The sequence below is a fragment of the Trichechus manatus genome, unplaced genomic scaffold, assembly GCF_000243295.1.
Source record: "Trichechus manatus latirostris isolate Lorelei unplaced genomic scaffold, TriManLat1.0 scaffold00054, whole genome shotgun sequence".
NCBI lineage: Eukaryota > Metazoa > Chordata > Mammalia > Sirenia > Trichechidae > Trichechus > Trichechus manatus.
In genome coordinates, this window is record NW_004443990.1 from 13081937 (window position 1) to 13152568 (window position 70632).

Here is a 70632-nt window from a genome sequence, read left to right on the forward strand (position 1 = left end):
CATGATTCCTGGTACTGTGTGATTCTCCTGTATGTTGTAAACCTGCCTCTATGATGTTAATGAGGGAGGATGGGTGGCAGTTGTGTTAGTAAGGCTGGACCTGATCTACAAGACTGGATTGTGTTCTGAGGCAATCTCTTGAGATATAAAAGACAGAAGTGAGACAGGGGGACCTCATATCATCAAGAAAGCAGTGCCAGGAGCAGAGCGCATCCTTTGGACAGGGGTCCCTGCGCCGAGAAGCTCCTAGTCCGGGGGAACACTGATGAGAAGGCTGACAGAGAGAGAAAGCCTTCCCCTGGAGCTGACACCCTGAATTTGGACTTTTAGCCTACTTTACTGTAAGGAAATAAACTTCTCTTTGTTAAAACCATCCACTTATGGTATTTGTGTTATAGCAGCACTAGATGACTAAGATAGTGGGGATAAAACAAAGAGGCCTGTGGTTTACACACAGTCTACTGGGAATGCACTTAACCAATGTCTTCTCTTCAGGGACTTTCATCTCTGGCAGGCCTGGGAAAGTCGGGTGAGGGGGATACAAACTGTTCCCACCAAGGCATTGCTCTGGAAACAAGCTGGTTCCCCAAGGTACCCACAATCACATAATGTATGATGAGGGATATAGGCAGTAGAGATAGAGTGCAATTGAATTCATTGTCTGTAAAAGCACCATCTGCATACCAGTCACAGTGCTAGGTGTTACAGAAAGTAGAAAGATGACCAATACACACCTGTTCCCCTTGTTGCTGTTAGCTGCCATCAAGTCTGCCTCTGACTCATGGCGAAACCTCGGTGATCCACAGGGTTTTCATTGGCTGATTTTGCAGAAGTAGATCATCAGGCATTTCTTCCTAGACTGTCTTAGTCTAGGAGGTCTGCTGAAACCTGTTCAGCATCATAGGAACACACAAGCCTCCACTGACAGATGGGTAGTGGCTGCACTTGAGGTGCATTGGCCGGGAATCAAACCCAGGTCTCCTGCATGCAAGGCAAGAAATCTACCACTGAACCACCACTGCCCCCCCCCAACCTTAAAAAGCTTATATTTTCATGTGATAGGACATTTTTAAAAATGAGAAATGCCGTCTTGGGTATTCCATAGTCAAAACCACCAAATCTTGTTTCTCTCACAGTGATCTTTTAAGGATATCATGGGCATAGGTATATTTGCTTCCTGGAATATTCCCTTAAAAGATTAGCACAGTCTCCTACACATCATGGATCTCTCATCCATAAATTTATCTAAATCTTTTTTTTAATAGCTTGATTAAGTTATAATTTATATACCACAAAAATCCACCCATTATAAATATATAATTCTATGATTTATTAGTAAATTTATAGAATTGTGCAACCATCACCACAATCCATCACTCCAAGAAGTTCCCTTATGCCTGTTTTCAGGTTATCCTCAGTCCTATTCCCAGCCCTAGGCAACCACTAATCTACTTTCTGTCTCTATAAATTTGCCTTTTCAGGACATTTCATGTAAATGGAATCATATAATATGTGGTCCTTTGCGTCTGGCTTTTTTCACTTAGCATAATGTTTCTAAGGTTCATCCATGTTGTAGCATGTGTCAATAGTTTTATTGCTGAATAGTATTCCATCTAAATTCTCTTAGAAACTATTTATGTTTTGAGGCAACACTGGACCAGATGCAGGAGCCTGGTCCTCTGCCCTGCTGAGTGGTCTCTGGCAAGACCTTCCCTTCTCTGGGCATCCATTTCTCCCTCTGTAAAATGAGGGGGCCGAATCAGATATAGTCACTAAGGTCTCTTTCAGTTCTCAAAATAAATCTACTTTGTATTTTTCATGGAGTGCCACTAGGTCCAATATTGCAAGAATTTTGATAAGTTTCTGATCCCACACTTAAAATTTCCACCATATCCTTTATTGTTAAGGATGAGGAGTCTTAATTTTAAACAGGCTTCAGGTTAGCAAGAAAATTTGAATCCTACTGAGAGCGGAAGAAGAGTTAAGCAGTGAATGTCATCCGGCTTGAATGAAAGAGAACGAACAAGCGAGAGAACTAAGAAAAAAGACAAAGTGGTGGGCCACAGCAAGGGACAACATGTGTCAGACAAAGAACCGAAGGTCAAAATCCAGGTCATTTGGTTACCCTGGGAATAGAGGGAAGGGGTACAGGGAGAGAGAGGCAACCAGAGCAGGAAAAGGTGCTGAGGGATAGGACCCCCTCCCTACTCTGTTCCCATAACCTCATTCGTTCCTTCAAAGCTCCTTCCCAATCCCTCTCAGGCTGTTCTACTCCTTCAGTTCTGACCCCATTTCCTCAAGATCTCGTTCCCTGAGGAGCCAGGCCTGACATTTCAGACAGAGGCTGAGTAGAGGAGGTAGGTCGGAAAGAGACACTGTGTGTCTGCGTCGTCTTACTATCTCTTGTATTATTTTGGACCTGGGAGGCCAAAGACGCAAGCACTTAGACATTTACCAGGAAGTTGAGAGCTAGTCCCCCAGGTACCAAGAAATATCAAGGCTTGTCTCTTCTCTGCTGAGCATTTGCTACTGGATATGATATTGTTGTTAGGTGCTGTCAAGTTGGCTCCAACTCATAGCGACCCTGTGAGTTGGAACCCTACAACAGAACAAAACGCTGCCTGGTCTTGTGCCATCGTGACAATCACTGCTACGTCTGAGCCCATTGTTGCAGCCTCTGTGTCAATCCATCTTATCGAGGACCTTCCTCTTTCACTGACCCTGTACCTTAAACCAAGCATGATGTCCTTCTCCAAGGACTGGTCTCTCCTGATAACATGTCCAAACTATATGAGACGAAGTCTTGCCATCTTCACTTCCAAGAAGCATTCTGGGATATGATATTAAAAAACAAAATCAAAAACCTGTTGCCACTGAGTTGATTCTGACTGAAAGCAACCCTGTAGGACAGAGTATAACTGCCCCGTAGGGTTTCCAGGGAGTAGCTGGTGGATTCGAACTGTCGACCTCTTGGTTAGCAGCTGAGCTCTTAACCACTACGAGTATGATATTACAGAGGTAAAAAATGGTGATTTGGAATTCCCATTGTTGGTGGTTATTGTGGCATAAATAGGTGCATGGGGTAGGGTCAAGTTGTCCTGGGAAGCTTCTCTTGGCTCTGACAACCTCAGCCTTCTCTCTTTTCTCTTTTTTATAATTTATTTTATTTTTGTTGTTGAGAATATACACAGCAGAACATACACCAATTCAACAATTTCTGCATGTGTAATTCAGTAACACTGATTACATTTTTCAAGTTGTGCAACCATTCTCACCCTGCTTTTCCAAGTTGTTCCTCCCCCATTAACATAAACTCACTGCCCCCTAAGTGTCCATCTAGTCTTTTGAGTTGCTGTTGTCTATTTGATCCCGTATAGATAGTTCTTAATAGAGCACAACACTCAAGGGAGACATTCTTTACTAGTTAAGCTAACTATTGTTTGTTTTTAAGAAGACTTCAGGGGATATTTTTGTTTTAAGGTTTGAAGCTTAAAGATTTTCTCAGGACAACAGTTTCTGGGGCTCATCCAGCCTCAATGGTTCCAGAAAATCTGGATTCCATGAGAATTTGAAATTCTCTTCAGCATTTTCTCCACTTTTGATCAGGATTCTTCTATCCCAGCCATCTCTTGATTCAGTAGCCAGCAGGATAAGACCTCCCTGCTGAGCCTCTGATCTGCCAAAATTCCCTACAGCCTTTTGTCCTTGGTAGTCTCTCAGACTTCTGCAGCTTTTAAGACCCCAAGAATTATAGGGAGTGTTTGGGGAGTGGCCATACCTTTGACTCCACCTGTAGAAAAAATAACTCCCATTTCTTGAGTCCTCATTTATTTGTGACAGCTGGGAATATCCCAAAGAGCAGGCTGGGATCAGAGGATTGAGGATTTGCTGTTGGGTCTCCATAACACAAACAATTTTTCTATAGGTGAAAACAATTTATTGATATACATTGTGTATATAACCTTCCACTTTGGATGTTTTCTAGTCCCTGCCTCACATCTGAAGTCCTTGAAAGTAGAAACCAGGCCATGTCTCTGAATCAGAATAGCATCCAGCCCAGTGCCACTTCTGTGTATGGGCTCCAAGGCCTGCTAGGCTGTGAACTCCAGAACAGAGACCATGTCTCTGAACATTGTCATTCCCTAGTATCTAGCTCAGTGTCTGACATACAGTGATCATTTCAATAAACTTGTGATCAGTGAATTAATTAATGACAATGATGTTGATAAGGATGACAGTGGGGACAGTGACAAAGGTTTTCTTGCAACACAGGAAGGTGCTTTGCAACACAAGGCATCTCCCCTTAGCAGCACACAACCTGCCCCAAAGCCATGACTTCTTTCATTGAAGGAAACAGACGGGTTGATCTTCAGATGAGGTCCTTATCCTCCCATCATGCCTATGCCAGAGAAGCTATCAGTGATAGAGAAGGGAATAAGAGACAGCTGGTTGGGCATGATACCTGGTAAGGAGAGGACTGGGTTCTCCCCTGCATGCCTGCCTTCTCACTCCTTCAGCTGGAGCCAACTTTAGTGTCTTTTGCCAGCAACTTATTTATCAGGAAAGACCATGTCTCTCTGGACTCAGAAGATCCAGTTCTTCAGCTGGGCCACCTCCACTGGCTCTTCCTTCCCTCTCCAGGCCCTCAATTCCTGGTACCTTGGCTTTAGAGCAGAAGGTTTAAGTCCCATGTCCTTGGGACCACCCACATTACTCCTCTCTTCAAGGGAAGAATGCATCTGAACAATATTTCATTTTATCTTTAGAATGACTGTGTGAGGTTGATAGAGCAGGAGTGATTCTGGCACAGAGAGTTGAAACCACTTGCCCAAAGTATTTAAAGATCCCTCATCTCAGGGCTTTTGCCCCTAACACATACTGTGTGGCTCAACCAATAAAAGCCATTCATCATCTCATAAGACTGCCTGAGAATTTATAGAAAAAAAAAAACAACTCATTGCCGTTGAGTCAATTCCGACTCATAGTGACCCTACAGGACAGAGTAGCACTGCCCCATAGGGTTTCCAAGGCACAACTGGTGGATTAGAACTGCTGACCTTTTGGTTAGCAGTCGTAGCTCTTAACCACTGTGCCACCAAGGCTCCAAGAATTTATAGATGGGTCCTAAAATGGTGTATGTTGTCAGGCAAGAACAGACTTCAGGAGACCAACTAGCTCACCTTTTTGCCCTCAGCTAAGGCCAGTGGCCTGTAAGTTGAGTGCTGGTTGGGAAAGTGCTTGAATCTGAAGTCAGAATACCTAGGATGTAAGTCCTGGGTTTCCATTTAATAACTGGATGATCTTGGGCAAGTCATCTAGCCTCTGTGTCTTAACCTTCTGTAAAATGGGGGGCAATAGTGTCTGCATTTTCTACCTTACATTCATATTGTGAGAATTAGATGAGATGGTGTATGTGAAAGTTATAAAGCACTAGTCAGTTAAATAATTTTAACATCTCAGCCAGATTTACATCTTTAGAGACTCTTTATGTGAAATATAAATGGTAATTCTTCTTGTTCATAAGAAAGTGTCACAAACTTAGAAATTAGGAGCTTGGGCTCTGGAGACAGGCTGCCTGGGTAACCTTGGGCACTTTACTTCTCTCTGAAGCCTCTGTGAAGAGGAGATCATATCCATCTCACAATATAGTCATGAGCATTAAATGAGATAATGTATGCACAGTGCTTAACATGTACCTGGCGTGGAGAAAGAAACTCAGTAAATGTGAGTGCTGCTATCATTCATTACTGATTTTATTAATGAAGGTGTGAGGCAGGGTAGTCCAAAAATGGACAGAGATCTGAGCTAGAAATCAAAAGGATTCACTTCTTTGAGCCTCAGTTTCCCTACCTGCACTAGGGTGAAAATCCATGCTTTTCTTCCAGATTGTCATGAAGTTTAAAAAAGCATATGAAGACTTTGAACTATTTGGAATTGAGGAACAATATAAATGCAAGTTAAAGTGCTTGGCTGCTAACTGAAAGGTTGGCATTTGGAATCCACCAGCTGCTCTGAGGGAGAAAGATGTGGCAGTCTGCTTCCGTGAAGATTTACAGCCTTGGAAACCCTATGGGGCAGTTCTACTCTGTCCTATAGGGTCTCTATGAGTCAGAATCGACTCGACTGCAGTGAGGTATCTACCTTTGGTAATGTTGTCCCTTTCATGGAAAAGGAGTCCAGAATTTTCTCAGTCAATTAAAAGAGATTTCAAATGTCAGATCTTGAATCAAATCCTTCAAACATGCAATAGTGCACTCTTTGCAAAGAACGCCTTTCTTCAGGAAGTTCCATTGCCTCAATTCATTCTGTATTGATTGTAATATTCAGCCAACTCTTCAATTTCCACTTTGTGTATTATCTGTTTTCAATATTTAATCCCAGAATGACCTCTCCTTGCCTCACCGCATGATCCCAGATTATCTCCTTTTCTCTGATTAGTTAGTATGTCTTCAGGGAATACCTTCATTTTAACATAAAACTGGGCAAAAACAGAAATAGAAAGATAAATCTGTAGCAAGATCAAAAATAGAATTCATCGCTAAATATAAATCTGGAGGGAATTATCCAATTATTTCAATGATCCCTTGATGCAGACAATACAGGGTTGGTTGCCTTTGCTTTTTCCGTATATAGAACAAAATGGTTGATAAATACCAAGCGTAATAATTTCTAATAGCACCTTAACTGCAGTTTTCTTTACTCAAATGCTTTCATATATATTATAGCAAGTGATTGTCACAACTGCATGCATTCTCTTTGGGGACTTTTCGGTGTCATTTTGACTTAGAGGTCAGAGAGCATTGAATTGGGAAGATCAGGATTTGCTAATGGAGTCACTGTACAAACTTGGGCAAGTTCTTCAGTCACTTTGTTCCTTCCACTCTGCTGAGGTAGAGACTTGGAATGGACGACTCTGAAGGGAAATTCCCTGCTCCTTTTCCGAGTTCCAATTGAATTTGCAGGCTAGCAGCTGTTTTTTCAGGTTGGATTAACACCAAGTAGGGACTTGGAAGCGTGGAGAAAGACAAATCTAAGTGTCACATGAGCACGCGAGCCATTAAGTGCAAGAACGTTATGCAAATCTCATGCAAATGATATGCAAACTTTGCATTAATTTGTAGAATCTTAGTTTGGCGGGTGCAAGCAACACTGAGATCCTATAAACATTCAAAAATAATGTTTTCAGGTTAAAACAGTATCATGCTTTCTGAAGTTAGCGCTTTCTCGTTGCTATCAGCACTCAACTGCTGAAAGTTTGACACCCTCTATCAGCCCCCATGATGATTTCACCAGTGCCTGTTTCCAGCCTACACCCGGTTCCGCCCCCGACCCATCAGCCTAACGTCACGTGACAATATTTGCATACTACCTGGGGCTGGGTGTGACGCTCCCCTTTTCTGCGTCTTCTCATTGGTGGCTCTGGAGAACCAGCCCTCTTCCAGACTGACCAATCAGTGACCTCTCGGACGTCGGGAAGCAGGCAGGGGGTGGGGTGGGGGTGGAGTTTTGGATTGGATCGCTAGGCCCATAGACCAATCATCCTTGGAAAAGGGAAATATAAGCGGCGGATTGGTCGGGAGGGAGTTCTTGGGGCTTCGTAAGCCAATGAGAGCTCTGAGCTGAGGGGGCCGGTCTCCGCTCCGTAGGGCAGATAAGCAGCGGCAACCGGGGCCCGGGGGCTGTGTGTGGCTTGCAGTGGGGCTGAGGCAGGAGGGCTGTCGGGCGGGCGATGGCGGGGGCCGCAGCGGGCGGCAGAGGCGGCGGTGCCTGGGGGCCGGGGCGCGGAGGGGCCGGGGGGCTCCGGCGGGGCTGCTCTCCCCCAGTCCCCGCCGGCTCCCCCCGGGCTGGGCTGCAGCCGCTCAGGGCCACGGCCCCCTTCCAGCTGCAGCAGCCGCACCAGCGCCGGGACGGGGGTGGCCGCGCAGGTGAGCCGGGCCTGGTGCCGGGGAGGTGGGGAAGCCGTTGGGGGAGGGGGGGCGCGTGATGAAGGGGGAGGGGGAAGTGTGAGGGGGAAGTGGATGGCGGCGAAGTAGGGAAAAGGGGCGCAAAGTCTGCGAGGTTGGAGGAATCGAGGGGAGTCATGAACGTGGGGTGCACCGTCAGGAGTCACTTAGGGCCGGGAGGTTGTGGTGGGGGACCTGGTAAATGGAGTCTGGCTTTGGGGGCGTAACCGAAAAGTAGGCAGAGGTGTTGTGTGGGGACTAGTGGAAGATGCAGGGGGTGGGAGCGAGGTGTGAGGGGGGAGTGGCGCGTGCTGGGGGGCGCCCTGCTGGGAGAGCTGGTCCTGGGAGCAAGGTGCGGGTGGGCGCTGGACGCCTGCATGGGGAAGGGGAGGGGCATGGAGGAGCGCCCAGTGGAACCATGTGTTACTTCTCCAACTTGAGTTTGGCCCCAGCATCCCTCTGTGCAGCAGAGGAGTTTCTTTCCCCACCACTTCACGTGCGCTTCCCTTTATGCCACCTCCTAGAGCTGATTTTATCTGAGCCGTTGGAATAAGTTAGATTAACGGCTTTTACTGCCTACAAACTCTCCGCTCCCGATTCCCCACATTCCTCTCTGTGTGGCCCAGAAGCTGTATGTGCCCAGATCGTTGACCTGCTTAATATGGCTGTCTCATTCCAAGCATCGCGTCTGTGTGTGTGTGTGTAGGACCTGGGCAGCTTGCTTCCCCTGCCCCCCCATACTTGCCACCCACCCATCCCCTCCCCTTTGCCCACTTCCCCTCACCAAGGTTGTTTTGGGCATTGCCAGTCAACGCAGCAGTGGGGTGAGGACGACAATCAGTACACTGTGGCAAATACCCCACTTTCTGAACAGCACTGAAAAGGTGTCTTAATAGCAGCTTGATGTGGTGGGTGTGGGGAAACTAGGGAGGAGCAAGCTTAACCTTGCTTTCACACTCAAAGCTGTGACCAGTCCCACAAACGGAGGCAGTTAGGAAAGGGAAAAGAAACCTACTTGCATGAGGAGGTTGGCAATAAGTTGAAAGTGAGGCTTACATTTGATTCACACCAGATGTGAACAGATCACTACACACTTGCAAAGCCTCAGAGTCTGTACCAAATGTACAAAAGTCGTGGTCCCTGCCATCTAACGGCTAATGGCATTCTCTGAACCAGAGTCTCTTGAGATTTTTGTGATTACTAAACTTAACTGCACATCTTCCTGAAAGTAGAGCTGCTATTGTGCCTGGCTAGGTAGGAATGGGATTTAGAGGGTCTCTGAGGTAGAAAGTCCCCAAGTCTCTCTGGACTTCACTGCAAATGTTAGCATCACATCTTGGAACTCAGAAACTTGGTCAAATCTAATAGCAAGATGGTGACCAAGTAATAAAAGTATGTGTAGAATCCGGTGGTGTAGAGCAAGGCAATGCCCAGACAAACACATCCCTATCCTGAGTTGTAAAGCAAACCACAAGACTACAAACCTGTAGGTTTTGTTTGGGCTTCCTTGGAGCCCAGGGAAGTTAGTAGAACAGCAAGCACCAGAACCTTAGTCACTTTTAGTAGAAATCCACAGAAAACCTGCTGCTGTAGTAGTTGGAAATCTATTAGCAATCCTATTTTAAGAGCTGTTATTTTGTGTCTATAGAACTAACATTAAAAGGGTAAATAAACACTAGAGAGTGCGGTAGAAGGGGGAAGAGTGTAGGTTTGCCTGCCTGAGTTCTTCAAATGGCCTGCTCCTTTTACAGGGCTCCTGAGATACTGGTAAAAACATAGGAAGCTAGGTCGCTGCTTAACTTGACAGGTGATTCAGGGCAAGTTGGGTGGACTCTTGCTCATGGATTGGACTCATCCATTATTCTCCACCTATTGGTATCCCAGAGGCATTAATATGGCGCTTGCCTGGTGGATAGCAGGATTAGCTGTAGATTTTCAGTGAAGCAGGAGAGAGGAATGGTAAAAGAAGGAGAGTAGCCTGAGCCTATGCAGTTCTTTGTGGCTAGGCATTAGGGGAGTGTACCTGGCCTTTGGTTTGGGAGCACATCAGATTTTCTATATGTTGACTTGAACCCGTATGTGTGTTCAGACTGTTTCCATTCCTTGGCCTGGAGAAGTGGCAGGAATGGCTTGTAGGCCAACAGGGTATACGTGATAAAGGGAAACCCCTTGCAATCATAAAACCTTAAATAGCGTGGCATTGGGAGCCAGAATGCCTGGGTTTCAAATCCAGGGTTCTGCCGTTCACTAGCTACTGGCTTTGAGGAAGTTACCTCTGTGCCTCAGTTTCCTCATCGGTAAACTGTGGATAATAATACCTACACCATAAGAATCAAACAAGTTAATAGATTTAAAGTGCTTAGAACACTGCCTGGCACATGGAAGGTGCTGTAAAAGTATTTGCTGCTGTTATTGTTATTCCCTCTCCCTAGCCAAGGTGAGAGGACTGTTGGCCAAAGCCCTTTGCCTTTTCAGGCTTCAAAGAGCAAACCCAGATTGGTCTGAAACCAGTACTGCAGGTTTCAGAATTTCAGGGCCTCCCCTTGCACTTTTATTCTCTCATCTTTTAAAATGAGCTTTCTAAACAGGGCTCTGAAACTCAACTGTTTAAAAAGGCATGTGAGCTGGGACTGGGTTTCAGGAACAATTCAGTGTCGTCACTGTTTCTGTTTCCCATCTCACAGTGATGTAACACTCAGAGCTGGGTGGTTATCTCCTCACCACACACCCTGTTGTGTTCTTGACAAGATACATCAGACCTTGTAAAAAGGGTCATGGTATAAAGAGTGGAATTTGCCTTTTGCGGCCATTCATCCATAAGGGATGTCTTCATAAAGTGAGGAATGGCTTCATTTTTATGAACCTGTACTAGGGATGAGGAAAATGTGGAGAGAAAAATGAAGGTCAGCTCTAAGAAAGCAAAGAGCCACTAGTGGGTAATAGAAAACCAGAATAAATTTACTGCATTTCCCCCTTAAATTCTCTCCTGTGTCGTATGTCAGTTGGAGGCTGCTAACTTTTATGTTCTGCCAGGACTACCTATGATAGACAAAATGCGGGACTAGGAGGTGACTTATTCTGGGTTCCACTCTTGCCTATCTTGTTTAATATCTCTGTCTCCATATCCCGAGAATGTGTTCTTCTTGTTGTGTGCCATTGAGTCAATTCAGACTCATAGCAACCCCATGTGACAGAGTAGAACTGCCTGATAGGGTTTTCTAGGCTGTAATCTTTTTGTTGTTGGTGTTGAGAGTATACACAGCAAAACATACACCAATTCAGAGGTTTCGACATGTAGCATTTAGTGACACTGATTACATTCTTCAAGTTGTGCAACCATTCTCACCCTCCTTTTCTGAGTTGTTCCTTCTCTATTAACATAAATTCACTGCCCCCTAAGGTTCCTATTTAATCTTTCGAGTTGCTGTTGTCAATTTGATCCCATATAGATAGTTCTTAACAGAGCATAATGCTCAAAGCAGACATGTTTTACTAGTTAAGCTAAGCTATTGTTTGTTTTTAAGAAGGTTTCAGGCGATATTTTTTGTTTAAGGTTTAAAGATTACATCAGGGCAATAGTTTTAGGGGTTCATCCAACCTTCATGGCTCCAAGAAGTCTGGAGTCCATGAGAATTTGAAATTTTGTTCTACATTTTCTCCCTTTTGATCAGGATTCTTCTATAGAATATTTGATCAACATGTTCAGTGATGGTAGCCAGGCACCATCCAATTCTGGTCTCATGGCAAAGGAGGCAGTTTTCATGGAGACAGTTAGCCACACACATTCCGTATCCTTCTTCTATTTCTGACTCTGCTTCTTCCTCTGTTGCTCCAATTGAATCGAGACCAATTGTTGTGGCTTTGATGGCCACTTGCAAGCTTTTAAGACCCCAGGCACTACACGATGAACTAGGATGCAGAACAGAAGCACTAAACATGTTATTAGGCCAATTAACTGGGATGTCCCGTGAAACCACGACCCTAAACCTCCAAACTAAGAAACCAAATCCCATGTGGTTTTTGGTTGTACATAAGCCTAGGCTGTAATCTTTATGGGAACACATTGCCAGGTCTTTCTCCCGCAGAGCCACTGAGTGGGTTCCAACTGTCAACCTTTTCGGTTAGCAGCCGAGTGCTTAACTGTTGTATGACCAGGGCTCCTTTCCCTAGAATGTAGGTAGCATTTAATCCTGTTTTGCAAATTACTTCTCCAGCGGACCAGCCCCTCGGGACAGTCATATGCTGCCTTCATACCTCCTTTGTCCACCAGCGCCTTGTTAAGCCAGGGGTTGGCAATTAAGCCCTGCAGGCCAAATCTGGTCCTCTGCCTGTTTTTGTAAATAAAGTTTTATTGAAACATAGCCATATGCCTTCATTTAGTTACCATCTGCGGCTGCTTTCATGCTACAATGGCAGAGTGAGTAGCTGTGATAGAAACTGGATGGCCCACAAAGCCTAAAATATTGACTCTTTGGCACTTTACTGAAAAAGTTTGCCTACCCTTATCTTAAATGTACCTGAACATTATTCCCATATAAAGATCAGTTTGAAATGTGTGTAATATATGCCCATCCTCATAAAATCCTACAGAGATCAAGAAAACTTAGTAGCCTGTATCCCCACTCAAATTTTAGGGGAGAAGGGGGTTCATCCGTTTCAGTCAATTCTCAGTCTTTATGGAAGATCAGCACATGTGAATCCAGGCTCTCCTCCCCCACCCCACCTCCACCACTGTCAGTTGACACGTGTTCAGTAGACTTAAACAAATTTTAATTTACATAAAAGTGTAACTGTTAGGTAAATTTGCTCTTCCTCCCCTTTTATGCCCTTTTATCTCCTGTTTGGACTTTCCTTGTTTTCTTTCCTTATTACCTTTTATTTTTCTGAACAGATCATTGAGAGCTGACAGTAGTTACCGTTGCCCTAAAATACTTACCACCCCACTGGGACATAGGAAGGGTAGTTTAAGTCAAATGTTGATTAGGGTCCCCAGGATGTCATTTGAATGCATATAAGGCAGCATTGTTATTACCAATGCTCTTGGTAATTATTAAACTCCTTTCCTTGCAATGCTTTGAAAACTCAGTCCTTGGGAGATGGATGTTTAAATACATATGAAACCACACAGAGGTGGTTGCTTATTAGAGACCCTGAGAGAAGGCCCCCACCAAGCCATTGTCCTTCTGGCCCATGGTGCCAGAAACAGCCTGAGATTAGAAAAGAGTTTGAGTTTTCTATGCCAAGGAGCTGTCTTGCTATAATGTGGCTTGGGGGTGCAGTTAAAATCCTTTAAGAGCTACAATCGTCCTTCAAAACCTGTGATTGAGGCACCTTCTGGGAAGCATTAAAAACAAGGCACTTCTCAGCCTGACACTGTGAGCTGTTGGTTTTGACAACTTTTCTAGCATCAGGCACATGGTTCGCAAAATGCACTGTGGAAGTATCTGACTCTTAAATGTCGTCACCAGTGATGACACCCTTGAAATTAGAGGCTTCATTGCCTAGCTATTTTATTTCTTTGCTACCGAAAGGAGTGTAGGTCCGTGTGTTCTTCAGTATTTTGGGTGGCAAAGTATTACGTAGTATGGGAAGTTCTTCACTTACATAACAAAGAGCTAGGAGACTTTAAACCATTTGAGATCACTAGAGGAGGAGGTCAGAGAACAACTGAGGGGTGTTCTCTCTGGTTCCAGTTGTAGCTCTCTAGAAGATCTGAGGCAGGATTACAAAACTTTCATAGTTATCATGGCAGTTTGAATGTTGCCAAGGGTGGTTGGTGGGCTTCCATAGCCAGAGAACACTTCACCTGCATTTTCTGCTAGTTTTATACTGAATGGTGTGATGGGCACGAGGGCCACAGTATTCCTTCATCTTAGTGGAACTGTTGGAAATAGAGTGACCTCCTCTAGATTCTTACAACTCTCAGGTAGAGTCTTACTGCCAAAGGATTCAGACTATAGGGTGGGACACATTCTGGGGCAAGTCTGGTTTTGAGTTCTTATTGACACTATCGCATATATCAAATAATGTCAAGTGTTTGACTACACTTACCTGTGCTAACTCTTATTCCGCAGGCAGTTTGGAGCCCTTTTAAGGGGCTGGAGGGGAAAACTTTGAGTTTCCTTCCCAGTTCATAGTGAAGGTGGGTGCCCACTAGCAAGTTAGTTTAATGACAGTGGGCAATCTCTTTGTGGGACAATAAGTTCTATCCCCCTCTGAGATGGTTGTTATCCTCCCTGTCATAGGGGGAGCAGGGAAGAGTGGAAGCAGAGATGGGATGAGTTGGAAATCTGGTCAGTTTTCCACCTCTGCTTGAGTTGAATCTTCACAGAGGGCTCCATTATTTGGTTTGCAAGGTTATGAATTAACCTAACGTTAGCCAAATCTGTTCACATTGTTGGAGTCCCTGGGTGGTACAAACAATCAGTGAACTCGGCTGCTAACAAAAGGTTGAAGGTTGGAGTCTACCCAGAGGCGTCCGGCCGTCTACTTCCAAAACATCAGCCACTGAAAACCTTCTGGAGTATAGTTCTATTCTGACGCACGTGGGGTCACCATGAGTCGGAATCACCTCGATGGCAACTGGTATTCACAGTGTTAGGTCAAAAACAAATCCTAACCTGAGATATGGAAGAGTTTTGGATTATGTTTGGAGTTTGTAAATTATCTGTGCTCCAGTTTCTTTCCATTAGCGTGGAGCTTGTGAAGGAGCCCTTGTTCTTGGGAACAGCTGTATGGTGGGAGGTTCTCTTACAGCTGGCTGCTAACTCTCAGGCCTCCAGCTCATGGTCCCTGTGGAGCCTCCTGGGTTTTAAAACTTTTCCTGGCACTTTGCTTTCTGCTCCACACTTTTCCTCAAGATCACTACAAAGCTGAATGCCCAGTTTTAGAGTCATTTAAATGTTTATCCTCAGGCCCAAATAAGCCTCAATTGACTTTTACTGTGTGGGAGCACCACAGCCAATCAAGGGTGGCTTTAATGAACTTGAAAGAATGCTGTCAAAGTATTTTCATAATAGGGAAGCTTAACTCCAGCCCTTGGGGAACCTGGAACTGAAGTCCGGGCCGTGTACAGACACTTACCCCGCCCTGCTCAGGCACACAGGTTTAGGGTTTGCTCACGAGCCCCAGACAGCTGACATCGGGGGTGGATGGAACGCCTTTGGCCCAGCCCTGCCTGTGAATTAGCAGTTCATGCTTCCAGCTCCCTAGTAAAAGGGGTGGAGATGGAGGGAGGCCCAGAAAACTCCTCTGAGGGCTTTGGTTGATCTGAAGCAGAAGGTCTATGGTCTGGAGTTGGGAATTTTCTCTCAAGGCTACTGAGTGTGGCTTCTTAGAGGATGGATGGTGAGATGCCTCTTCTACGACCCTGAGCTCCTATCTTGAGAATGGTGTGTGTAGCTCTTCTAGAGGAACCATGTTACTAGAGGGCAGCCTAGTCCATCACCACTTGAATCCCTTATCATCTGATCCTAAATGAAGACATGCAGGAGAGCTTTGAGGGCACCGCCTCAAGGGGCACAGGTCAGATTAAATACACAACTCTAAAAGTACATGGCTAACACATGTATAAGTGAAGAAAATAATAAACTCAAACTATAGGAGGCAGAGAATGAAAGACTATTCAGTGGTAGGTGGAGTTAGAGAACTACTAGGATGAGATGTTTTGAGTAGGTTTTTGTTTTGTTTTGTTTTGTTTTGGGCTAGTATATTATGCTCCCTAAGGTTAAATTGATTTTTTTTCTCTTTCTGCTCTCCCTTCCCTTTCAAAAGGATATTAATGTGGCCTTGTCTGGTCAGCCATGCTCCTTAACTTTCTCAGACCTCTTTAGTCCCCTCGGCCCCATCCTGGAAATTGTTTGCCTGCCTTTTTAAGAGGTAGGCACCTCATGTTTCAAGTTCAAGTGCAATGGAACTCACCCTGCAGCTTGAACAGATTTGAGTGTTTTTGCAGAGGGAGGGCCAGAGCAGATGGGGAGTGTCATGCTCAATAAATACTTGTTGGATTGAGTTGCTGGAACGGCAGCGGGGGTGGGGAGAGTGAGCCACACCTCCCCCAGGCTCACTTATAATGGTCTTTCCCACTTCTGGTTCCCACACAGTGTTCCCCCTCTGTAATACCTCTCTTCAACCACTTACAAGGCAAACCTTCCCCTACCCCCACCCCCAAAGTGTTAGTGTTCTTGCTCACTTTAAATCACTGGTCTTCTATTCATCCTGGCCATTGGGCTTGAAGCCCAGCTGGTGGCAAAGACGTGGCGTTTCCATGGATGTCATTGCTAGGCCCGTAGGTTCTCTTCCCCACACACTTAAAGCCAGCAGGTGAGCCTGGGCCATTACCAGATTGATTCATGGAAACAGCCGATGTTTAGGATTTTGTTATGATTTTGTAAAAAAGCCAGACTACCTGGCTTTCAGCTTAGAAGTGGCAATGGGTAAGAGGCCAAGGAGACCAAGACGAATGCCTTCACTCCAGGTGGACTTGTACCAAAGTCCTAGTAGTGCTATACTGTATAGCAGGGGAAGGCAGGACAACAAAATCTCAACTGGTGACTTTTCCTGACTACCCACACATTGCCGTGGAGTCAATTCCAACTCATAGTGACCCTATTGGATTTCTAGACTAGGGAGCAGAATCATCTATTGGCTCAAGGTTGGCTTCAGGGGTATGATCAGGGTGGAGGCCACCTTCTCCCAAGACAGGTACCATCCCATGATGCCAGACACTGCTGTTTCTCCTCCTCCTCCTACCAGATGGGAAAATGCTGGAATGAGATGATCATCATCATTCCCCAAGCCCTGGACACATACACTGTCACCCACAGAGTCTGTGCTCCACTGCCTTTAAGGTTGCCAACCACAGGCTGGGGGGCTTGGTCCAAATGGTTTCATAAACCTGCCTGGCTGGGTGTAGCTGAACAGAGTAAAAATGTGACTGGAGGGAGAGGCAGCTTCTCCTTCCCTCCTCCTCTTCCCTACCCCATACACTCCCTTTGCTTGAAGAGTTTTCTTTTCTTGCTCTGTGTGTGTTTGATCGCCCACACAGCTCTGACAGAACCACCGCTGATAACACGTGCGCTCCCTGCCCCACAGCTGCAGGCTGGCTGAAAACCTGCCACACAGCCCCCTGTTTTGGGGTTGTGTTCTTAACTCATGCCCATCAGATATGGCATACAAGCTGGGGCTGAGGGGGATGGGGTGGGTAGGGTAGCATTTGGCATACGAGAGGGGAAGCAACCAGAGGGCTTTCACAATATTACGTAGTCTGGATTTAGAGACTGGAGAGAGCAGGGCTGTGCAAGCTGCTGTCATGAAGTACGTGCATGTTCGTAATGCTGAGAGTGGCATCTGGGCTCTTCCTCGTTAGAACTGGAATCTTGGGTGGTTCCGTGTTCACAGAAGAAGACTAAAACAGCTGCTGCTTTAGAAAGACAGAGTCTGAATGCCAGCTTTGGAAGACCCCAGCACTCACCTGTATTTTTCAGGGAAGTTGAGATTATAAATAGCTTTAGTTTCAGAAACGTGCTCCATTTGTTTAGCTCTTTGTTGCTCTTTATCAGTACTCTCAAATGTTTCTCATTCATATTCATAACAGTCCTGCAGGTGAGGGTAGCCTTTACTTGTTTTTGCAGATAAGGAAACTGAGGCCCAGAAAGGAAGTGACTTGCCAAGGACCATGGGATTAATAAAGCCCTTTTGCTCCTGGTCCAGGGCTCTTCCCATGTATGCATAGAGAGGTCGTTGTGCATTTCATCCCAGGCTGTCATCCCCTGCTGCCTACCCAGCACGTCCCCAGCCTTTATTTCCCCTCTCTTTGTATACCTGTGTCCCAGGAACAAAATTTAATTGTTAAACTGACCAAAAGAGAATCGGAAAGAAAATGGGCTGCAAAGAAGTCTCTTCTTCCTCCAGCATCTCATAAGTGCCTAGCCATACCATAGGCTCACCTGATGTAGATTATTTATTATATGTGTGATGTAGTGGTAGCTCCGTGGATGTTTCCAACTGGTTTGAGACATGCATTTTCCATGCGGAATGAGCAGTTAACCAGAGACAGATAAGGCATAGGAGGCCAGCAGGGTGTTCCTGCCTCTGTGGGTCATGGTCATGGTTATTGAGCTCAGGGCCATGTCAGGGAGACCTTCTAAGATGTCTTGATATGTGTGACTATGTGGAACCCAAAAAAGCACCTGGGAATAAGTGTGGGCAGTATATTCCTTTGACAGGAAGTGGGGGCTAGGTGCAGGTGGCATTGCTTCAAGATGATGACAACTTAGTCTGCTGCTCAATGTCGGGGACCCCTGGTGTAACCCCCCAAAAAGCACACACTGCTGGTGGGAAAGAGGCCTGTTGGACATGTGATCTGTCTGAGCATATCCCTCTCCTAGCTTTAGGTGAACTGGGAGTGGGGTAATTGTGATATATGATAGAGCAGCTTCTAAGACAGGTATGTGTCCACTAACAGGGATAGCAGGGACTTGAACTCCAGGAGAAAGCTCCATCTAGGGACTTGGTATCATGGAGAATTGCTTGGTCTACTTCACAGAGATTATCTAACCCTCCTCAGAGGAGTGTTATGGGCAGCTCTTACCTCCAAAACAGATTTTGTATAGAATACTTCTAATATTCTAACAACCATATCCTTATGCGGAACCTTTCTTTCCCAGTTACTTCCCAACCTCATAAGATAAAATCCCATTTGGACAAATATTATTAAAATGATTCTGTATAATAAAGCTATTTTCCTGGTTCATGTAAATGATTTGTTGTTTTTTGTGGTTTTTGTTTAAAGGAAAAAAAAAAAAGAGAGAGAGAAACCAACAATCTCATGTAGCAAGTACTTTTTCTGGTCCCTGCCCATGTAATAGTTCATCACTCTAAACCAGAACACTTTTGAGTGTTTGCTGTTTGCATTGTAGGCGGGGAGAAGGGAGCTGAGCTGTGGAACCATCACCAAGTAGCAGCACTCCCTTTGCTTTCTCTTCACCTCGAACCTCCCACCCTCGGAAACTTCCCTGTTCTTTTCAAACAGAACACTACACAAAAACCCAGCAAAGCAGAGTATGTGAGTATGTGTGTGTGTGTTTTTGAATGTGAGTATGTGTGCATTTGAGTGTGAGCATGTGGGTGTCTTGAGTGTGAATGTGGGAGAATGTGTGTGTGAGAGAGCAAATGATAAAGCAAGTGGGGCAAACGTTAACAGGCAAATCTGGGTAAAGGTTATATGGGTATTCAACGTACTATTCTTATTCTTGCATCTATAAGTTTGAAATTATTTCCAAATAAAAAGTTATAAAAATAAATATAGACTAATTTGACTATATCAGGAGCTCTTTAGAATAGAAATTTTCTTCTCTCTTTCATCTTTATAACATCTCTTGTTCTCCCCATTTGACAGACGGAACAACTGAAACCCAGAGAAGTTAAGTGACTCGTCTGAGTTCACGTAGCACATTGGGGCACAGGCAGGATTTGGGTCCAGGTATTTACCATTATAGTAGGCCACCTCTCAGGAGACTCCTGCTTATCTGTACCCCTCGACATGGACAAGCTTGGCATCAGATTCTGAGAACTGGTTGGGTGCCTGCTGCCATGTGTCCAAGCCCCGGCCATGCCCCACCCTGACCCAGCAGAGGAGTCAGCAGGGTTGCAGCAGTCTGCTGTAAGGCACTGAACATACTCAGGATACAGGTACCTTCTAGGGAAAAGTGCTTCCTTGTTCTAAGAAACACTCTCACTGTGCTCTTTACTTAACTCTCTTTGTTTCTTAAAATACGTGAAATTGGAAGGTTCTTTTGTGCCAGAGCCATGACATTTATGTAGTAGAGACCTGAGAGGAAAAGAAGTTGAGTTTGGTTTAGAAAATGATGCCAAGTTCTGGGCCGTCAGCTTTCCTCTGCTGTGGACCAGCTGATAGTTGTACAAGACTGTCTTGTGAGGAGGACAGTTGCATGGTTTAGTGCAGCACATCTTACCAAGTGGGTCAGGAGTTACAACTTCATACAGAAAGGAATGGCTCATTTTTAGTTAGTGAAAACCTTCCGCTACCCACAGGGCCCAAGGAAGGGTGGATCTCACTGTTAAGCAGGCAAAGTTAGAGGTTCAGACACTGCCGTTTTTTTCCCAGCCCCTTTTCTCTCACTCCAAACCATGTTATGTATCTCTCTCTGCTCCTTGAAGGCACTTGAATTATTCTTTTCATTTTGCTTACTGATATTTTTTCCCGTAGCTGCCAGAATTTGGGTACGTGAATGAGTCCTACTCTACTTTTTAACGTAGAAGAAACAATCTTTTGAAAGTCTTTAGTTTTAGTATGTGTCCTTTATCTGAAACGCCTATCTGGACTTACCCTCTCCTGACTGTAAAGTTGTCATCAAAGGATTTTGTTCATGGGCTCCAGGCAGTTGTATGAAACAGACCCATGAGCATTTATTTACTATATTATTACCCCAGCTTGTATATTTAGATTGGTTGTCCTTAGAGGCTGTCAAGTTATATGGGCTATCCCCACTATTCCCTGATTCTTTTTTCCAGAACTTTGGCTCTGTCCTGCCCCAAAGTAAATGTCAAGTGGACAACAACCAGAAGCAAGGGGGCAAGATGCAAGGAGGGTGAGAAAAGACTAACCCCAAATTCCTGCTGGATTGTCCGAGGCTTAGAGGTCTGTGTTGGAGCTGCTGCACAAATGGCCAAAGCTGTCTGCTTAGACAGCCTGTGACAACTAAGCCTCTACTTTCCAGTTCTTTAGGGCTTGGCTAGGAGGTCTTGGTAACTTGACATCCCAAACAGTTTCCCTGGATCAAGTTAATTCTCCTTTTTGCTTCAGGAGGCTAACCCTTTTCTTTACCTGACTTATAAAAGGAGGTGAAATTACTGTTAAACAGCTCCTGATTTAAGAGTAGATACAAAGCCGTCATATACAGGAAAGATGGTGTCACTTGCCTTCCGGTGGTGTGTAGTCCTTGCCCTCCTCTACTTCTGAAAGCATTTGTGGAGAGGTGACGTGACAAGCTTCCTTCTGCTATGAAGTCATCATTTATCTCAGGCACACATCGAGGGTAGGATAATTCTTTTTTTAAATTTTTTTTATTGTGCTTTAAGTGAAAGTTTATAATTCAAGTTAGTTTCTCATACAAAAATTTATACACACATTGTTATGTGACCCTAGTTGTTCTCCCTATACTGTGACAGCACCCTCCTCCTTTCTACCCCAGATTTCCCGTGTCCGTTCAGCCAGCTCCTATCCCTTTCTGCCTTCTCATCTCGCCCCCGGACAGGAGCTGCCCATTTAGTCTCATGTATCTACTTGAGCTAAGAAGCACACTCTTCACGAGTATCATTTTGTGTCCCACCATCCAGTCTAATCTTTGTCTGAAGAGTTGGCCTCAGGAATGGTTTTAGTTTTGGGCTAACAGAGTCTGGGGACCATATCTTCTGGGTCCCTCCAGTCTAAGTCAAACCATTAAGTCTGGTCTTTTTACTAGAATTTGAGTTCTGCACCCCACTTTTCTCCTGCTCCATCAGGGAGTCTCTGTTGTGTTCCTTGTCAGGGAGGTCATTAGTGGTAGCCGGGCACCATCTAGTTCTTCTGGTCTCAGGCTGATGGAGTCTCTGGTTTATGTGGCCCTTTCTGTCTCTTGGGCTACTATATTCCTTGTGTCTTTGGTGTTCTTCATTCTCCTTTGCTCCAAGTAGGTTAGGACCAATTGATGCATCTTAGATGGCCGCTTGCTAGCTTTTAAGACCCTAGATGCCAGTCATCAAAGTAGGATGCGAAACATTTTCTTAATAAACTTTGTTATGTCAGTTGACCTACATGTCCCCTGAAACCATGGTCCCCAAACCCCTGCCCCTGCTACTCTGTCCCTTGAAGTGTTTGGTTGTATTCAGGAAACTTCTTAGCTTTTAGTTTAGTCCAGTTGTGCTGACTTCCCCTGTAGTGTGTATTGAGAGTAGGACAATTCTTTCCAATGTCATACCTTTCAAGATTCTTTCTGGAAGTGCTATCTAATCTGGCTTTTCAGACTAGGTTTACCGTGGAGGCACTACCTAACCTTTGAGCCTCCCTTAGGAAATCTGAACAACCAGAGCAAGAACAGGGCTTCAGAGCAGGGGCTGCCCTGGAATGTTGCCTAGCACACTTTGGGGTTTTTCCACAGCTAGGGCACAGCATGGGAATTTGCCACTGATTTGAGATCAGGTTGGGTCCATTCCAGAATATCAGTGGCCTGGTAGGGAACCACTGGATGGGATGTAGTTATCTCCTAGGTAGTTCCCCTTTGAAGTTGGGAACATGGGGTAACACTTGAGTAGGGGAGTGGCGACAATCAGAGAAGACTTCCTGCAAATGGGGCAAAATGGTTCACGGTGGTTTTCAAGGGTGTGAAGATTGGCCAGAGTAACTCAGATAGGATTTTAGACTCTGAAGGCAGAGCAAATTCTGTGACTGTGACCTTCCTGTCCCTGAGGAATGACACTGAGCAATTGTTCCTTATCCTGCCCCCGCTCCTCTCAGAGCAAAAGGAATAGAGTCAAGGTTAAGTGCAGAGGGTCCTGACAGATCCAACCTAGTGAGGTGCGGCAAGTGAGCAAACCTGTCTTCTGAGCTCTGATGTCTACTTGGTGGTTATTCCCGGCTTGCCCAGTCATGTGACCAAACCTTCTGCTTCTGGCTAGCCACAGGTAAATGGAGCACACTTTATACTCCTGGTGGGGGAGGAGTTGGGAGAGATCATCTGGGAGCCCACAACGCAGCTGTCTGATCAGCCTGGGTAAGGCGTATCTCCCTTTGACTTTGTACCTTTTTTTTTTGGCTTAACTTATCTTGCCCCAGATAATACCATGAGCTCTGAGCTTTCAATTTATTGGAATTGGTTAGTAGCCATCTCTTATTTACCCTCCAAGAGTTGGGGTATTCTAGAACTAAGGGAGGCTCAATTCATCTGGTGCAGCTTCTGCCTTCAGGGGGTGAATGTTGAGACACCCAGGGATGTGTAATTATCTCTTCCTGGAGCTCGTCAGGGGGAGACTCCACAACTTTACTCATTCAGTTTTGATGGATGAAAAGTTCTTCCTTGTATCTAACCAGAATCTCTGTCCGTTTTTACACCTTCCCTGAAGACAACTGATAAACTCTAATTCATTTCATCTTTCCTCCTGGGATCTCGCTGGCTATTTTTACCTCTCTTCCCTGGGCTCTCGCAGATTTCTGTATTACTTTTGAAGAATGATAATGGCAAATGGATGCCCAAGGGTCACTTGGCCAAGTATAACTCTGAAGTTATATTCAATTCAGTCATGCCTCTGGACCTATAAAACCAAACCCAACCCATTGCCATCAAGTCAATTCTGACTCATAATGAGGAGCCCTAGTGGCACCGTGGATAAGAGCTATGGCTGCTAATCAAAAGGTTGGCAGTTTGAATCCATCAGCTGCTCCTTGGAAACCCTATGGGGCAGCTCTACTCTGTCCTATAGGGTCGCTAAGAGTCAGAATCAACTCAATGGCAATGGATTCTGGACCTATAGGAAGCCCTTAATTCTGCCTGCAGTCTTGGTCTGGCTTCTGGGATGACGTGACCCTTCTTAATTTGTTTTCATGTCTCCTTTATTTAGTATCTTTATTTTACCTTGTACTGATTTACATCTTTTTGTGAGAGTTTCAGTTCCTTGCCTCAGATTAAGCCTCATTCACTGTTTGATTTCTTCTTACCTGCCTTCTCTTTCCCCAAATTAGAAGTCCAGTGCAGTGACCCAATTGAATTTGGCTACAGCTTGCAGAAGTCCAAATGCTAAAGGATGTGAGTACTTGATGAAGAGTGAATTGAATTTCTGTCTTCCCAAATTAAGCCAGTTCTTTTTTTCCTGCCAGTTTTTTTATTTTGGAAAAATTTCAAACCTACAGAAAAGTTGCAGATACAACAAACACCCATATATCCTTCACCTAGACTCATTAATTGCTAACTTTTTGCCACAACCATCTTCTTTCTCTTTCTCCCTCTGTATATGTACGTGTATATATGTCTAGACCTGTACATGTGTGCATCCATATATACTTTTTTTGTTAACTTGTTGAAAGTAAGTTGCAGATATTGTGACGTGTCACCCTTCACTACTTTAGTGGCATCTCCTGAGAATACGGACATTCTGCATCATCACAGTATCATTATTACACCTAAGGAAATTCCATATCATTTAATATCCAGTCTATATTCAGATTTCCCCTTTGATAGCTCTACTTGTTTTTAATCTAGGGTCCAGTCAAGGTTCTCACATTACATTTGGTTATGTCTTTTTAGTCTCTTAACCTAGAACTCTCTCCACCCTTATCCTTTTATTAAAAATGACTTTGACTTTTTGAAGCGTGTGCACCAGTTGCCTTCCTAACTGTTCTATGTTCCGAACTTTTCTAATTATTTGCTCATGGTGACATTTAACTTGTTCCTCTATCCCCCGTATTTCCTATAAATGGATAGTTAGGTCTGGAGGTGTGATTAGATTTAGGTTAAATGTTTTTGGCAAGAACATTTCATAAGTGAAATTGTGTACTTCATAATAGATTAGGAGGCATATAAATCAGGGTATACATTACTAAGTTTGATCACTTGAGGTGGCAACATTATTTTCTTAGTAATTTATGGAGTGATGAAATATTCTGTTCCCCAACAACCTTTTGCCTGAGAATTTTAGCATCCATTGATAACTCTTCCTGATTGAAATATTATTTTGGAGGTTGCATAAAGCCAGTTCTCTATTAACACAGATGGCAGTGAGTATTGACATGAGCAGTTCAGAAGAGGAATAACAAAACAATTTTTCTTAGCATTTTGGAATCATTGGGGAAAGGGCAACAAAGTAGGGTCACCAAATCTTGTCAAAGTTTGTGGGTATTTTGTGTGATATAGGCTGGTATTAAATTGACTATTGCTTAAACATATACTGACCATTTGCTTGAGGTCAGGGAGAAGGCAGGCTGGAGCTACAAGTAAGTCATAGTTTGTTCATAAAGCAGAAATTATTATGAATATTTGAAAGTTATCTGTAATCCTATGCTTCATTTCTCTCACTCACTTTTCCACTTTTCCTCACTAAGGAAGGGGTCCCCTGATATTTTAATTGTCCTCTTCATCCCCTTGACCCAGCCAACATGCCTGATGAGTGAAACAATGTTCCAGAAATCTAGGTATGATCGTCCTGGTTTCTGGCAAGGGAAGGAAATAGGGCCCTTCCAACCCACAGAGTAGTTCCTGAACCAAGGAGGCCAGGCTATCATGACACAGTTGAGTGTGACAGTGAAACACAAGAGTTGGAAATGTACTTTCAAAAGTCTTCAGTTTGGAGTTAAAAAGGCCTAGTCTCAATTTGCTCTGTGACCTGGGAGAAGTCAGTTAATCTCTTGACATGGAAGTGTGTCATGCCCCTCCCCCGCATCTGTAATAACACCTTGGAAGCTCTGATCCCTCTTCCATAGGGGAATCCGTGAGAGTGTGTGGGGTGCACGTATTCAGAATAGAAATCAGAGTACAGTTTCAATCACAGTTTTCCTCTCAGGACTTATTGTAGATGAATCTACCTAATCTCTGGTTCTTCCTTTACTTCAGTTATCTTAAGAGACTACCTAGGAGCAGACTGGGTATTGTGATTTCTTCTCTACTTGATAGGAATCAGATTGTTGTGGAAAGTGAAGATACTGAAGGGCTTATGCCTGTCCTTGGAGTTTATAGGCCACCCAGAAAAAAAATCCATTAGTCCCAAATAACCATGGGGTAAGGATTCTTTTTTTAGGAGAGGAGGCTAGACTATGTGCTATTTCTGCTTTTTTTGCAAAGGCCAAGTAGATCCCAAAGGAAAGTAGGCTCTAATCAGTAGCTGGTAATGTTTGGTTTTAAGAATGTTGAAATCCTACAGAACTCCTCTTCAGAGAATTCAGATAAAAGGTGAAAAGTTCACACCACTTCCTTTTCTTCTAACTGCAGCTTCTTGAGAATTGAACAAATGTCTGAGTAACTACTCTTTCTACCCTTTCTATACACACACACGTACACGTACACTTTGGAGTCATCCTTTTCCTCCTTGCTGATACAAAGAATTAGCATATTCCCTATTTTTTCCCCCCACAGTGACATCTCCATATGGGTTGCTCCTGGCCCTTCTCTCCAGCTGCCTACAGATGTGGTCTGCTTCCTGGGGAGTCAGACATGCAGCCAGAAATGCTTTCATTGGTTCTCATAGCCTGAGCTGCACACTTTAATAGGGAGTTAATAATAATTGAGGGCCTGCCTGAGAAGTTTTTTATGAGTATACAAATACCAGTATTCTTTTTTTCTCTTTAGGTAAGCCTTCTTGGTAGGGGAAACTTCATGTTAATCTTTTCTTCCCCTCCTTTTAAATCTGATTTCTTTACTTTCTTCTCCCTGTTATGGCCAAAATCAGCTATTGCTTAGTGTTGAAAGAAGCACTCAGAGCCCCGGGTTTAATTTTCCCAGCTGGAATGGATGTGGTCTCCTGGGCTTTCCAAGGAGGGCTCCTCTAACTCTTGTACAGTCATTTTAGGGATTTCAGTTTGACCCACAACTTCCCTCCAAAACCCATGTGTCCATGAATTAAGCAGTTAAGCAGTTAAGCAGTGCAGGACCACAGAGAGCTCAGAAGACTGCGCTGTTTAATCCCAACACACGTACTGAAATAGAAGAATAATCCTGAGAAGGTGCTAGGAGGAACTTCCCCTGCTTACTGCAGATCTGTTATTGGGGAAATGTTTAGAAACTGCGAATCCCTGTTTGACTTTGCTCTTCTCCAGATTAACATTTGCCCCCAACAAAAGTGCTGCATCACTGCTAGGGAACAGGGTCGGGCAGGGCCTGCTCTCTTGATGTCCAACCACACCGCCCTGCCTCTGCCTCCTGGGCTCCCTGCCCCTGCCGGCTTCACCTCCCTACTTTAGGAAGCAACCTTGATGGCTCTTCCTGGGTTCTCCTCCATCCCTTTCCCAACCACAGCTCTAAAAATGAGGGCCAAACCCTGCAAAAAAGAGAAATCAGCCTATAAGCTGGAAGAAAACTTATCTCTTTACGCTCTGAATTTTATGCCCTTTTGCTTTGTATTTGAAACGCAGTCAGGGTACAGGGTTGTGTGTGTATGTGTGTGTACACGTGTGTGCATATTTGTGACCTGGGTAAAAGGTGGCACTATGAAGAAAGAACTACTAGCGAGAAGGACCAAATCCCAAAGGTAGGGCATTCCACAGGACAACTGGCCAGATCTCGTCAAGTCAGTGTCATAAAAGAACAGGCTAGATGAAAAGATGTGACCAGTTATTATGCATGATGGATAAATCAGCTGTAACGGATACTTTTGGGTCATTAGGGGAAACTTGTATACAGGCTGGGTATTAGATAAGAGGAAACTTTACTGAAATGGAGATGTGAAAATCATCGACTGAAAAAAGCAGGTCATAGAAAATTATAATATCTCATTTTATTAAAAAAATACACATGTGCATGGAGAGAGCAGGAAGGATGTGTGCAGTGGTGATCTCTGAGTGCGGGAATGCATAGTTTTTTTTAGTTTTTGCTCATCTGTATTTTCTTATTTCCTTCAACATATGTATAGCTTCTGTTATAACAGGAGTTCTTTTTAAGAGGGGAGACGAGAAGACTAGGGCTAATAATGCTTCAAAGCCTGACAACATGAGAAAATGACTCATAACTTGTTTGTTGAACCAGCTAGTTGTTGAGTTTTTGCCATGTGTGAGACTTCATTGGCTGTCTCCCTTCCTTCTGTAGCCTTTCCTGAGTATTTTGGGATCACTAGGCCTCATGCTAAACCCTCTGGGGCAGTTCTACTCTGTCCTGTAGGGTTGCTATGAGTCAGAATGGACTCGGTGGCAATGGGTTTTAGGCCTCATGCTAACCGAGGATGGGTGGAAACAGGGCTTCAAATCAGTTCGTTCTGGTTGGAACCCCTGCTGAGAATTTGCATCTCTAACAAGTTCCCAGGTGATGCTAATGCTGCTGGTCAGGGACCAATTCTGAGAACCACCAGTAGAGCAGTGGTTCCCAAAATTTATCATACCAAAGAATTACCTGGGGATCTTGTCAAAATGTGGATTCTGATTCAGCATATCCAAGGTGGAAATGCAAATTCTCATCAGGGGTTCCAACCAGAACGAACCGGTTCAAAACCCTGGGTGGAGAGTAGCCTTGTCTTTATGTCCCAGACTTCTCTCTCCCACATTACTCCAAAGATAGTAAAGTAGGCAAAATAGCCCCCCTAAATGCCCAGCTAGAACCCATGAGTCAGGGACTGATTTCTCCACATCTCCACCCCAGAGTCTCTCTCTGGCCAAGTTGAGAAGAGCAGCCACAAAGCGCCTCACTTCCTGCCTCATCTGCTGCCTTCCTCCTTCCCCTGACCCCGTTCTAGCCCTTCTACAAGCTGCTACCCTTCTCCTTCGGGTGCCTGTAGTGGGGCTCTGTTGGTTTGGTCGGGCTTGAGCTGGATTTCTAGCAGAGAAAAATTGGTGGTCCCCTGAAGAGGCATTTGCTGGGAGGTGGCCCCCTGGGACTCTGCCTGGCAGCCTGGCGCTTAGAGATTGTGTCAGCTTCCCCACTTCAACCTCGGCAGCAGCTTCTTGTCTTACTCCTCTTTGTGTCACCAGTGCTTATCACAGAAGCTGGCTCATGGTGGACACTCAGAATCTGTTTGCAGAAGGAATCAGTCAGTCTGCTGTGGGGCCCTTCTGCCACTCTTGGTTCAGTATCTTGTCTGCTGTTGGTGTACTTTCCACCCTCTTGATCTCCCAGTGGGCAAACACTTGACCTCTGGCCCTCTTCCCAAAGCCATCCAAGTCAGCAGTTAGGAGGCAGGGCCAAGTGGCTCAGGAAGATAGTACCTAAGGCTTCTTATCTATGGGGGGTGTGTGTGAGTGTGTGTGTGTGTGTTTCTTCCTTCTTCTTCATTTGCCGTTGCCCAAGAGCCAAAGCATCCGCCACTGCTAGCATGGTGAAGTGGCTTGGCCCCCTGCCAACGTGCATAGCCAGGTGGTTGGGCTGTGGATGCTGCTGCATGCGATGGGCTGATAATACCCCACATTGCTGTAAACAGGACACTCCACCCTCCCGCAGCCACACAGCTGGTGTCCCACAGCCCGCTGCTTTGTCATGACCTGTCATGATGTGGGCTCCTCTTCCTTGATAAGGGAGCCAGTTGTCCCATCTCTCCCTCCATTTCCCAAATCTGAGAGGGGTGCTTTCCAGAAATGAAACCAGTTCATCTTCTAACCGCAAGCAACCGATGTGACTTCTCAAGGCTTCTTCTCCTTTAGCCATAATCGCTCAATTGCAGGGCAGAACCCAGGACCCAGATCTTTCCGGTAAGCCCGTGAGAGATACAGGGACTAGCACAATCCCTATTCCAATTATATTCAATTGTGAGTTTTTTGGGGGGAAGTTTTCAACTGAAGTAGGTCTCACTGGGCAGCAGAACTGGTGGGTTGGCCTGCAGCTGCAGATGACCACGCCTACAAGAAGCTTCATTTCCTCCTGAACCATTTACTCAAGGTGGTATCCAGACTGGATTAGACTGTCATTAATAAAGGAAACAGCTTTGAAATCACAGGTGTGTGTAATATCTCTGGGGGAAGATGCCCTTTCTCGGGGGACCAGGAGAGCACATGCTTATCGATATGACAGCTAGAACTTGCTCTGTACATCTTTTCTGGGTGGTTTTTTTCTAGGCTGCCTTGTCCCCACCTTCAATTGGATTGTGTTGGGGAAGGGATTGGATTAAGTGACGTGAATTGGTTTGAGGTAATCTTTTGAATCTTTCCAGTGCCATGAGGTGTAATTGCATCTCATCATCTGTTCTTCACAGCATCTCTAAGAGGTAACGGAGGCCAGGATTGTGCTCCTGTTTGCCAGGTAGGAGAGCAGGCGCAGTGGGGGTGTGGTGTTGGCAGCAGTCGATCCACAGTGAGGGCAGAGCTGCAGTCAGAACTAGATCTTTGTATCTGAGCCCTACCAGGTATCTGGGCCACACTGTCCCACCTTCCCTTGCTGGTCCAGCCTGCAACCCCTTCAACATGTCGGTGTCTGATTTTGGCTTTGGCTTGTGTTGTCTTTGGGGGGAACTTGATACCTTGCTTTAGACCTTAATCACTTTTGGTACCCAGATTAGCAGGTGCTCACCGAACCATTTAGAGGGAATTTTTGAAATAAGTGGTGGATTTTTTTTTGCTATCAAAATCTAATCATCTTTTACTTTTTTTGTAAGTGCCCCCTGCTTTGTTTCCTAGGCATGATGGAAACAAGACATTTTAATCTCAAAGCAGCCAGGACGTGCCAAGAATTGGGAGGTTAAGGAGGGAGGTGGAGCCTTGCTCTGAGACAGAAGGTAATTCTGTCATTTTGTGTCTAGCTAGAAGCTGTGCTAGCACCTGCGCTAGGATGTGGTCACTGTCATAAGGTTGAGGCCTAGCTGTCTCCTCATTTAAGGAAAAGAAACCGAGGCAAATCCTCCAGTTCGACTTAGATGCAGTGAGATCCTTGCAGGTCCATCTGGGGCCCGTGATTCTGGATTGGAGTTATCTTGGATTCTCTCTTCCTTCCTTCCTTCCTTCCTCCCTCTCTTTCACTATTTGTGTTATTTTTTGTATATGGGGAAGCAAATCAGGACCCATGAAGTCCTCAAATCTTTGAATTGCTTTGGTCAGAGGTGGCTGGACAAAATGTAGAACTGACCAAATTCCAGGATTCTGTGAGTACTGGGAGTAAGACACCACCTACAAATACTGCCCCTGAGACTGGACTCCTATTATATTCATTGAATGAGGTGATGTGTGAAGGGTAACGAGGACTAATATAAAATTAGTGTGACTGAAATTGTCCCTAGGAGATAGCAGAATCCTTTTCCCCAGGTTTCAAAAAAACAGTTATTGCATAATGACAAGTACACCCAGCACAGAGCACCAGGGGGTCAGGCCTCTATTTCCTCTCTTCCTTTCCTTCCCTGGGAAGGAGCTAAAAGAGCCATCCACCCTCCAGGTGTCTAGGCAAGTGTCCCAGCAAGCTAGGGGATGTTCCTGATGTAAGAGGGATAGGAGCCTCAGTGAATAGTTGAAAGAAGACTGATGGAGGAGGAAGGAAGCTTGGATTTAGATGTCGGACTGCCGCTGACTTACTGGGTGACTGAGTCCAAAGACTGAACTTCTTTGTGTCTTAGTTTCCTTGCCTATAACATGTGGCATTCCTTTCCTAGCCCCTTTTTTATAGCTGACAGGAGAGTCAAAAGAGATTTTACACATGAAAGTAACTTGTGGGTGTGGAGCAAAGCTTGAAAGTACTATATAAACACAAAAAACCAGTTGCTGACAAGTGGCTACCCCGTGCGCGTCAGAGTAGAACTGTGCTGATTTTTCAGAAGTAGATCACCAGACTTTCTTTGGAGGTGCCTCTGGGTGGACTGGAACCTCCACCATTTTGGTTTAGCAGCCGAGCACGTTAACTGTTTGCACCACCTAGGGACTCCCTATAGACAAGATAGTACTTAAGAGTCCCAGTAAGGAAAAAAATCTAAAGGAGATTGTTGCAGTGACTTCTGCTGAGGGGATGGGAAAGGCTGTACCAAGAAACGTTTCTCCCGTTCGCTGATTTCTCAGCCCTGGAGTCATAGTCATCTTCCTCCTAAACAATGACGACGCTGCCTGTAGGATCGTGGTGTTTTAGCCGGTATGCCAGTCTTGCTCATCTGCTTCCCATCTGCCGCTTTGGCAATGTCATGTTACTTTTGTAAATTTGCTTTCCAGGGTCCCTGCCTCATCAGTGGGCTCTTATCGACAATTTTGGAGGGTCATGTGACAGCATTTTGGTGTCTGTCATGGCTGCAAAATGGGTCAGAAGCTCCCAGAAATATCCAGGTTGCTACCTTTTGATCTTAAATCCAGGATAGGAAAATTAGTGGTTGAAATGCTGGTGTAAGAAATAAAATCGGGGCTTGATCCCAGTATTCCTGTCACTAACTTACTGGGCAACAAGGTGCAGGGAGGGTAAGAAAGGAGTTGGGCCTTCCTGAGACTCAGAGAGAAGAAAATACATGTGTGTGTATATATATATATATATATATGTGTGTGTATATATATATGTATATATGGGATCTTTATACTCAAAAGGAGTGAGTAGAACATGGATAACTAAGTAGACAACCCCAGAACACATGGTATAACTAAGGCAGACCTACCTTTCTAGTACAGTTTTTCAACTGTATTCAAATATTTGGGTGCCTACCAATTGCCAGAGCTATGCTCTAGACCCTGTGGGAGATACAAAGATAAATCAAAGACAGTCCTTGGCCTCAGGTTGTTTATTATCTAGGAGTTACAAAAACCTGTAATCCAAGAGAGAGGGCGGTAAGTACTAGAAGAGTACAAAGTACTGAGGAAACTCAGAAAATTCTGAGACATTCCTGTCAGGGGTCTGGAAGGCTTCTTGGAGGCAGAGGCAGTTAGGCTGGTCCTGACTGATGGATTGGTTTCAACCCCGGATACATGTGCAGAACCTCAGACATGCGAAGGCCTGGGGCGTGGGTGGGAATGGCTATCATCAAGTTTGTCCAGGATATAGAGTCCCTGAGGAGTAAAGTGTAAAGTGAAGGTAGATCATGAGCAGATCTATGAGGACTTTGACCACCATCTTTGTTTTTTTTTTTTTTTAATGGTACTTCAGGTGAAGGCTTACAGAACGAATAGTTTCTCATGAAACAGTAGTACACATATTGTTTTATGACATTGGTTAACAACCCCACAACATGTCAACCCTCTCCCTTCTCGACCTTTTTTTTTTTTTGGTGAAAATACACATAGCCATAGATACACCATTTCAAAAATTTCTACATGCACAGTTCAGTGACATTGACTACGCTCTTCCAATTGTGCTGCTATTCTCACTTTAGATGAAAGCTTACAGAACAAAATAGTTTCTCATTTAACAGTGCACATGTTGCCCTATGACAATGGTTAACAACCTCACAATACATCAACACTATCCTTACTCAACCTTGGGTTACCTATCACCAGCTTTCCTGTCCCCTTCTGCCTTCTGGCCCTTGTCCCTGTACTGCTGTACCTCATTAGTCCCATTTGGTTTTATGGGGCTGTCCACTCCCAGGCTGAACGGTGAACCTTGGAGATGACTTCACCACTGAGCTAAAAGGGTGTCTGGGGGCCATACTCTCGCGGTTTCTCCAGTCTCCCTTAGGCCAGTAAATCTGGTCTTTTTTTGTGTGAGTTAGAATTTTGTTCTACATCCTTCTCCAGCTCTGTCCAGAACCCTCTGTTGTGATCCTGGTCAGAGCAGTCAGCGGTGGTAGTTGACCACCATCTTTGAAAGAGAGCCTTTGAAGAGTTTTGAATGTAGAAATGTCAAGATCAATTAAAGTAATGTGTTGTAGGTCAATACTTATTGATTTGGAAAGATGCTTATAATATAAAGTGAGAACATTGCAAAACAGTACGCACAGTATGATCCCATTTTTACTTTAAAGCACATACATGCATGCAGAAAGTAAGACCTACAAGGAGATATGATATATGCATATATATCATGATATTACCTATGATAAAAAAAAAAAACACGTTGCTGTCGCGTGGATTCCAACTCGTTGTGACCTATAGGACAGAGTAGAATTGCCCCATAGGGTTTCCAAAGAGCGGCTGGTGGATTCTAACTGCTGACCTTTTAGTTAGCAGGTGAGCTCTTAACCACTGTGCCACCAGGGCTCCTTAACTATTATATCTATATATATATCTATATCTATCTATATCTATATATATCTATATATATCTATACACACATATAACTATGATATGTATATACATACATACTATTTTATTTATATATATATTTGATCCACAGTTGGTTGAATCCGTGGATGCGGAACCTACAGATACGGAAGACCAACTGTGTATCATAGTTTTAAAGGTGGTTGGGTTGTTGAGATTTGAAATTTTGTTTATGTAAGTTTTCTGACTTTTCTACATTCATACTTAATGCTTTTGTAATTAGAAGACATTTTTAATGTGTTTTAAATGAACATATATGATGGCTAAGGTAGATGACCTAGAAATATGTTAGTGATTAGATAAAACTGAGAGTAAAAGTTGGCCATGCAGTGACATTTATGATATTCAGATTGGGAGAGGGGAGAGAAACTCCTCAAATATCCAACAATATGGGAATGGCTAAGCAAACTACTGTATATCAATGTGGTAGAATATCACGTAGTTGTTAAAATGACGAATATGTAGATGTCGACTGGAAATGGGTAGAGGAGATGGGTAGAACAAAGCAGAACATAATATAGTACATTTCATATTGATTACAACCATGTCAAGATGTATATAAATACTAAATGAATTTGGAGAATGCAGACAGTGCTGTTAGTGCCTTTTTAGTACAAAGCTCTTCAAGTTTATTTATATCTACAATCCCCGGCTCTTTTTGCTGTGCTTAATGCACACATGAAATATCAAGGGATTACCAAAGGTGAAAGCATTTTATTCTGTTTAAAGGAAAGAGTGTCTATAAATCCTAATACAGTATTTTGAATGTGGCCATGGAAAATAGGATCAACCCGGATGATTGAAACTTACAGATGATCAAAAACCCTTACATTTTATCAACAGCTTTAACTTTTACCTTTGCTCTAAAAGCTTTAACCAAGGTAAAAATAAAAATGAGTGGATTTATGATTGCTTTATTTTTATCCCACATAGAAGTCAGAGGCAAGGAGAAAATCAAAACACTAGGATATTTTTCTAAACTGGATACCACGATCCTGGAAAATTGAAAGTAGTTATATTGTTCTTAGTCTCAGCCACCTAGGTTCCTGAAACTAACCAGTCCTGAAGGAAGCGTGAGCATCCTTCAGTTACCTGGGTTGAATTTGTGTAGCATATACGAGGCCTGCAATGGATGCTGGGGCAGGAAGAAGGTCAGGAGATAAAAGATGAAAGGAAACTTGGTCTTTGTCCACTCTGGGTTTCCTCTTTAATGATAGGAAACAGTCCTGCTCTCAGGAAACTCAGCATGGAGACCTATGAGTTCATAGTTCATAGTCCGCTAGGATCAGGAAAAAGTTAGAGGATATTTATAAAACAATAGCTAAGTCCAGAGTAAATGTGTCAGTTGTTTCCAGTGATAGAGCCTAGGTAGTTAAGTCAGGAAAGCTGTCAGATCACGTGTGCTTTTGTGAGTCTCTTGAGTCTCTTAGAAGGGAGGTGGCTGCAAGTGAGTATGAGACAGTCAAGCGAGGCTTCCTAGAAGAGAGAAGGTTGATTGCCACGCCTCCTCCTTCCATGCTGACGTCAAGGTGTGCGGGCTGTGCTCTCTTCCAGCCAGCGTCCCGTGTTCGGTGGCCCCAGAAAAGTCAGTGTGTAGGCCTCAGCCACCCCAGGTCCGACGTACATTCTCTCTGGACACCATCCTCAGCTCCTACCTTCTTGGCCAGTGGCCACGTGATGCTGATGGGGCCTTCACCTGCTGTACCAATGACAAGGCCACCCAGGTAACAAAGCTCTCTGCTATTGGGATAAAGGGATAAGGATGGGGAGGGAGGGCTAGCTGAGAAGGCCTTTGGTCTACTTACCGGCTCTCCATCATTGAAATGATTTGCCCTGGAAAATACTCATCTCGTAACCTTTTATCATTTCACATTTACCAGCTTGTTTTTCTTGGTAAACTTACATGAAGATGAGTTTGCATCCTCCCTGACTGATGGGCAAGAGAAGTCAACCTGGGTTTTTCAGTTTGGCTTTGAGTATTCGTGTATGGATAATTGAAGGTTGATTGACATTTATTCTAGGTTTTTAAAAATGAGATATATCTTGCTAAAATTAAACTGGGGCCAATATTCAATTGAGTTTGCATTCCCTGGACAACTAGAAGTGGCCCAACTGTGCTGAGCCAGGATAGAGTCCTCTTAGAGCAATAGGAGTGAAAGATTCTTAGATAGTGGTGCGTTGACCCCCCAGCCAGCAGCCCAAGGGGTGACAGGTGGTTGTCTGGGATTTCAGCAGACTCATTTGGGTCCTGTGGAGCCCAGGTTCCTCTCCTTCAGTATTTTTCTTCCAGTCTTTTCATTAAGAATCCTGAACTTGGAAGGAACTGCCACACATCATCCGGTACATTTGTCAGTTTTGGGGTGAGATAGCATAGCTTGAGCAAGAAATCATCTCATACATACATGAAATTAAACAAAGATATTTCTTAATCTGACCAGGACTTCAACATTCTCAGCAGTTAAGTTTTTAAGAGTCAATTTGTCTCTTTTTGCCACAGTTTAACCCATTCCTATTTAACTTCAGAACAAATGAGTTGTTCCCACCTGCCATGCCAGATAAGAGGAAACTGAGTGTGGAAAGAACACAGGTTCAGAGTCAGACCTTCGTTCTGAGTGATACTGGGCATGTCAGTCCTTCCTTTACAAAGTGGGTGGAGTGTGCCTGCTCTGCCTGCTGGGAGGTGGCATGGCAACCAAATGACATTACATGTGGAAAGGGGCTCTGCACAGCTTGTTTGGTTTGACCTCCTCTCTGAGTAGATCATGTCGGTTCCTTTTATTTATCTTTTATGAGATTATTTTCAAATGTTATTACTGAATGTTTGAATACCCAGCACTGTTCTTTGCATGCTGGAGTGAAGCATAAGGAAATGAGGACAGCCTTTGGCCGCTGTGAGCTGGTTCCAGTTCCATGAAGGCCACTGAACAACAGCCAAGGGATCAGATGGGGCCAGAAGTCTGGCACAGTTTAGAGGAGAATTCTCATGGGAATACCCCACCTAGAACCAACAAGAATTGGCTGCCATTAAAATCGCTGGCCCTCTTTATATCTGCAAATAGAATGTGAAGGGAGAATACACTCTAGGTAGCAGACAGAGTAGGCCTGCTTCCTGGGAGCCCAGGGCACTGGTGTTCCCCATATGCTTTGAAAAGGGCAAGTAGGATAGGTTATGCTTCCCCTTCCCAAGCCCAGAGTACACTCCTTTCTCTTTTGAGAGGAGTGCTCAGTCCAAACAATGTTGGCTCTGTCCAAACATGGAGGACTTCCTGGAGGAACAGGACTTGATGATGCTTTGCTCATGTAAGCTCATGTCTGTATCCCCCTTTGTCAGGTTTGCATGTAGCCCACCTATCCCAGTCTCTGTCATTTCCTGTGACCAACTTTCTAGGAAGCCTTCATCCCCCTCCTCAGATAGCTCTTCCTCTTTTCAACTCCAGGCAGAGCTGGCCTCTGAGATTCCCTGACTGGGTTTAAAGGCATGGGCTCTAGGCTGTGCGTTTTTGCTCAGGCGCCAGCTGCAGGCCAGATCTCTTATATAACAAGTCTGGGCTTCTTGCCATAGCAAGACAGAGGTCAGTGATGCTCCTCCATGGGTCTGGCAAGGCCAAGCCATACAGCTTTCCTCTTTCCCCGGGATGGGCTCCAGCCCTCGAGGAACTCTTAGCAACCTGTCAATATTGTGGCCGCAGTTGGGAAGTGGGAGAATTCTGATCCACGTAGGCATCCAAACCAAAATATGCACTCTGCCCATCTTTCATTCCTGGCCTTCTGGGAATTTTCTGGTTCTAGGTTTTGGGCTTCATTCAAATTCCTCCTTGAGCCCCCTGGTCTGGCACAAGCTATCTTCTTTTACGCTGGCATTACACCGTGAATGCCTGAGACTCTCCCTACCTCTCCCAAAGTAATTGGTGTTCCATCACTACCAAGCCCTAGTATATCACTCAGAAAGTACTGTAGACAAGGGGCAGGTTTTATTGGGAGTGTGGGATACGAGGGTAGAGGGAAGGTAGGAAGGTAGGATCTACCAAAGTCCTTAAAAGCTTTAAGCTATTAAATGGGTTGATGCCAGAAGCTTTCTCCAGTTGGTTTGAGCTAGAGTGTGGCTGTTTCTACCAATACCCCCACTGTCTGCCCTTTCTCTTCTAGCCATACCAGTGTAACAGTTTATTTCTGCTATATCCATCATAACTGGCAGGGCTCTCACTTCTGCTTGCTTACTCTCCCCAACCTGGCCCTGGAGGAAGTAGCCAGATTGTATATTTGGAGGCCACATCAGCCCTGGCATCCCTGAGGGGTATGCCTTGCAGTGAGATCAGCCATGGTTATGGTTTAGGCTGAATGACTCCCCTCTCTGAACCCTCTGGAATAGGCAAGGGCCCTGCCCATTCTGAGTGAGTTTTAAACCTGAGCAGCAAGCCCTGATTGAAGACTTGCATTAAGCATGCTGTGCATGCTGTGTATTCAAGACTTTCTCACAGGGCAGAGGATGGAGCTAAAAGCTGTCTGTTCCTGAATATGTCAAGTTGCCAGCAAGCCCAGTATTCTCTTCCTGGGCTTAGCTGTGCATTAAGCTCTTAGGCAGGTACAAAGGATAGTACAGCTAGTCCTCAGGTACTTTATAGTCTGGCATGGAGAGCTGGGTTACCCACATATTTGGGGCAGGTGAAGAAGAGAGGTGTGGATGGATCTTATTTGGAAAATTGGAGGAATTAGCCTAAGAAGTGGCCCAGGTTGTTCTAGGAAGGAGGGGGAGTTATGAATGTGGTCGTTGGAGAAGGAGTGCTCTGGAGATGCTGGATGTTGTGAGCCAGGGTTAGCAACGGGAGAGGGAGGACCAGGGACTCCCAGAGATCAGCTCAGTGAGCTTAGAGCTTGGGTCTAGCAGGAGTTGGATGCAGAATGGAGTCCAGAATAACCATCGTCTGGAGGAGGTTTCTTTGTGTTTGGAGAACTTTGTCAGGATTCTCAAGGCCAATCTGCATGTGTTTTCATCTCACTGGGCCACTCTCCCCTGAGGTCAGTTGATAAAACAGAGCTGCCTGCCCAGTGCTTTGGGCTGGCCCAGGCCAGGGCGGGTGGTGGCAGCACATGCTGACGGTTGTGGCCACCCCCTCCCTTCTTGCTGTGCAAAGCATTTGCATCATCTTGCTGTTTTCTGGAGGAAGTGGCCTCACCACAGCTGGAATGACTGTTTGAGCAGAGATCTTTTGCTGGTCTTTGCATCCTGCAGCCATACGGGGCCTTGGGTACCTGCCCTGGCCAGCCCTGTTTCCTCTGCCCTCTCCAGGTGAGCTAGGGAGTCCTCTATGATAGACTTTTTTTCTTTAGGCCTGACTTAACGATTTGGGGGGAAAAATCGCTTAAGTCCTTAGCAAACATCATGGAATGTCATAAAGGCCAGAGGCAGAGGTGGGCCTGCTTTGAGAAGACTTCTCTTTTTCCATCTTTTCCCTACCTGTGTGCTGGCCTGTTCCTTTTCCCAAGTCAGTGCCTCAGCATGCAGTGATGACATAATTCAATCTAACCATCACGGGCCTTTTAAAAATGTTTTCCTGTGTGGGTGTGGGGACCTGGGCACAGCACCTGTTTTCCAACCTGGACATCAGGACCAGTTGTTCGGCATATGATTGGACAGCGTCACAGACTGAAAATGGGGCCTTGGTGGAAAATCTGAGGGTTGTATAGTTACTGTAGGGCCAGAGATGGTGGCCTTGGCCACCTGCAGCCAGAGTTCTCAGCGCTGGCCAGCAGACCACCTTCGGAGCCTTTTCCTGCCTTTCTGTTTGTCCAGAGTCCCGAGGGGCTGATTCCCTGCAGGACTTGAATTCCACACGTAGTTCCTGGCCATCTGTAGCATGCCAGGCACCATGCTGCGCTCAACTTCCGCACAGGTATAATGGGTTCCATTCCCAAGACCCAGCCGGGCTCTGCTGTGCAGCCTCCTCAGCTGCCAGGGTCCCTGGAGACTGCGTGGGCCAGGACACCTCCTGCCTCCAGTCACAATATCCAAGTAGAAACTGAGTTGGGTTGGGTGCCCAGAAGAAGGTTCCAGTTTGCCGGGTTTTCTGCTCTATCCTGCCTCTGCCTCCTTGTTATACTCGGCTGTTCTTTGGGAAGCTGCCCTCCCCCCACCCCATTATCCTTCCACAAGTTGTTCTGAAAGCTCAGAATCCCAGGCAAGCCTCCCTTGGTCTAACCCACATCCAGTTTTGCATAATCTGAGCATCATTTGTACAGTTGGCTAACACCACTCATGGTTAGTAAGCAGCCCTACTTCTCCCTCAGCTGCTCCCCCTGGGCCAAGGGATTAAAATAAGTCTGCTCCAGTGCGTGAGTCCCTTTACAAACCTGACCAATTGGTCTGCTGAGCTTGAGCTCGACCCTGCTTCCAAAGGGTCATTTGGAATGATTACTTACAATACTGTCAGGCAGCATGGCTTGACCCTTATTGTGGCCTGAAGGGTGGCCCTTTGAAGTCATCCTTCCTTAGCTCCAACTTTCCTGTACTCCCAGAAAACCTTGGTCCAGATCTCCGTGGTGAGACCCAGAGAAGATACTGGAAATGAAGAGCAGAGCATGGTCATCTTGACACCCCCAGTTCAGTTGGAGAGACTAGAAACCCACACTCATATACATGCCTCCCTTAGGAGTCCTCAATGCCAGCATGTAAACAGGTTCACATACAAGACAGCCTACTGTATCAGATTCCCAAGGCTGCTGTAACAAATTACCTTGAACTTGTTGTTGTTAGGTGGCATTGAGTTGGTTCCGACTCATAGCATTCCCACACACAACAGAACGAAACACTGCTGGTCCTGTGCCATCCCTATAATCGTTGCTATGTTTGAGCCCATTGTTGCAACCACTGTGTCAGACCATCTCATTGATGGTATTCCTCTTTTTTGCTGACCCTCTGTTTTACCAAGCATGATGTCCTTCTCCAGGGACTGATCCCTCCTGATAACGTGTCCAAAGTACTGGAGTCAAAGTCTCTCCATCCTTGCTTCTAAGCGCGTTCTGGCCGTACATCTTCCAACACAGATTTGTTCATTCTTCTGGCAGTCCATGGTATATTCGATGTTCTTCACCATCACATAATTCAGATGTATCAATTCTTCTCAGGTCTTCCTTATTCACTGTCCAACTTTCACATGCATATGAGATGATTGCAAATACCATGGCTTGGGTCAGGCGCACCTTAGTCCTCAAAGTGACATTTTTGCTTTGGAACACTTTAAAGAGGTCTTTTGCAGCAGATTTGCTCACTGCAACACAACACTTGATTTCTTGATTGCTGCTTCCATGGGCATTGATTGTGGATCCAAGTAAAATGAAGTCCTTGACAACTTTAATATTTTCTCCATTTATCATGATGTTGCTTATCGGTCCAGTTGTGAGGACTTTTTTTTTCTTTATGTTGATGTGTAATCCATACTGAAGGCTGCAGTCTTTGATCTTATCTTCATCAGTAAGTTCTTCAAGTCCTCTTCACTTTCAGCAAACTTAGTGGCTTAAACCAACAGAAATTTATTCTCTCAGAGTTCTGGATTCCAGAAGGCCCAATTCAGTTTCACTGGACCGAGATCAAGGTGTCAGCAGGGCCTCACTCGCTCCAGAGGTTCTAGGGGAGAATCTGTTCTTTGCCTCTTCCAGCTTCTAGTGGCTGCTGGCGTTCTTGGCTTGTGGCGGCATCACTCCAATCTCTGCCTCTGTGGTCACAGTGCCTTTTCCTGTGTGTATCTAATCTTCCTATGCCTCTCTCTAATAAGGACACTCGTGATAGCATTTAGGGCTCCTCATCTCAAAAGCCATAATTTAGTCATATCTGCAAAAGCTTTACCATATAAGGTAACATTTATAGGTTTTAGGGATTAGGCCCTGATATCTTTGGGGTCCATTTTCAATCTACCACACCTGCTGACCTCATCTCTTACCACTCTGCACCTCACTCACCCTGCTCCCGCCATACTCCTCAATGGGAAGCATTGGTGGAGTAGGGCATCTTAGATAGAGAGATCAGCCTGCAGAAGGCTTAGAAGTGAGGGGGTAAGATAAGAAAAAGGAAGTGGAGATAGGCTTGCCTGGATAGCACAGAGAGCCAGCTAAGTATGGAAAGCCTGGGAGATGAAGGGTAACATGGTGATATTTATGGCCAGATGGTGGGTGTTGAAACAGAGAAGAGATGGCCTTAGTAGTACAGTTTACACAGAGTAGGCAACAGTTGCTGGAAGATGTTGCTGAGCAGAGAGAGGCAGGGTAAAATAGATAAAGAGAGGCGATGATCGTAGCTGCCATGGTTTTCACATCCTTTCTAAGTGCTTGTGTGAACCTACATTTTTCCTTCCACCCCCTCGCATATCCTGGAAGAAAGAAGGCAGCTGAAGAGTTTGCCAGAGATGTTAGTAGAACTGGGAGCAGCCTGAGTGTGGCTGTTTTTCCTACCTCTCACCACACACCTGTGGGTACAGTAGCTTTCAGGAGGAGGGAAAATGGGCATCATCTCCTCAGCCTTTGTCATCCCTCCTCTATAGCCTCTGCCACCTTTGCAGAGACAGCAGGCTTGTGTGGGACTCAGAGCTTTGATTAGCAGAGCTTGCAGTCTGTGGGGTTGGCTTTGGAGCCTACCTTCGAGGTGGTTCAAGGTGGCTATGGGAGAGAAGGGCTTCCTCCCTACTTTTCAGTCTATGTAACAGCCTCTTCTGAGGCTCTCTCTGCTAACACCCTGGTTCTGAGGGACATGGGCATTTGGAAATGGACATGATGCTTGGTTTCCATGTACGGTCAGAGCAGATTCACCTATAGGGCTTTGGGGTATGTGCCCGAGATATGGGCCTAAAGGATGTGCTGTCTGCCTGTTTCCTAAAGGATGGAACTGTGGATCTCTGGATAGTCTCCCTGTGATGCCAACGTCAGGGCAGTTGTCTCCACTGGTTATGACATAGAGCCCAGTAAAGGTCTTGATCAGTGGGCATCTGGGAGAAGGAAGAGCGAGGGAGGCTCAGGCCCCTTGTAGCTCCTCCACTGCAGCTGTCTCACATGGGTCTGTTCTCACAGTCCTTCTCAGGCTGCCCCTGCCAAGCTCTTCTTAACAGCTGTTGGGTGGTGAGTTGTTGCTGTTAGTATTTTTTTTTTTTCCTTTATCCTCCCCTTTTCTGTTTGTAACAATCTCTTGCGGGAGGTCAATAGATCTGTTGGAGGAGACGGTTCCCAGGCCCTCATGTTTTTGGCAACTTGTGCAAAGAAGTTAGAGGAACTGGTTCCATGGAGCGTCCCCCCTTGGGTCCCTCCCTTGGAATGGAAGTAGGGACATTGGCAGTGGGGAGGAATGCAGTCCTCCTCTGCTTCATGCTTAAAGCTAACAGCTTCTCCTCTTTGGTGGGGGCTGAGAAAGTGGGTCTACAACTCCTCCTACCTTGATCCTGGGCTCGTTGTCTTCCATGTAGCAGTGAGAGGGAGGATATCAGACTGGACAGCCCTGTTTTCATGAGGGGCTGAGTAGGGCCCAAGAGAAGGAGTAGTGGTAAAGCCAAGAGGGGTCAGGGGTCAGGGGTCAGGAATCAGAGCTGGGCCCAGAACTCTGGCTCCCACTTTTCTGAAAATGCCTTCTCCTCTGCGTGTTCAGGAGGACTTTAGGGCCCCAAAAACTTATTCTCTGTATGGTGAAAATCCAAGAACAAGCTTGAGGCATTGCACAAAACAGGAAGCTGCCTGCTTTGGCCAAGGACTGAGGATGGGGAACCTTGTTATCTTTTTTCCTGTTTAACAATTAATAATTCTTTTATGGACTCCCATCTATTAACTCATTCCTGCTAGGCTCCAGGAACCCAGGTCTGTTTTAGGTACATAGAGGGTAAAAGAATAAAGAACTGTAATGATTCCTGAGTCCATGCTCTTTTGGAGCTGGTTGGGATAAGGAAGGAGTCCCTGGGTGGCACAAATGTTAAGCTCTCAACTATAAACCAAAATGTTGGTGGTTAGAACTCACCCAGGTACCTTGGAAGAAAGGCCTGGTGATTTGCTTCTGAAAATCACAGCCTTGAAAACCCTATGGAACGCAGTTCTACTTTGAAACAGATGGGGTCATCATGAGTCAAAATTGACTCTACAGCAACTGTTTTTTTTTTTTTTTTAGGGTGAGTGGGGTAGGGATGGGCAGTACTTGTCCTCACCATTGAGGAGCACCTGGTATAACGGACGACGTAGAACATGTATAAAAATAATAAGAGAGTAAAGAAGAGGTGGGCCTTATTGGATATTAGGGCAAGTTTCCTGGAGGATGTAGAATGGGAAGGAGGCAGTGCAGGTGGGGAAGCCTAAAAGAAGAAAACGAGCTGGCAGTGTCCAAGGAGGTTGATGAGCAGATCAGAGAGAAGCCTTCACAGACCCACCACCTCTGCCCAGGAAGCCGTGTATCTGGTCCCCCAGTGCCTGCCTGGGAAGCTGCTCTGTCTCACCGTGCTTCTCTCCCTGCAGACCCCTCTGTCTTGGCAAGAGCTGGAAGGCGAGCAGGCCAGCTCCTGTACACACAAGCGCTCGGCGTCCTGGGGCAGCACAGACCACCGAAAAGAGGTGACTGCCCCCTCTGACTCCCTGGCTAGGGTCGCCACCTCTTCTCTAAGCCCCAGCGCCATGGGACACGTTCTCCTCCAAAGTAGAAGCACATTTCCACTCTCACTTCATCAACCTTGCCTTGTCCTATGAGATGGCTCCTTTGTGTCCGATTCTCAGCCTCCTGGTGGCCAGACATCAGGAGCCCGGACCCTTCTGCCCGAGGGGCTTGGCCAGCAACTGCCAGTGCCCTCCAGCAGCCAAACACGGGGTTGTTCTCACTTTGCTTTGAGGTCAGATCCAGATAAGTAGTTCAGAGACTGGGGAAAGTCAAGGAGTGAGTCCCTAGAAACTGGAAGCCCCCAACCTTATTTATACTTAACTATTCATTCAGCCTTAATTCTAAAAGAGGAAGAACATAATTATGTGTTCCCAAACCCTTTTTCCTGGTCCTCCCTCTCCCTCAGCGGTGCTGAAGTCCTCAAAGCTGAGTAGAGAAAGCCATAGGCTGGAATCCATAGCTCCCAGACCAACTCCACCCTGGCATGCTGTGTGATGGCTCCTGAAAGGGTCAAGTTGCTAGGACTCATCTCTCCCTTTACAAGGGAGAGTAGATTCCGTCCTCCTTGTTGCTGAGAATTATGATCAAATATAAAATAAAAATGCACTGTGAGTTTGACTAGTGTGAAATACAAAGTATTTAAATTTTCAATGATCACAGTAGGCAAGTTTTTCGCGCTAAGGGTGGGGTCATGGTATGAATGATTCACAGTGATCAGTCTAACAGCTCTTTCTTCTTGGCTATGGTCACAAATTCAATGGCCATGAAGCATCAGACCTACTCTGTGAATTACATTTAATTTAGCCCCATATTTGAATAGCTCTGTACCCCCTGAGCATCCCCCTTTGCCAGCTGAGGGCAGGTAGGTCCAGAATTACAATGGGATAGGGATAATATTGAAAATTGTTGATGATGAGCCATAATTGTTATAGGATATGGAAGTCAGTATCTCTGGGTGGTGCAAACAGTTAACACATTCAGCCGCTGAACAGAAGGTTGGAGGTTCGAGTACACCCAGAGGCACCTCAGAAGAAAGCTGTAGCAATCTACTTCTGAAAAATCAGTCATTGAAAACCCTGACACACATGGGGTCATCCTGAGTCAGAATCAACTCGATGGCAATTTTTTTTTTTTTTTATGGAAGCTAGTACAAAATCTAATATTCCTTCTTGAGAGCCTGCCCCTTGCTCAGTGTAGTCTACTTTAAAATGGGGGAAAATATTTCCATCCTTCCTGATCTCAGGCTTGAGATAGTTGTGAATATACTTTGAGGAGTCATAAATGGCTGTTGGCATCCAGAAACATCATTTTCCGTTTCTATTAATAGAGTAATATTCCATGCCTTTGGAATCTGTGAAAGGCAAAATGGTTTCAGTGTTGTGCATTTTTAATTTTTTGCAAACTGATCCCTAGATGGAACACATGGTAATTTAAAAAATCAAATAACTTAGTTAAAAAGGTAGCCAGCTTGCCTGAGGAACCTATCATCACTGTTTTTAACATCACTAAGCTATTTTGGGAGCCCTGGTGGCACAGTGGTTAAGAGCTATGACTGCTAACCAAAAGGTCAGCAGTTCAAATCCACCAGCCGCTCCTTGGAAACCCTACGGGGCAGTTCTACTCTGTCGTATAGGGTTGCTATGAGTCAGAATCGACTCGATGGCAATGGGTAAGCTATTTTGAGATGGAAGATTAGCTTCCATCTCCTTTTTGTAATCTTCATGGGCTTTTGGCTGGAGCCACACTTGTGAGGAGGGACCTGGTGAATTTTGGCTTTGCTTTACCTGCCTCTCCTCTTTCCTCTCTGGGCTGCCAGATCACCAAGTTGAAGCAGCAGCTGCAGAGGACAAAGCTGAGCCGCAGCGGGAAAGAGAAGGAGCGGGGCTCCCCACTCCAAGGGGACCATGCTGTGCGGGGAGCTCTGAGGGTATGTTTTCTCCCCCTGACCCTTCTTCCCCTCCTCTTCCTCCATGTCAGGATGTGGGAAGAGTTCTCTTGGGTCTTGTAGCTACCGAGCCTTCCCATGTTGCATGCTTTATGGCTACATAGGTGAAGTTTTGGTCCAAACTTGGGCTTGCTGAGTGGCACTGGAAGGGCTTCTTGCTTTTTCAATTTCTTTCTCTTTTACACTCACCCCTATAAAGTTGAGGTAATGATGATCCTGCAGACTCTGAAAGCAAACTGAAGATCTCTCAAAGCTTGAGCTTCTGGAGAAAACTCCAATTAATGGACTTATTGCAATCAATAACTGTCCCCAAATCCTCCTTTATTCACTTGATTCTGCTAGGTAGACATGACCCTTAAAAGCACTTATTACTCCTAGTCAGAACCACTAACTGTATGTTGTTGTTAGGTGCTGTCGAGTTGGTTCCGACTTATAGCAACCCTGTGTACAACCAAATGAAACACTGCCTGGTCCTGTGCCATCCTCACAATTGTTGCTGTGTTTGAGCCCATTGTTGCAGCCACTGTGTCAGTCCATGTTATTGAGGGTCTTCCTCTTTTTCACTGACCTTCTACTTTACCAAGCATGATATCCTTCTCCAGGGACTGAACCCTCCTGATAACATGTCCAAAGTACATGAGACAAAGTCTCTCCATCCTTGCTTCTAAGGAGCATTCTAGCTGTACTTCTTTCAAGACAGCTTTGTTTGTTCTTCTGGTATATTCAATATTCTTCACCAACACCATGATTCAAATGCATCAGTTCTTCTTAGGTCTTCCTTATTCATTGTCCAGCTTTCGCATGCATGTGAGATAACTAAAAATTCTATGGCTTGGGTCAGGTGCACCTTAGTCCTCAAAGTGACATCTTTGCTTTGGAACACTTTAAAGAGGTCTTTTGCAGCAGATTTGCCTACTACAGTACATCATGTGATTTCTTGACTGCTGCTTCCATGGGTGTCAATCGTGGATCCAAGTAAAATGAAATCCTTGACAACTTCCACATTCTCTTCATTTATCGTGATATTGTTTATTGGTCCAGCCGTGAGGATTTTTGTTTTCTTTATGTTGAAGTGTAATCATATTGAAGGCTGTTGTCTTTGATCTTCATCAGTAAGTGCTTCAAGTCCTCTTCGCTTTCAGCAAGCAAGATTCTGTCATCTGCATATTGCAGATAATTACTGTTGATTGGAATGTGAAAGCTGGAAACAAATAAGAAGGATCAGTAGTTGGAAAATATGGCCTTAGTAATATGCCAGAGATCGCATGATAGAATTTTACAAGACTAACAACCTATTCATTGGGAAAACGTTTTTTCAACAACATAAATGGCAGCTATACACATGGACCTCACCAGATGGAATACACAGGAATCTAATCGACTACATCTGTGGAAAGAGGTGATGGAGAAGCTCAATATCATCAGTCAGAACAAGGCCAGGGGCCGAGTGTGGAACAGACCATCAGTTGCTCATATGCAAGTTCCAGATGAAGCTGGAAAAAATTAAAACAAGTCCACGAGAGCCAAAGTACAATCTTGAGTATATCTATCCCACCTGAATTTAGAGACCATCTGTCTTAGTTATCTAGTGCTGCCATGACAGAAATACCACAAGTGGATGGTTTTAACGAAGAGAAGTTTATTTCCTCACAAAGTAGGCTGAAAGTCCAAATTCAGGGTGTCAGCTCCAGGGGAAGGCTTTTTCTCTCCGTCAGTCTTCTCATCAATTTCCCCCAGACTAGGAGCTTCTTGGCGCAGGGACCCCGGTCCAAAGGACGCGCTCTGCTCCCGGCACTGCTTTCTTGATGGTATGAGGTCCCCCTTCTCACTGCTCACTTCTGTCTTTTATATCTCAAGAGATTGCCTCAGGACACAATCCAGTCTTGTAGATCAGGTCCTGCCTTACTAACACAACTGCCACCCATCCTCACTCATTAACATCACAGAGGCAGGTTTACAACATACAGGAAAATCACACAGTACCAGGAGTCATGGCCTAGCCAAATTGATACACACATTTTTTGGGGGACATAATTCAAACCATGACACCATCTCAAGAATGACGCACTGAACACTAATGACCAAAGACCAGACGAGTTCTGGGATGACATCAAGGACATCATACACGAAGAAAGCGAAAGGTCATAAAAATACAGAAAAAAAAGAAAAGACCAAAATGAAGATCAGAAGAAACTCTGAAACTTGCTCTTGATTGTAGAGTAACTCAAGTGAATGGAAAAAATGATGAAGTAAAAGAGCTGAACAGAAGATTTCAAAGGGTGGCTCAAAAAGACAAAGTATTTTAATGAAATGTGCAAAGACCTGGAGTTAAAAAACCAAAAAGGAAGAACGCGGTCAGCATTTCTCAAGCTGAAAGAACTGAAGAAAAAATTCAAGCCTCAAGGTGCAATATTGAAGGATTCAATGGGCAAAATATTGAATGATGCAGAAAGCGTCAAAAGAAGATGGAAGGAATACACAGTCACTGTACTAAAAAGAATTGGTCAACATTCAGCCATTTCAGGAGGTAGCATATGATCAAGAACCGATGGAATTGAAGGAAGATGTCTAAGCTGCACTGAAGGCACTGGCGAAAAACAAGGCTCCAGGAATTGACTGAATACCAATGGAGATGTGTCAACAAATGGATGCAACACTAAAGTGCTCACTTGTCTATGCCAAGAAATTTGGAAGGCAGCTACCTTGCCAACCAACTGAAGAGATCCATATTTGTGCCCATTCCAAAGAAAGATGATCCAACAGAATGTGGAAATTATCAAACAATATCATTAATAACACACACAAGTAAAATTTTGCTGAAGATAATTCAGAAATGGATACAGCAGTACATTGACAGGAAACTGCCAGAAATTTAAGCGTGATTCAGAAGAGGACATGGAACAAGGGATATCATTGCTGATATCCGACAGATCTTAGCTAAAATCAGAGAATACCAGAAAGATGTTTACCTGTGTTTTATTGACTATGCAAAGGTATTCGACTGTGTGGACCATAGCAAATTATGGATAACATTGTGAAGAATGGGAATTCCAGAACACTTAATTGTGCTCATGTGGAACCTGTACGTAGACCAAGAGGCAGTCGTTCGAACAAAACAAGGGGCTACTGCATGGTTTAAAATCCGGAAAGGCATGTGACAGGGTTGTATCCTCTCACCATACTCATTCAGTCTGAATGCTGTGCAAATAATCCGAGAAACTGGATTATATGAAGAAGACTTTGATTTCTGATAACTGTATAAGTGGAGCCTAACATGATTACTTCTTTTGCCTCCCTCAGACGTCCCCTCCCAGCTTCCCTTCAGGGTCCACTGTCCTGCGACTTAGCCCCTGCCTGCACAGAAGCCTGGAAGGGCTCAACCAAGAGCTGGAGGAGGTGTTTGTGAAGGAACAGGGTGAAGAGGAGCTGCTGAGGGTGAGTGTGATCGTACCCTGACTGCACTGCCTGATCTTGCTGAGCCTCAGCTGAGGTAGGGATGGGAGTCTTGCTCTCTGGGGACTCAGAGGCCATGGATATATAAACAGAGCAATATGCAAACAAGAGCCCACAAATGGGATAGAAATTGAGTTTATTAATCCCAAAAGGACTTAACTACAGGGACAGCAGAGATGGGTAGGTGTGATTGGGAAAGGCTTTGTGGTGGTAAGTAGAAAAGGAGCAAGGATTGGCAGAGAGGAGGGTCCCCAGCTGGGAGGAATGGGCTAGGCATCATCATTCAGGCAAACCACCAGCTCACTGTTCCCTGTATACTTGCCACTGTCACCCTCCTGCATCTTAGTTCATGCTGTCCCCATTGCCTGTATCACCATTTCCACTCCCTCCATCTCCACCTGGTGAAATGCATTCATCCTTACCTGCCCAGTGGCCCCTGTGCAGCTTTCCACCCTGCCCCACTCCCAGGCAGAATTATTTGCAAGCATTTCTGCAGTCTCATGGCATATTTTTATACTGACACAGTAGAAATGGGGAATGCCAGGTGGGCAGGATAATGTAATTCTGATGGACACACTTCCCAGTTTATGATTTACTTACTGTTTCATTTTTCATTTGGATATATGTAGGATTTTATACACACCCAAACAAACACATGCATACAATTTGGTGTGCCTTGGGTACAAGTACCACTGAATGTTTAAAAAAGGGGGTAGGGTTTAATTAATTAATTAATACAGATGATACTCTGAACACTTGTTCTGTAGGGGCTTAGATCACTTACAGGATCCTCATGGTTTGCCCCCAGCATGCAGGCACCATGTGTCATTCATCTTTGTGTTCCCAGAGCCCAGCACACAGAAGGTCCCCACCTTCATGAGGCTTATAACCTAGTGGGGGTGCCCCATTGATCAAACCATACAAGCAAATATGTAATTACACATTGGGCTACAAGCATTATGAAGGAAAAGAACGGGATGCTATGGGAGAAACAGGAGGGGCCTACTTCAGATTAGGGGGTGGTCGGGGAAATACATGACTTGAGGAAGTGACGTTTCTGTTGTCCTTGTGTGCTATGTATGGAGGACAAGAATAATGGCAAGGAGAGTACCATAAGGCTCACCACAGTACTGAAAAGGTACCCTGAAAAGGTACAGGACTGAGGCTTTCTCTACTTTCTTCCCTGTCAGATCCTCGATATCCCCGATGGGCACCGTGCCCCCGCCCCTCCCCAGAGCAGCAGCTGCGATCCTTCCCTCCTTCCCCTGGAGCCTGGCAACCTGGCCAGCTCTCCCTCCATGCCCCTGGCATCCCCCCAGCCATCTGGCTGCGCCAGCCACGAGGAGCACCGGGGTGCAGTCGAGGAGCTGGCATCCATCCCCAGCGACAAAGGTAAGCTGAGGAGGCCCAGGCAGCAGGGCTGGCATGGGGTACAGGAGAGTCTCCACTGCCTTTTCCACTCTAACCAGTTTCAGGCCTAGTGTTTTCACTTCCTAACCAACCAGAATATCTTTATGAGTCATCTTTCTTCTGCACGATACCAACAATAATTACGCTCCTTTACGTTATTTTCTGACTTACAGTATATACAGTCTCTGGACCTATGTTTTTATTTAATCCTCACTGTAAACCACAGAAGCAACCCCTTATACCTCCATTTTCTGGTGGAGGTTCAGCATCCGTTGTCGTTGTTAGTTGCGGTGGAGTTAGCGCCAACTCCTGGTGACCCCGTAATGTCTGTCAGAGTAGAACTGTGCTCTGTAGGGTTTTCAGTGACTGATTTTTCAGAAGTAGAGTGTCAGGATGCTGTAGTGCAAAGCCAGCAAGTCTATTCAGGTTTCCACTCTACCCCATCTCTAGCAATAGGTTTCAAGGTGGTTGTGAATGATATAAATTAAGAGCAAGTGGTCTCTTGCCCAGGGTCACAGAGACTGAAACCCAAGTTTTCTGACTGCAAATCCCTACTGTCTGCTGTTCCACTTCATAAAGAGAACTAGATGTGATTCCTACCTTCTAATAAGAATGATCCTTACAGTATAAAGCACTGTTGCCTGTATAGTCTAATGTGATCCTCACAGCAACCCTGTGAGGTGGGCTGGTCAAGGGTATGATCTAACAATACACATAGGTAAACAGAGCATAGAGTAATAAGAAATAAATATGAGATAAATACAGATAAAGTCAATATTTGCAGCTTAGGCAAAGTACACTTGCTGTGTGGAAAGCGAGAGGAATTTTATCCTACAAGTGGGGTTGAGTAAAGATTGCTTCTCGGAGTCAGTACAAGAGCTCTTCCTGGAAGAAGGGATAGATTTTCAAGGCCGCAGAAAGGAAGAAGCTGTGGTATGTTGGCAGGCGGGGTGCTGCAGTCTTGGAAGAAGGCAGAGCAGCAGAAGTTAGGGATTCTTTTAGTCTGAGATTTGGAGTTCCAACTCCAGTCTACCTCCTGGGAATTTAGAATTGGCATTATACTTTATTTTTCCATCAGTTCAATTGCTTTTTTTTAAAAAAAAAAAAAATCTTGTTATAGTCTATATATATCTGTAAGCTGCCTCAACTTTTTTTTAAGGTGGAGTAGAGTATAAATGGAGTCTCTGGGTGGTGCACATGGTTAACACATTCAGCTACTAACCAAAAGGTTGGAGGTTCAAGTCTACCCTAGGGTTGCCTCAGAAGAAAGGCCTGGCAATCTACTTCCGAAAAACCAGCCACTGAAAACCCTTTGGAGCACAGTTCTACTCTGACACACATGGGATCGCCATGAGTCCTGATCGACTCCATGGCAACTGGTTTGGTTTGGTTTAGAGTATAAACAATGAAGTGGATTAGCATACCCACTGCTGCCTACCTTACCGTGTCACCCTACCTTACCCCTTTACACCCAAGGCCTAAGCTGAGGAAAGTGGAGAACTTTCCTTAGCTCCCTGGACTCAGCCTTGCTCTGTTTGCAGCCTCCTCTCCAGGTCACCCGGCCTTCCTGGAAGAGGGCAGCCCATCTCCAGTCCTTGCCTTTGCTGCCTCCCCTCGGCCCAATCACAGCTATGTCTTCAAACGGGAGCCCCCAGAAGGCTGTGAGAGGGTGCGGGTATTTGAAGAGGCGACGTGAGTACATCAACTTTACAAGGAGTGGGAGGAGGGGCAGGGAGGGAGGGTCAGCCCTACATTACCCACCTGACAGGCTGGCCCTTCTTCAGTCTTGGACACTATGGTCATAGAAGTGTTGTCAACTTTAGGTTATCGATGTTGTGGTTTTTCCATGATCAAACTTGTTGACATTACCTACTCTGAGCACTTAAATCTTTGCTTATCATTATCTCCATAGAAACCTGCTCTCTGCCCACATGCCAGCCACAAGCACAGCAGGAGCTGAGAAGGAAAGATATCTGAAACCTAAGCTCTTTGTTTCTTCTATTTTTTTCCATCTCCAGGGAAGGGTGAGAATTTGCTAGACCATAATGAGAGAAAAATGCGTGTGAGAGAAATATTGAGAGAGAGAGGGGCTGAGGGAGAGGTTGAGAGAGACAGAGAGAATACTAGCTGTTCTCTTCAGGCAGAGATTAGAAGTGTTTCACCCTCCTAGGATGGCAATGGGGGATGGTGGAGCCTAGATAGCTTTCTAATTGCTTCTGAGTCAAGTCTGTGGCTGTAGTGGTTCAAGTATCTTGAACTGCTAGACAGAAATTCCAGTCCTAGCAAGTAAGGACTCTGGAATATTCCCAAACCAGATTGGATAATTCAGAAGCCATTCTTGTTATTTCTTTACTACAATTCCCTCCCATTAGCAGGGAAAATTGAGAGGTGACTTTTCCAAATGCCCTAAACAGTCCTACTTAGCAGGCGCTGTAAGAGCAGATTTCATTTCCCCCTGCCAGCCTAATATCCATCAGGGCAGATTCACACTGGAAGTTGTGGTTTCAATGGCAGTCAGGAAGTTTAGTCATGGTGTGTGAGTGGAGGTTTAGCTGGGACAGGGTTTGGGTTCTTGAGGGCACAATCTATATCACAAAAAAGTGAGGGGACAGCCCATGATGGTAACAGAAAGCACTATTATACCCAGAGTAGGAATTAAGGAGAAAACCACTGCCACCAGGATTGTTGTTACTGTCATCTCTGTTGCTCAGTATCCTTTTAAGACCCCTGGGTCCTGTGGGGAGCTGTGGAGGGAAAAGGCCAGATCTGGTAGCTTAAGGAGACTCTGGGCTCTTAAACCCTCCCCCAAATCCATATTATAGCTGAGTAATTACAACCTGTGTAGAAATTAGGCTGTTGCTTGTCTTGATTCTTTCATAGACTCATAATGCTAGAAGAGGTCTTAAAGTCATCTCATCTAGCTTTCTGCCTCTGTGTTAACCATTTGAGAGAGGTGGTGATCCATCGACTTCTTTCTAAGACACCCTGGGATAGAAGTTCTGAGGCTCACTGGAGTTTCTTTATTTTATCAACTTTCCTATTGGGAAGCTCTGTCTTGTGTTAGCTGTTCTTCTGCCACACTTTCTCTTCCTTGCTGCCATCCCCTGTAAGAGCACCTGGATTTCCCAGGGAAGGATTCAAGCTGTTCCGGTTGCCCTCATATCCTTTGAGTGTGCTGGGTCTCCTATTGGTCACCTTCCACACCTGTGTGCATGCATACACCCAGAGCATTCCTTTCCAGCCCCACTCCCTGCCACCCCCACCCCCCACACTCCATAAAGTGGGATTCTTTTAAACCTTTCTTGGCCAGGGGATACCTTGTCACTGTGGAGTCTTCTAGGACCCCCAGGCCTTCCCACATACATCTAGCAGATGGGCCTCTCACTTCCATCCACCCCTTCTCATCCCGTGCCGACCTCTGCCCTCCTCCTCTCACTTGCTCTTCTTCTAGAATTCTAGAATTAAAGTGGTAATCGATTCATCAAGCTGTACACTAAGGGCATTTTTCTGTATGTATATTATACTTCAATAAAAGGTAAAAAAGCAAAAGGTAATCGATGGGAACCATTGGTGACAGAGCCCCATCATCTTCCCACATATCTGTCTTCTCACCTGCAAGACTCCCAACCAGCAGCTCGCAGTGCTGTTTCACCCTGTAAGCATGGCCAATCACCCCCTTTTATTATCATACCCGTTAAGCCGTTGCTATCAAGTCGATTCCAACTCATAGTGACCCCATAGAACAGAGTAGAATTGCCCCATAGGATTTCTAAGGCTATAAATATTTACAGAAGCCGACTGCCGAATCTTTCTCCCGTGGAGCAGCTGGTGGGTTCGAACTGCTTAACCACCGCACCACCAGGGATCCTTTTCTTATCATAAGAATTCTTTACTCTAGAACTCTCTGGCCTGGTCTCCTTTTATCCTTCCATTTTTCCTTAAGTGGTCAGAAGGGTAGGGATGACTCTTTACATTAAAGGTGAGACAGATAAGGCCAAGACCTAGTTAGAACCTAGTTAGAATCTGTAATCTCCTTTCTCCCAGTTGTTGCTATTCTTTCCTCCCCGCAAGGGTTTTGAAAATTACACCTTTCAAATGTGCTCAACAATTAGATTCTCTGGGCCAGAGGTTCAACAGGGGACAGTTTTGCCCCCATGAGTCATTTTGCAATGTCTACAGACGTTTTGGTTGTCACAACTTGGGGGACGGAGGGTGCTATTGATAGCTAGTGTCTAGAGGGCAGGGATGCTGCTAAACATTCTGTGATGCACAGGATAACCACCTGTCCCTCCCCCTCCCCCCAGCAAAGAATTATCTGGCCTAGAATGGCAGTACTGCTGAGGCTGAGGAACTCTGCTTTAGACTATAAAGAGTCTTAGAAGTTATTTGCTTTCAGACAAGTACTCTGCCCCTAAAACACCCTTCACTGAAGAAATCTCTCAAAAAGTCTCTTGGTCTCTTCTAGAATCACATTGTCAGGAAGTTTTCCTTCCTGTCTGACTTCAATCCCTCCTCTTCTTGCTAAAGTATATTTCCCATTGTTCAGCCATACTTCTAAAAAATGGAGAACTGAGGGGCCTAAAGACTGTTTATTCCCCAGTAGCCTTTCACGTTTTGGTGAAGTTACCATCCTATTTGTACAGAGTCCCAGCTCCCCTACTCCCTACTTCCCTGACACTGCAACATCAGTCATCCTTTCTCATTGGCTGTTTCTCTCTGTCCTGTGTGTGTGTGTGTGTGTGTGTGTGTGTATGTGTGTGCGCGTGCACATGTATGTCTGTGTGTTCTCTCTTTTCATCCTCCAGGTCCCCAGGTCCTGACTTGACCTTCCTGACTTCCTGTCCTGACAAGAACAAAGTCCATTTCAACCCAACTGGCTCAGCCTTCTGCCCTGTCAACTTGATGAAGCCCCTCTTCCCCAGCATGGGCTTCATCTTCCGTAATTGCCCCTCAAGCCCGGGGTCTCCCCTTCCCCCGACCAGCCCCAGGCCACCTCCTCGGAAGGATCCAGAGGCCTCTAAGGCCTCCCCACTGCCGTTCGAGCCATGGCAGCGTACCCCACCATCAGACGAGTCCGTGCTTTTCCAGAGCTCCCTGGTGGTCTGAGGTCCCCACCCCCACCACTGTACCATGGAGACCAGTGCCTTGGTGGCAGCCTCTCTCCCTAACCCCCCTGAGATGGGGGATGGAGGAGCCCTTTCCTCTCGGCCTTTGAGCACTTTCATTTATCGTGTCAAAGCCCTGGGTTCTCTTTCTGATGGACACCGGTCCCTCCTAATGTGAGGGGACCTGCCTTCTCCACTAGCAGCCAGGCAGCTCACAACTCACACCTGTGTCTCTGCCACCTCCCTCACTTGGTGGAAAACTCACCTAGAAGGTCTTGAGTCCCCCACCCCTAGGCGTGAGTCCAAAGGACTGTATATGAGGCCCTTGTCCTTGTCATAGAGCAAGCTGGCCGTGATTGAAGGAGAGGGGATGCCACAGATCCCCATTCCTGTCCTCCACACACACAGAAGAGACCAGAAGATAGATACCCCCATCCTCAGCCCCATCCCCATGGCTCCCTCTCATTGGAGGTGCTGACCAAAGCAGCCCTAAAGGGCCATAACACTTGACCAGTTCAGCTGCTGACAGAGGGGGGAACCAAGGGTTTTCCCAAGTGGCATTTTCATCTCGCTTTCACCCTGACTAAAGATTGTCTTCAGCAGCAGCCCAACCTGCCCAGCCCCAGGTGGGTAGTGGGGGAGAGGGAGAGCTGGCATTTGTCTGGGTGGCAAGTGGCGACTACACCCACCACTCTTCCAGGTCTGGGTTGGATTAGAAAAATGCCTATTTTTCTTGTATCGATATAGAAACTATTTTCTCCCAAAGACACTATTTTTGCAGCTGTTTGAAGTTTGTATATTTTCCGTACTGCAGAGCTTACACAAAAATTGAAGAAGAATGTTAATGTTCAAGTTTTCTTATCCTGTGTTTAGAGATTGTTTTTTGCAGATCTTGGTGTTAATAGACGAAATAAATAAATAAGTATTCCCAGCAGCATGAGGTTCTGTTAAATCTTTGTTCTGGGAGTGGAGGGGAAGGGGGTGGAAATTGAGGGTATTGTAATGATCATTTCATCCTTGCCTTCAAGGGAAAGAGCCTTTAATTAACACATAATTATGTGGATCTGGGTGTTGGATGGATGGGCATGGAGTCCCTGTCCTCAGGCTGTTAGGCTTGGACTCTTTACACGGACATATGCACAGCACATCTATGAGAAGGCTGTCCAGAAAGAAGAATGCAGTGTGTCCTGGAGGTGGGGTGGGGAAGTCATCTATTCTTGGGTGAATCTGGAAAAGCTCCCTGTGGAAAGTGGATTTCAGACAGGAAATGAGGGTCACCAAGGGGAGACAGTTTGACATTGTGGACGTTCCTAGCACTGGCAAAGGGAATGAGACCAGAGAATGGCATTCACCTTGAATCTCTTCACACAGTTTTGGGGAAGCTTTAGCTCCTTTTGGGTATTCTTTTTATCTCCTATTTCCCTGAATACCCACAACACAGTGTGCAGCGGTGGTGGGTAGCCTTGTCCTTTTGCAGCCTCTCAGCTTTTCAGTGTTGCACCTGTAAGAGGTCTTAGGCTTTGAGGGAAAATGGGAATGACCATGCCAACATTCTGATGGCACCTTGGAATTTAGAAAGCATTTTCACAAAAGACACATTATCCCCATTGTATAAGTAAAGTTGACTGCCCCAAGAGCAGTCATAATAACTATAATTGTATAGTATTCCATAGTTTCGGAAGCACATTCACATGTATCTATCTCTTAAGACCTCACAACAAACTCCTAAACCAGTGTATTCCAACTACCATTCATTGGCTTGGAAAGTACCAGGTACTGTGTTAAGTGCTTTACATAAAATGTCACTGAAATATCACAACAACCCAAAGAAAGAAATGTGCTAAGTCCCACTGTACTGATGGGGGAAGGGCAGAAAGATTGAATAACTTTCCCCAAGAGACACACGGATATGAAGTGGAGGAGCTGGCATTGGAAACCAGGTAATCTGAATGCAGTGTTCACGCTTCTAACCACAGCACTCTCCTGCTTGCCCATATTTGTTAAGATATTCCCACTACTTTCAGGTGAGGAAACTTGATCCAGAAGTCAAGTGAACTGTTTGAGAGCCCAGCTGGGAAGAGGCAGAGCTGGGCCTGGAACCTAGGTTGCTTGGTTGCTGGCCAAAGAGGTGTCTGCCCCTCTCACCCCTGCTGCTGCTCCGTACCCTGGAATCATGGGCTCATTCAGTGGAGTAAACCACGGGGCAAGAGAACAAATGTAGCCATCCCTCTCCCTCACTAACATAAAGGAGACGTCAGTGAGGACAGATCCTATCTATCTTCTGTCTCTTACCCCTCCCCCCTGAAAGATAAGTCTGGCCTGACCCAAAGCCTTTAGTGAGTCAGGCTTGGAGTGATGGGTGTGGTGCTGCCCATTGCTTCCTTCCTTTGCCTGAAGCTGTGCCAAAGGAGCGGGCTGCAAGAAGAGGAGCGTCTACCCAGACAGCAGCCCAGAGTCTAACAGGCAGTCTATGATTTGGGCAAGTTATTATTATTTGGGGGAGTATTAATGACCTGAGGTCAGTGGTGTTCTAGCTCTGAGCCCGCAGGTGGAAGCACAACGCTTGGATGAGGAAGGTGTCCAACAAGGAGCTCATTAACGGGGAAGAATCTGGCAGAAAGCCAGAGTGTTTGCTCCATCGTTGGTGAGTTGTAAGACCTTGAAGAGAAATCGCTTCAACAGGCTTCCATTTCCACCTCTAGGACGTGAGGAAATAAAATCGGAGTTGAGAAAGAGTAATGACTAATAATAATACGTTAAACCTGCACAGCACACTTTACAGTTTATAAAACACTTTCACAAACCTCAGCTCATTTGATCCTCAAAACAGTCAAGAGGCAGACAAGTGGCTATTACGAATTATCCCTAGTTTATAGACTGGGAAAACTGGCTCAGAATTTTAAGGACACGCGGAGGTTGTCCTGCCTTTAAGTGACATAAGAGCCCTGATCTAGGAGAGGCTTACTGTGCTGCTCTCCTCCTTGAAAGGCTAGATCTGTGCCAGGGGAGGAGGGAATGCTTTCAAAGTCAGGCGTTGAACGCTCTCACTGGTAAAGCTGAGGGGGTAGCGTCGTTTGCTGACGCTGGGCAGCAGCTAGAGGGCGTTGATGCGCCATGAAGAGTTTCTTGGAGTTAGGACCCAGAAGAAGACTGACCGCCGACCGGGAAATAGACTTGAATTTGCTCGTCCGGCTGTACCTCTTCTTCTCCACCCACTTGTCTGCCTTCGCCCAGCGCCGCCAATTGGCGACCTCCACATCTGTATACGTCATCACTCCACGCCCGGGCACCTCCTAGGCCACCCCTTCGGGATCTGGGTTGCAGTTGTTCTCGGAGTTGCCTGATCGGAAAAATTGGAGGGCGAGGCATTAGCCTTCGGGCAGCCGGCTCCCTGGGAAACGGGGCATGGAGTCAAGGCCCCAGGGCAAATCTTCTTTTCTTGGAAGCAGCTGCTGGGTTCTGAGGCGTTTCCCCCTCGGCCACCCTAAACAGGCAGTTCTGGCTGTGGCTGCTGGGCCCTGCAGTGCGACTGTGGCATGCAGCTCCTATGAAGCCCCTGCCGCCGGTCGGCGATGTCCGACTGGAGCTGTCGCCGCCGCCGCTGCCGCTGCCGGCTGTGAGTGGAGTTCCAGTCGGCTCGTCCCGGCGTCTCATGGCCGCTAGCAGCTCTTTGGTACCCGACCGGCTGCGCCTGCCGCTCTGCTTCCTGGGTGTCTTTGTCTGCTATTTCTACTATGGGATACTGCAAGAAAAGATGTGAGCGGATCCCCGGGGCTGGAACGCAGCACCACCTCCCCAATCCCGCCGCCATCTCTCCAACCTATGGCCCCGTTTGCGGACCTCCAGCCTCTGGCGCCAGGCTTTCCTCTTGTCTTCACACCGGCTTTTCGGCCCTCCCAGCACCCCGCTGCTTCTGCAGCCGGGGCTGAGCCTCCTCAGAATTCCAAAATGCGAGGGTTGGTCTCTGGATTCTCGAGCCCTGGTTCTTTTTCTTCCCTTATCTGCTATTTCCTCTGTTGGTTCTAAGGGCCTAAAGTTTTACAGACTGAGATTTCTACACCCAAACAGGCCTGCTTGACGTAGGCCAGCTCTTCTTTGGAACTCCTTGGTACCTGCAGATAGCTGATTATTCCGCCCTAAATTCCTTCTGCCTGGGGTCCTGGTTTCACCGTCTAATTTTTCATGTTTTTTCAGCTCCATCCTTTATGGGTATTCTTACTCCTAAGCTAGGAGATCAGCAGACTGGGATGTCTAGTTTTTAGATCCAATAAAATCATCCCCTTTTGTAGATGAGGAGAGGGTTCCTTATCAAACTCTCCCCACGTGCAGAAAGGCAAGATAAGTTCAAAGATCTAGGCATACTATATGACAGCGAAGGAAATATACTAATTCCTCCCTTCTTTTTCTCCTGTGTTTTATTCTTAGAACAAGAGGAAAGTATGGGGAGGGAGCCAAGCAAGAGAAATTCACCTTTGCCTTAACTTTGGTCTTCATCCAATGTGTGATCAATGGTGTATTTGCCAAGATCTGTGAGTACCTAGAGAGTACCTGATGTGTGCCCCCACCCCTTTGAATCCGGAGCATTAGGCAGTGATGGTAATTCAGCCTTAGTGTCTAATTCCCACAGCCCCCACCCCATTTAGTGCTTACACGAGCTCTGTATGGTCTATAAAACTAATGGCTTCGGAACAGGGTAAAACCATATTTCCTTAAATTAAAGCAACTTCTGAGTCAGAAATGTGTAGAAAATGGGTCTTCTGTGTTCCAAATCCCCGCTGAGAATACTTAAAAACATTTTTTTTTCTTTGTCCCTTTGACTTTATGTTTTGCATTTTCTCTCATTCACTGGGGCTAGTACCAGGGCTAATTAGTCCCTTGGACTGAATGACATCCCCTCGCCCCCTGCATGTAGTCTTGTGTTAGGTTTAGGTGGGATTGAAGAGTTGAATAATGTTCAGAAATTTTCCGGTCTAAGAGGACAGAAATAGCTTGTGCTCTTTGGGAGCCTCTCATCCTATTTGACAAACAAGTTCCTTTCACGCGCCTTCGACTTTTGCTCAGTGGTCCATCCTAGCCCCGCCAGGTTTCTCTTCTATGTTTTTTTCTCTTCTCCCAGTGATCCAGTTTTTTGACACTGCCAGGGTGGATCGTACCCGGAGCTGGCTCTATGCTGCCTGTTCTGTCTCCTATCTGGGTGCGATGGTCTCCAGCAACTCAGCACTACAGTTTGTCAACTACCCAACCCAGGTGAAACCTCAAGGTGGGATGAGGGTTGGCTCAGAAGTTGTTTGAAAAGGACTAAGACTTCTTTCCTCAGGTCTGTGACTTATAGAAAGAGCAAACAACCCTAGAAGAGTGTGTTTGAGAAGTTCAGAGGGTGTAAAACCACAGAACTCTGGTTTAGTAGTGGTGGGTCAGGCTGTAATAGGGCTGCTTTCTGAGGCTGAGGTCCCTGGTGCAAGCCCCACACTTACTCATCTTTCTCACCCCAGCACCTAGCACAGTACCTGGCCCATCACAGATACTCCTAAATTATTTGCTGAATTTAATTTCAGGTCCTTGGTAAATCCTGCAAGCCAATTCCAGGTAAGCAGAAGAAGATGCTCTCCATCTTCCATTCTCACTCTTCCTGTAGTAAGCACTCTCCTCCTCTACTAGAGCTGGGCTTCATTGTCCCATCATAGCTATCTCCAAGGACTTCCTCCTTCCCCTCCCCCTGCCCATCCTGTCATCTATATCACTTCCTGTGTTGTGGGGTGTGCATAGGCTTGTAATCCTTAATGGGAGCTAGAGTCTGACCTAGTCTGCTTCACATGGTCAGGCATTTCAGTGTCCCATGCGTTTACATTGTATTTGGCACCCCAAATCCCAGTTTGATCTTAACTTTATCTCACACTTCCCTACTACTCCCTACCCTTGTCCTGTTCCTTCCTGGACCTTTCACCTTTGTTCTCTACCTTTCTCTGCCTTATATTTTTTGCTCAACCCTGTTACTCAGTCTTCTGTCTAGGTGCCAGCTTAGCGCCTTCCTCTTATCCTCTATAGGCCCTCCTTTTCAGGCATTATTTTCTCCCATGAGTCTCTTCTTGGCTTCTGGGAGGAGACTGTTGGGTCATCGGTAGTCACCTACGGGTGCCTGAATTTTCCACTCTGTTTCTTTCCTGTAGTCATGCTCCTTGGGGTGACCCTCTTGAAGAAGAAGTACCCACTGGCCAAGTACCTGTGTGTGTTGCTAATTGTGGCTGGAGTGGCCCTGTTCATGTACAAACCCAAGAAAGTAGTCGGGATGGAAGAACACACAATTGGCTACGGAGAGCTGCTCCTGGTATGTGATCCTGATGGGGCAGACAGCCTTTTCCAGCAGACTTAATTGAAGGATATCTCCACCTGGGCAGGCAGAAGGCCAGTTGCATGATTTAAGGGAGATGATACTCCTTGCCCCTATTTCTGGTCTTCGTGTCTTGCAACAGGCTCCCTGGCTCTGCCAAAGGGAAGCCTGAAATGCTAAGCTCCTGCTCTCCTTCTGGGAAAAATACGTCTCTGAGCCCTGTATCTAAATCCTGGCATGAGGTCAGTGTGTGAGACCTGAGAGCAAAGAAGGAGGGCCTTCCTAGAAACCTGGAAGTTGGAGTTTAAAAACAATGCAATAGTAACTATCGCTTACTACGTATTAGGCACTGTTCAAAGTAAAAATGGATAAATGTTTACAATAACTTCATAACATATGTAGTATTGTCCCCGTTTTATAGATGAAGAAACTGAGGCACAGAGAGGTTGAGTTACTTACCTGTGGTTACATGGCTATTAAGTGGCAGAGTCAGGATTCCAGTCCAGGCAGTCTCATCAAAGAATCTGGTCTCTGGAGCACTGCGCTCCAAGCCAGGAGGCTAACCTGCTGGGACTAGATTTCCCCTCTCCAGCTTTAATGGGGAGTGTGTGTGGCTCACCACAGCCTATTTTAGATGGCTGCACACCAGCCTCCGTGGCATTGTGTTGAGAAGCGGTAGGCTTCCTTCCCCACTCTGATTGCTCTGCAACTATGTGGCTCGTATAGCCGTCATTCCGGTGTCAGAGAGCTAGCATAGTCTACCCCTACCCCACACCATTAGCCAAATGGCAGTATCTTGTGTTGAGGACTCTGTCTTAAGGCCACAGCTTTCTAAGGAGCCTGAGGGTAAGAATCCTGTGTCCTGGGCTAGGAGGGACCCTGTTGGCCTTGTCACTGCAGGCTGCACCCTTTCTTTCTAGCTCTTGTCTCTGACCCTGGATGGACTGACAGGTGTTTCCCAGGATCACATGCGGGCTCATTACCAAACAAGCTCCAACCACATGATGTTGAATGTCAACCTTTGGTCAACATTGCTGCTGGGAGCCGGTAAGGAGCAGAGCTGCTATTCTTCCCATGTATCACCAGAGGGCAGGCTGCCCTTGTCCCGTTGATCCCATGCTCTGCTGGCAGTTGCCAACTTTGCCCAGTTCAGGGGACGGCCTCAGTTCCAAGATGCCTGCGTCTAGGCTCCTGAGTCCTGGAGAAACCTTCACCAGGGGAATCTGCCTGTTACCTGTTAATTGGCACAGATGGGTAGACCTGCCATATATGGGGGGACACACACTAGTGAAACACAGGGAGTACCTCTGGAAATTTACCCTCTTATGATAGATATGAGACATTGGCTTGGTGTTTACTGACTATAGATGAGACAGACTTAGGTGTACTGAATGTAGTTCAGACATGCATGCGTTTGCTTTTAAATCAGTGCTTCCCAATCTTTTTCAAATTTTGGCACGTGTAGAAAGTATTTTTTGTATAGCCCTGGTGGCATAGTGGTTAAGAGCTTGGCTGCTGATCAAAAGGTTGGCAGTTCATATCTACCAGCTGCTCCTTGGAAACTCTATGGGGCAGTTCTGTTCTGTCCTATAGGGTTGCTGTGAGTCAGAACCCACTCGACGGCACCTAACAATAACAGCAACGTGGGGGAAAGTCGACTTGATGGCAACGGGTTTGGTTTTTTTAATGGGGTGAATGGAGGAGCGTGCTCATGACTGGAAATGACCAGCGTTAGGGGCTGCCTTGAGCTAGGGACGTGCAGATCAGTGTCTCCACAACATCTCTGCTTTATATCTCTGCTGTAGTTCTGCATTAACTTTTGTAACCGTTAACTTCCAAGCCTTTCCCACGAAATTGAGAGTCTTTCGTTAGTTCTTCTCGTCAGAAAAAAACAGGAGAAGGATGCATGATGGGACAGTACAGACTCATTCCATACACTTCCCCATGCTCTGCCCTCCTCCAGAGTGACTTTAGTGCAGGTATGTGTGCAGGTTGGGCACACAAGATGGGTTACTCATCTTTTGGCATTTTTTCTATAGGAATCCTGTTCACTGGGGAGCTCTGGGAGTTTGTGAGCTTTGCTGAGAGGTATCCTGCCATCATCTATAACATCCTGCTCTTTGGCCTGACCAGTGCGCTGGGTCAAGTGAGTACCTTGAGAGGAGGTGGCCTGGGTTTCCTACTGTGGCAGCTGGTTCCCTAAGAAAGCCTGGCCTGGCCGGGAGAAGAGGGGTGGCAAGATTAGCCCTGATGTTCTGTTACAGACTTTAGGCCTCATGGCAGATAACCAGGAACCAGCCTGATCCTGCTTTCCTCTGTCTCTCTCTAGAGCTTCATCTTCATGACAGTTGTATATTTTGGTCCGCTGACCTGCTCCATCATCACCACAACTCGAAAGTTCTTCACCATTTTGGCCTCTGTGATCCTCTTCGCCAACCCTATCAGCCCCATGCAGTGGGTGGGCACTGTGTTGGTGTTCCTGGGTAAGTTGCATCCAGAGCGGGCCTCTGTGCCACACACAGGGACAGTGAATGGAGCATTAGACTTTTTTCCTAACATTTGTTTGTACGTTTATGAAGTTTATATAGTTATTTTAGAGAAAGCCTTTTTAAAAGAGAATGGCATTACTTTTATCCAGCCTTCCTAATGAGCATTTTATCTTAGTGTATTTTCTTCCAATGACTTAGATTTCCCCAGATACTGAGCAGGACAGAATTATGCTCATTCCCTCTTAATGGGGGAACTGAGAGAAATGACTAAGAAGTTATGTTTCTTTGAATCTTGCTGTGTTTCACATATTTTTTATATTGTATATGTACATGTAATTGCCAGTATTTAGTGAGTTTTTCATTGATGCCATTCTATTTTCTCTTGGAAAGTTACTTAAAACCAGTGTTCTGAAGTTAATATTACTTAAAGCCCCAATTTTGGAGAACCAAGGCTAACTCCTCTCCACTGCTCCCAGTCATTGGTAGGTTTCAGTTCCGCCTATAAAGCTGAACCGATTTTCTCTCTTTCTGTAGGTCTCGGTCTTGATGCCAAGTTTGGGAAAGGAGCCAAGAAGACTTCCCACTAGGAAGAGGGACACTACCTCCACTCCAAAAATATTTAACTTATTATCTCAAAAGTGGCATCTCTTGGGAAAGTGGACTCAATAGGAACAAGGGACTGAGTTCCAGTCTTTTTTTAAAAAAACAAGGAAATAAAATCATATAATCTAAAAAAAGGAAAAAAAAAAAAACCTTGGATTTTAACAAGACAGAGTTGGCGTTTTCTGTTCCCGATGACCTGGAGCACAGTCTAGCTCAAATAAAGAGAGAAGGCAAAGGTAGAACGTGACGTTCGCTTACCCAAGCTGCTCCTCTCTCAGGTGTGGTTAACATGGTGCATAATTCCCCAAGAGCCTGGGCATTATGGGGAGGAACTTTAATAGATTATACTGTTGCGCCAGCGGCCTCTGTTCCAATGGGTGGTAAGGGACTAAATATGCTGGGACAGGTGGCTGTCTGTTAGAGCCGGAAAATATAAAACTCTATCTCTCTTAAAGCTCTAGTGGGCAAATATTCATAAAAAGCTAAAGGTATGTTCTCTCCTCAAGAAACTTCTCTAGAGACTGAGGTAAAATGAACCCAGAGCCTCAGAGTCAGCTGTATTTTTGCACTTCCCCACTGTCTCCCTTAAGCCAAAGCTCAACCAAGGCTGGAGTGGAGACCCATGTGTATGTCGTGAACAGCTTTGGAAGGCCTATGAATGTACTTTTCCTGATTTCCATCCCTCCATCTCTGTTGTCAGTCTACCTGGTCCCCTCCTGGGGAGGCTGGATTAATCCTTCCTATTCCCCTGCCCCCTTCAGCTGCTAAAGCACTGCAGCCCTCTGCCTTCCTGGCTGTGCCAAGGTGTTGCCATGCCAGCTTCTGCCTGTTGAAAGGGATGCTGGAAGCAGGCATGGTGGCTGAGTCCTGGCTCAGAGTCCCTGTCAAGTTTCTGGGTGGCAATGAGGGGAGCATACGGAGCATGGAGTAGAGCCCCCCGCCCACTGCTGCCTTCAGAGCTGGAGATCACAATCCTCCAAGGACCAAACTTGACACATGAAAGTGCATTTCCACCAGCTGCAACTTCCAATCCGTCTGTTCAGCAGCCCCAGCCCCTCGGCTCTCCAGATGGGAGCCCGGCCTCCTTCCTGAGCGGCTGCCGTGCCAACCCCCTCGCAGCCTTTCAAGCACTGCCCCACTTGGCACTCATCTCATTCTCTAGGGGGTCCGGGTGTTGCTGCCGCTCTGCCCCCAAAGGCCTCCTCTCATTTCGAACTCCTCCTTGAGAGAAAAAATTTTAAGTACATCTGGCTGAGCTTCCTTTCTTTCTCCATCCCTTCCCCCTCTTTTTTCATCCTAAAGGTTGAATCAATTAGCTCCCTTCCCTACTGGGATTGATAGCTCTTCCAAACTATCTTCTGCATAGTAGGTGGTTAGAGCATGCTCACAAGGCCAGGGACTGACAAGCAATCCTCATCTGGGCCTGTTTTGACAGGAGACATCTTCCCAGCTATCAGACCAATCCTCCCACCCGCATCCCCGGCCATCCTCAACTAGCTGTCTCAGAAATGCCTAATGTTAGCCACCACAAACAAGACAGGTTCTCAACAGCTCAGCATGGCTCTCACCTGATAGAGAAACAGCTCACAGAGCAGGCATTTCCTACTGAAGGTGGGCTAGGAGCCCAGTTCTGGTAGATTCATTGAGTCACCTGTTCATTCACTGACATTTATTTCCTTCTGTGTGTCACGAACTGTGAACATGCTGGGAGTTCAAAGTTGAGTAGGACCAGTACTTGCCCTCTAGGGGATTCACAGTCTAATAGGGAAATGGGTAAATCATTGTATCTCAACTGTGCAGGGGAGACACCTGGGCAAGGTGAGGCTTGAGCTGGAGAGTGTGGGAAGATGAAAGGAGAAGATGGAGCTTTGGCTCCATTGTCAAGTGGGAAATGGGGATTTAAACTGGCTGACTGCTCCCCCATGCTCCTGCCTCAAGTGATAACATGGGCGGCGAGTGGCTCTAAAGCAAGGTGTCCTTCAACCTAATGTGAAGATATTTGAAAACGTAAGTGGCCAGTTTGTTCAGGGTGGCATACTTACCTACAGGATTGTGGGAACTGAGAGTGCCAAATTTGTCTAAAGTCGGTAACACTGAGGTTATAATTGGGCTGATAACTGAAATACCAGACAAGTTCAAACAAAAGTGGGGTTGATCAGCAAACCCTGGGCGGCCTGATGCCTCAGGTTTCCAAAGATCAAAGGATTTCCGTCTGCAGTTAATTCTCAACTATGTATAGAAGGGATAGAACCAGCATACAAATTTCTGCAAGCTGTTTTTAGTTTGGGGTGTATTGTACTTATTTATGTCAAAGTCTCAGGTCCACCTCCTTTAGTGTTCGTGCTCAGGCAGGTGGTAAAGTGATTGTCTATTTCCTGTACACCTATCAGCCTAGGGCAAGGGGAATGACCCACAAGTATGATTTGGGGTACACCCAGAAGGAAGGCGATCCTGGAATTAAACACTAAAAGACACAAAAATTTTACATTGTTTTAAAAAGGATTTAAAGAAGCAGGAATTAAACATTAACAGTGGCTACTCTATAAAGTAGGTCCCTAAGTGGCACAAATGGTTTGTACTTTACTAATCTAAAGATTGATGGTTTGAAACCACCCAGTGGTACTGGGGAAGAAAGACCTGGCAATCTGCTTCTGTAAAGATTATAGCCAAGAAACCCCTATGGAGCACTTCTACTCTGTAATACGTGGGATCACCATGAGTCACAATCGACGTGATAGCCAACAGGTTAGTCTATAAAGTGGGGTATTTTAGGAATGGATTATGTGTTTTCCCACAGCCCTATAACACCCATGTGAAAAGAGAACTGAGCAAACTCATCTGTACATTTTAGAGATAAAAAACCTAAGTTAGGGAAGATTAGGTGACCTGCGGTCAGTCCCTGAGAGATGAACTAGACCTCGAGGTTCCCTGAGTTCTAGTGGTGTCTTGGACCTGTGCCCTCATGAGAGAGGAAAACAAAGCTCCTCCAAGGCCCATTGCCTCTTCTGTCCGGCCCTGCTTGCCAGGGGAACAGTTTGCACATTTTTTGAGTAGTACTGGTCAATTTCCCCAGATGCCCTGGCAGAGAAATTGTCCTGGGTCTCTGCAGGATCATTCAGCCCTTCCCACTGCAAACACACCAGCTGTCTTCAGGAACAGCAATCTCGTGTATTTATAGAGCTCCTTTCCCAAAGCTCTTTAGTACATGACATTTTTTCCTTAGAATGCTCCCGGGGAGAGGTTAGGCCAAAGACAAGTTGTCCCGTATTTGGAACAGGGAGCCCAAAACTCACCAAAGTGCATCAACTGCAGGTCACACGCTGACTCAGTGGGAGGGCAGGAGCCAGAACTGAGTCTCCTGCTTCCCACGTGTCAGAGGTCAGCCAGCTCTTTAACCTTCAGTAAACTAAAGCAGTGGTTCCCAGCCTTTTGGATTTCCTGGTCTAGTAGAATTTCCAAGTAATTTTTGGGGCTGACACAGGTATGCCAGCTTTTTATCTTTTCAAATAAGGACATTAAAAAAAAAATCACTGTTACAGTTTACAAAAAGATATTTTAACTCCCAAAATTTTAGGAAAAGCTAGCCACCTCCGAATAAAGGACTTTTCTTTCAAAGAAATTACAGCTGGAAATTATACCAGTATATCAATAATTTAATCAGCTAAATTAATTTTTTAATTGCAGAAAATGTTCACCATAAAGTGTTATTTTGTGATAATACATTGTAGGCTATTTCATTACAATCATTTGCTTGATACAAGTTGGTCAGTTTGGGAGCTGTATCCCACAATGCAATCCAATGGAGCCAGCATAATTTAGAACATTCTGAAAGAGTCCGAAAACAACATCATCCTGGCCATGAGCCGCTGCTGCCTGCCCTCTGCAGGACCAGAAGGAAAACAGTCTGTGGAGACTTAAAGGGTTTCCAGTAAGGTCTACAGGGAAGAGCTCCAAGGTCTATCGCCAGGATGCCCAGGCCATAGTTTTGATCACCCAGCCCGAGAGTCGAGAATTTATTCTGGAGGGTTGCCACCTACTGGTGAAAGCCAGTTTCCAACAGGCACCGCCCTCAGGCTGTTTGGGAACCAATGGACTATGCTTGGCATTGGCAGGAAGAGTAGGAAGGGGAAGAAGGAAGGTCTTGGAATGAGGAGTGGCTTTCTTCAGCGTCTGCCACTTGGCTGAGGCACAAGTCCACAAGGGCTGGTGGGATTTCTGTCTCAATCTGCCTGCCTCTGTATCATTTCTGGGAGAAGCAGAAGACAGAAGTGGTTCAAGGAATTTGCCAAGGGGAGGGATTGTGTATTTCTTCCTGCCCACTTCTGCGTGTGGCTATGGTATGTGGGTGGCCAGAACTAGCAAAAGCCCCATGTTTCAGTTTAAGCTCTGACTAGAGGCCATTTCCTCCTACTCAGGACCCTAGAACTCCCACACTCAGGCCACAGCCTAGAGGGGAATGTGTCACTCTTACATGAAGACTACAAACTCCTTGAAATTTTATGTAAAAGTGTGTGTGTGTGTGTGTGTGTGCGCATGCATGTGTGTTTGCACAATGGCCCAAGTGCTCACACATGCCAAACTGGTAGGTTCATTTGTCTTTAAAAAAGGTCTGCCACTGTCCAGATTCTCAAAGGGGTCCATGACAGGATCTACCAAAATCATGAGGCCCATTTGATTAAAAGTAATCTCCCAATAGGCTTGTATAATTGGCCACGACTGCAAAACACGACAAAGCATCATCTCCAGGTTGTCTTGGAGGGAGGGATGAGGTTGAGGTTGCGTAGATACCCTAGGAGGGTAACCTACCCAATTCATTTCAGTTTCCTCCCGACTCTTCCACATACTGTTTATTTAGGGTTGTCAGATTTAGCAAATAAAAATAAAGGGCGTCCAGCTAAATTTGAATTTCAGAT

General features: G+C 45.7%; 2 protein-coding genes and 1 non-coding gene across 4 annotated transcripts; 2 read left to right on the forward strand and 1 right to left on the reverse strand.

Annotated features, from left to right (window-relative positions):
- Nucleotides 1-951: 951 nt before the first annotated feature.
- TRNAA-UGC (transfer RNA alanine (anticodon UGC)) lies at nucleotides 952-1022 on the reverse strand. The gene has a single exon. It is a non-coding gene; the product is annotated as a tRNA-Ala (tRNA).
- A 6707-nt stretch (nucleotides 1023-7729) lies between these two features.
- FAM117A (family with sequence similarity 117 member A) lies at nucleotides 7730-57227 on the forward strand. Its single transcript, XM_004377956.2, has 8 exons — nucleotides 7730-7925; nucleotides 35332-35501; nucleotides 44251-44346; nucleotides 46203-46313; nucleotides 49632-49766; nucleotides 50975-51176; nucleotides 52736-52886; nucleotides 56000-57227. The coding sequence occupies exons 1-8, from the start codon at nucleotides 7730-7732 to the stop codon at nucleotides 56298-56300; spliced, it is 1362 nt and encodes a 453-aa protein (XP_004378013.1). The 3' UTR covers nucleotides 56301-57227.
- A 2609-nt stretch (nucleotides 57228-59836) lies between these two features.
- On the forward strand, nucleotides 59837-65881 carry SLC35B1 (solute carrier family 35 member B1). 2 transcript variants are annotated; one of them, XM_004377957.2, is made up of 9 exons: nucleotides 59837-60055; nucleotides 60725-60828; nucleotides 61416-61546; nucleotides 61855-61885; nucleotides 62467-62624; nucleotides 63548-63674; nucleotides 64667-64773; nucleotides 64957-65110; nucleotides 65651-65881. In XM_004377957.2, the coding sequence occupies exons 1-9, from the start codon at nucleotides 59847-59849 to the stop codon at nucleotides 65701-65703; spliced, it is 1074 nt and encodes a 357-aa protein (XP_004378014.1). In that variant the 5' UTR covers nucleotides 59837-59846; the 3' UTR covers nucleotides 65704-65881. The 2 variants fall into 2 exon arrangements, with proteins under 2 accessions (XP_004378014.1, XP_023588545.1); XM_023732777.1 differs by lacking the exon at nucleotides 60725-60828 and having other exon boundaries at nucleotides 59897-60055.
- Nucleotides 65882-70632: the final 4751 nt, after the last annotated feature.

Coding starts and splice junctions, on each gene's coding strand:
- FAM117A (XM_004377956.2), top strand. CDS start 7,730: ATGGCGGGGGCCGCAGCGGGCGGCAGAGGCGGCGGTGCCTGGGGGCCG. Junction 44,347..46,202: donor GCACAGACCACCGAAAAGAG/GTGACTGCCCCC, acceptor CTGGGCTGCCAG/ATCACCAAGTTGAAGCAGCA. Junction 49,767..50,974: donor GTGAAGAGGAGCTGCTGAGG/GTGAGTGTGATC, acceptor CTTCCCTGTCAG/ATCCTCGATATCCCCGATGG.
- SLC35B1 (XM_004377957.2), top strand. CDS start 59,847: ATGAAGCCCCTGCCGCCGGTCGGCGATGTCCGACTGGAGCTGTCGCCG. Junction 61,886..62,466: donor ATCCTGCAAGCCAATTCCAG/GTAAGCAGAAGA, acceptor TCTTTCCTGTAG/TCATGCTCCTTGGGGTGACC. Junction 63,675..64,666: donor AACATTGCTGCTGGGAGCCG/GTAAGGAGCAGA, acceptor TTTTTTCTATAG/GAATCCTGTTCACTGGGGAG.